This window comes from Euphorbia lathyris, chromosome 3, assembly GCF_963576675.1.
Source record: "Euphorbia lathyris chromosome 3, ddEupLath1.1, whole genome shotgun sequence".
In the NCBI taxonomy this organism is placed as follows: Eukaryota; Viridiplantae; Streptophyta; class Magnoliopsida; order Malpighiales; family Euphorbiaceae; genus Euphorbia; species Euphorbia lathyris.
Window position 1 is genome coordinate 102,806,435 of NC_088912.1, and position 71,201 is coordinate 102,877,635.

Below are 71,201 nucleotides of genomic sequence, written 5' to 3' on the forward strand. Positions count from 1 at the left end.
CCTCACGTATAAAATAGTACCAATATAGCCTTAACGTTTACAAAATAATACGAATTTAAGCTTAACGTTTTACAAAATATATACAATTTAAGCTAAACGTAATAATTAAATTAATCATATTATATTATTTCCCTATTAACTTTATATGTTGTCTTTTTATTTAGTTTTTTTTTAATCAATCTTTTTATTTAGTTATATATTTTTTATCATAAATGATTTCATGACTACTAAATTTCATTGCTCATGTAATATATGCAAACGGATATTCAGTTACTTTTAGTTTGCATATATTACATGAGCCATGGAATTTAGGAGTCACGGAATGGTTGATGAAAAACGAATATAAGGTTTTAATGGGCAAGAAAACTAATTAATTGTATTATAGGAAAACAATATAATATGGTTAATTTAATTATAACGTTTATCTTAAATTGGATATATTTTGTAAATGTTAAGCTTAAATTCATATTATTTTGTAAACGTTAAGTCTATATTGGTGCTATTTTATACGTGAGAGCTAAATTGATGCTATATTGTAAACGTTAAGCCTAAATTGATATTATATTGTAAACGTTAAGCCTATATTGATGCTATTTTGAACGTTGAGCCTAAATTGGTATTTCTCCAAAAACCTTAGGCCTATTTTGGTACCTTATCCCTTTTTTTTTAAAGGTGTAGGCCAGTAAATAAGTCGAGCCGCTTATGAATAGGGGTGTGCATCGGTGCGGTTTAAACCGCATACCGAATCGAACTGATTGAATTCGGTTTTTTGATTCGTTGTCGGTTTTATTTTTGGGTGTATTTCGGTATCCGGTTCGGTTTGACAAAAAATGTAAAAAACCCCGAACCGTACCGAATTACACATATTTGATATTATTTTATATATGTACACATATTTTTGAATTTATAAGTTTAATTTTGTTTATTTTTGTTGAGATAATAAGCTAATATGAATATATTTTGGAAGTATTTCAAATTTTTTATTGTTGAGGTAAATTTAATGATAATAATTTGTGATATTTATTTATTTATTTTATTTTTTAATTAAATTCGGTTTGTTCGGTTTAAAACCGAACCGCATCGAATATTTCGGTTCGGTTATATTTCGGTTTATATGTTATTCGGTTTGGTGTCGGTGTGAATTATTTTGGTAATTTCGGTATTCGATTTTTTCGGTTCGGTTTGAACCGATACACACCCCTACTAATGAGTGGTTCAGTGGTCGGTTCGATAAAAATTCGGCTTGACTCGGCTCAATTTTTAAACGAGCCACTTATGAGCGTGATTTACTAGCTCGATTCGTAAATGAGCTGAACTTGAGCAGACCAAAGCTCGGCTCGAAAGCTTGCGAGCAGGCTCATAGAAAACTATATAGTTTTGTGTTAGTTCACAAATATCTGAACTTAATATTATTTCATTTGCTACTAAATGAGTTCGTTCACAAACTTTGACGAACTATTTGTAAGCATCTTGTTTATTTATTCACGAATTTTGCTTGTGTGCTTGTTTATGTAAGCAAGCAAACTTCAAAAATATAATTAACGATTTACTCACAAACAATTCGTGGTTAGATAATTTTCTTTATGAACCAAGTTCAAAGAGGATTTTAGACTCGAAGCTCGGCTAGAGCTCATTTATTTTCTAATGAGCTGACCGAACTTGAGAAAGCCAAAGCTCGGTTTGGGTTTGAACTCGTTAATTTTATAGTGAGCTTGCTTGCTACTCATTTATTGGACCATTTTCCCTTCCTTTAACCCTTTTACTTTTACTTTTACCCTAAATATCCCCTTAGGATAAAAGGAAAGTGAGATTACCGAGGTAAAAGAAAAGCAAAGAAAGGGAAACCCAAAGGCTGGTGTAGAGGGATAGAAAAGTTACTCTAGGAATAACAGGCTGATCTTCTCTAAGAGCTCACGTCGATGGGAAGGTTTGGCATTTCGATGTCTGCTCTTCACCATCTGGGATTGTAGTATGTTCCAAAGGTTGGATTGTTCGTCCATTAAAGCGGCACTTTACTAACTAAAGATTTTTAACCTCCATCCATGTTTTGCTAAAAGAAAAAGGTGGAAGTTTTTAATATCTAAAAAACCATCCCACCCACCTTCTTTCAGCAGGTCAAAGCTCGGCTCGGCTCGGTTACAATCTTACTTTCAACATGTTGTTGAATCTTTATGTTTGACTGTTAGTTTAGGGATAATAGCTAGTGGACATGTTTAGATTCAAGTCGGACAATCTGAATAATTCTAACCAAAAGCTCCCTACAATATCTGCAAGAGGCATATTTACGGAATAGGGGCAATGCAAAAACCGGGCAAGATAAAGAGGCAAATATTCACATTAATAACATACAGACAATTCACACCAATCACACATAACAACAAAATAATAACAACACAGAAACGGACACGATATATGAATAATGCACAAATGATTTATTAATCCAAAGACATCAACAATACTCCTTCAATGCTCCATCAGTAGTAGTAGTAGTAGGCTCAATCCGATTTTACACTAAACTCGATCGAGTCCATATTATATTTACTTTAGGATCGGACATGACTGAATGAAAGCAAGAAAACCGAGTCTAACTCGCCCGACTAATATATATTTATATTATAAAAATTAATTAGAAATAATATCAAACTATAAATATGAGCCATAAAAATATAATAAAATTTTATTTTAGTTAATTAATTAAATAAAACTTAATAAAGATAATTTTATATAACAAAAAAAATTAATTAAAACACATATATAAAACGTATATAATATAAGGGAAGAGCGGACCAGGTTGAGTTTGAGCTTACAAGACAAATCACAAACCCAACTCGTTTTATGTGCGAGCTTGAGTGGGGCCGGGCTCGACTAGACCAATTCTAAGCTCAATCCATGAGAGGCGGGCTTGTGGACTCGTGAACAAGTTTAGTTGAGATTTAACAATAGATCTACAATTAATTATTGATTTTTTTTGTATTTAATCTTCAATTCATATAAATCCTTTATAAAATGTAGGGGTAGCAACGAAGTGGAGACATAGTGATACATATAAAAAACGGATTTGAAGGTTTTGATCGTAAACCTATAAAGATGTTCTTCTCAAGCCTATGCTTGAAGGAGTGAATCCCAAATGAACAAGAAGATAAAGCTCTAATGGAGGCTAAAATTGATTAATATGATAAAAGTTGTGATTCATTACAAATAAAAAGGATTATATACCTCTTCTTAAGATAAGTTAAAAATACTAAAATGCCCCCATTAGGGTTACAAGCTAATAAAAGAAAATAGGGATAAGATGGAGATAGGTAGTACAAATGGTAAAAAGGAAAATAAGCGTAATGGAAAACAGTAAATATGATAGTGGCAAAACAATTATTTAGGAGATGCCAGCCCTTGTCCCTTCAATCTTCAGTTTGGCGATTAAGGCAGCCAACATGTCGAGTCACATCCCACACGGCGTATGGGTGCCTTGATGCTTTCACATGGCCTTTTGTCCTGTCCTCACACGATCTCGCGTGCCGAGCGGTTAATGACACGCCGAGTTGAATGTGACTCACTGCGTCGTTACATTTCTGGTTTTTGAGTCATATTGGCTTGCCCTCACACATCGTGTGGCCTGAAGCACATGGTGTGTGAGGCAGTTTTGCAGCCTTTAGCGATTTGACTCCTTTCTTTGGGCTCGTGTTGAAAATGTATACATCACATAGTTACATTTTTACTCTGATTCAACTCTTGTGAGGATAAATATGACAAAAAATTCTATTAAAAATTTCGTGATTTTTTCTGTTTCATTCCCAACTTGTAGATCCCACATGTAACATGTAACAAACAATTTCCAAAAATAACAACTAATTATTTACTTTTTTGAAATGTAATAGTAAATTTCGATATAAATAATTTAAAAATTACAATCTAGAAGTACATCAAAAGAGCTAAATCTAAATTTGTATTTTGATATATCATGATAGAATAATACTATATTTGTTTCATATTACATGTCTTTCTAGAGATTCTTTTTTTGTTTCATTACACATGTCATTTTATATGATCAGTACTCCTTAAGTCATATTTTTTCCTGCTATAAAACGCGGATTTATGAAAATTAATTAGAATAATGGACTTATTATAGAATAAAAAAATAGTGGAATCAATAAATAAGAGGCAACAATGTCTTTTCTCTAATATTCTTAATTTCTATACAACTCTCTAAAACGACATGTAATATGAAACAGATGGAGTAATATACAGTACTCAAACTGTTTTTTTTGTCGGAGGTTAATATAAGATATATGATGGGGCCTTAACTATTAGTTCAAGATTTTAGTTAAGACCCAATCATATATATTATATTAACCTCCGACACAATTCATTTGGTGTGTGACGCTAATATCAGCGGGAGCCCCAACATTAAACCATGACTCTGATACCATATTGAATATACAACAGCCATAGAAAAGATATATTGTGTTTAATGAATTTCCCTCAATCAGGGTTGATTATAGATAGAGCCTTTTATATATATATATATATATATATATATATATATATATATATATATATATATAATAGATTACACGAGTTAGAGTTTAACTAGGATTGACAATACGTAATATAGATAAACATAAACACTAGTTATTAAATAACTCTAAATAAATCTAACAGTTATCTGTTAGTATCTGATGATAGATAAAGAAATATTTAACAATAATTATTCCAACATTTTTAACATAACGATAGAAAACAGACTTCAATCGGAATCGACTTTAAAATCTTTTTCTCAATAATGATTCATCTCTAAATACAACTATTTGAAAAATTATATATATCTTCCCATTGCGTCGGGTCTCGAAAGAAATGTGACTCCCCCCAACCCTTGTCACCCCCTACTAGAATACATGATTTTAGAATAATAAAGGCTTAATACATCATTTGCCTCCTGGACTTGTCCAAAAAACTTGATTGGCCCCCTGAACTTTCAAAACGTCCCGATAGCTCTCTGAACTTGCAAAAAATGTTTAGTTAGCCCCTTAAACTTGCGTAAAATGTAATCATTTGATCACTCGGTCGCAAAAAAGTAAGTTAAATGCGGAATACGTATTGTACGAGTCTTAAAATGTTATTACATAATTAAAAATTAAATTAAAAATGAAGTTATTACTTGCTCAACTATACAACTTGTCTTCTCTAATATTAGAACTGCATACCTCGATTTTGGTCGTTTTTTTTAAGACTCGTACAATACATCTTCCGCATTTAACTTACTTTTTTGCGATCGAGTGATCAAATGATTACATTTTATGCAAGTTCAAGGGGCTAACTGAACATTTTATGTAAGTTCAGGGAGCTATCAGGACACTTTAAAAATTCAGGGGGCCAATCAAGTTTTTTGAACAAGTTCAGGGGGCAAACGATGTATTAAGCCAATAATAAAATTATATTATAAATACCCATGGAATAATAAATCATGTACTTTTATTTTAATTGAGTTTAATAATCATAGCTAATTATTTAATTAGTGTGAGAGGATGCTTTCTTTTTAATTAAAGTTTGTTGCTAGGTCCAACATTAGGTGTTACATATCAATTATTTGGTGGTTATTATTACAAATTGGGGCACTTCAACTACCAAATCAGATGTACAACATTTAAAATTCAAATTATTTGGTACTAAACAAGCATTATCAAATTAATTTGGGATAAAGTGTAAAAATAACACAACGTTAGGGCCCGTTTGTTTTACCTACTGTTTGTTGTTGCTGTTTGTTGTTACGGTTTGCTGTTTGCTGTTACGATTTGCTGTTGCTGTTACAGTTTGCTGTTTACTGTTTGAAAAGGCTGCTTTTCGAAAAAGCATAGATTCCCTGCTTTTGTAAAATGCTGCTTTTCGGGTGTAAAAGGCAAACAGGAGATCACTAACCAAACACCCAATGCTACTTTTCAGATGTAAAAGGCAAACAGGAGGTCACTAACCAAACACATAAAACTCTCCATTTTGAAGTGAAAAGGCAAAAAGGAGCATGAAAAGGAGCAACCAAACTCCCCCTTAATTGATAACCGATTTTATCTCTAACATCAATAATATTGCAATTTTACATGTTCAAATGTTGACAAATTGGAAGTTTAAAAAATAATTCATCAAACTGTTTTTTCAGTCATGAATCTTGTCATCTATGCTTCACATGTGCGATATTTTATCGCTCATTAATAACAAATTACACACACATGAATAACGTGAAAAAAATAAAAAAAAATATACTGTATTTTGTACGAATTGAACAAGAAAATCCAAATATCCTGTCCAATTTAAAAATATTAATCTCCAATTCTATTACTAAATCACAAAAAATGTGATTTTTTTTATAGAATTAACTGATATATAACTGGTGCATAATGTTAGAAGTAAAATTGCTATTGACTGCCAACGTTAGGAGTAAAATTGCACCATTTGAAATGTTAGGGTAAATTGCTCCTAACCGTCGATGTTAGGGGTATTTTGATAGCAACGAGTAGGGTCTCCGCTGGTAGTGCCAATCCCAAACCCTTACCTGTATATTTTTTCATTCTCCATATCCGTCTCATTACAGATATACTTTATGCATCTCATACCCGTCCCATTTAAATCGTGGATACCCGCGTGTACTTTTATTCGTTGAGGATCAATGCATAAAACAAAAATATTACAAATTTAACAAAAGATAAATTTAATAAAGTATCTATAAATAATTTTATCTACAAATTTAACAAATATTCCGAATTCAAAAATTCTAAATCAACCTTATTCAATGGCTTAGTGGTAAAATCAAGGGATAATGTATCAAAATAGACTTATGATTTTTGGAAAAGTATCAATTTAGGCTCAACGTACAAAATAATACCAATATATGTCTAATGTTTAAAAAATTGTACCAATTTAGGCATCGATAATGGATTGGACACGTCATTGATATTACTCCATTAAGTTCTGATTTCTCCCTCCACAGAACTTAACGTAGTAATATCAATGACGTGTCTCATTCCGTTATCGAGGCCTAAGTTGATACCATTTTTTAAACGTTAAACCTATATTGATGCTAGTATTTTGTAGGTGGAACCTAAATTGATACTTCTCCAAAAACCATAAGCATATTTCGATACTTATCCCTAAAATCAATGGATGAAAGTCATATATATTGGTGGGTACTCTAACGGGGCGTTTGGTAGGATAAGGATAAAGGTTGAGATAAGGATAAGGATAAAGGTTGTGATAAGGATAAAGATAAATAGTTGAGATAATGATAAAAATATGATAGTCGAGAATTATTATTCAACGTTTGGTATGCGGGATAGAGATAAGAATAAAATAATACATTTTACTATTTTAACCTTATTTAAACTACATAACATTAATTTGAGGGATAAGATGGACTTTTTCATCCTATTAAAATCGCAAGAGCTTATCTCACCTCATTATCCCACCCCCTCTTGCGTATAGGATTTGAGGGATAAGAGGCTTATCCCTCGTCTGTCTCACTTTTCTATCTCCCAAACAAATATGGAATAACTTATCTCGTGTTTTTTTTATCCCTATCCTACCTTCTATATCATTTCTAATAAACACCACATAAATATCCATCTTATATCCATCACGGGTATTATTTTGAGTCCATACCCGTCATATACCCTTTTATATAGGGTAACGACAATTTTATTAGGATCGGATAGTACCGGGTATCTGAGAAAGTGTACCTATTCCTACTCTCGTCTGGATAGAGTGTCTCGTTACCTCTAAACTTGTCTCTTAGAAGTGGTTTTGAACTCAAACTCTAGAAATTTAACTAAAATCCAACAACTTAGTTTTGGTTATTAATAAAACAATAATTAGGTCCTATTATCCTCCCAAGTTCTGATAAGTGGATCGATCCCGGAGAAAAAGGAAGGAAAGCGAGATTAGGGTTTATCATCAACCCTAATCCCCAAAGCTTCCGAAGATTGAAATTTCTGGGATTCCACTCTCAGTATCCCCCAATCGATGATGGCTTCTTCAATTTGCATAAACGAGGCGCTGACAGACGATGAGTTGCGAGCAATTCTGTCCATGCTCGAAAACGACGAGGATAAGGAAATCTTCGGACTGGTTTGCAAGAGATGGCTCCATTTGCAGAGCACAGAAAGGAGGAAACTTGCTGCTCGTGCTGGACCACACATGCTTCAGAAGATGGCTGCTAGATTCTCCCGGTTGATTGAATTGGAACTTTCTCAGTCAATTTCTAGGTCTTTTTATCCTGGTGTTACTGACTCTGATCTTGCTGTTATTGCTGGTGGGTTTAAATGCTTGAGGGTTCTCAAATTGCAGAATTGTAAAGGTAAATTCATGATTGTGCAATTCTTAGTAGCTTCTGTTTTGTTGATTAAATGGTTGTGTTGGATTTGAATTCTAGTGATTTAGTTGATGTAAATATCAAGTTTTATTCATATGTTGTCTGTCTCTAACATGATGATACAATGAAGGAGACTGATCTTGGCTTAAAAAGTTGATTGCGCCCTGGGATCACAGAGTGTCTTGTTAGCCTCTTGAACTTAAAGTAATCTATTAGCCACCTTAATTTGTTTAGAGTGACATATTGTCTCAGTGAACTTGCTTACATTGGCCTATTGTCCCAGAATTTGCTTAAATTGATATAAATTTCAATTTGTTCAAATCCAATCATGTTCCCTACGTGGACTTAGGAAGCTAATCATGTCACCTTAAGCAAGTTTAGGGGAGCTGGCGAGATACTTTGTAAGTTCAGGAGTCCAATCAACTTTTTGGACTAAGTTTATGTGGCTTCTAATGTATAAAGCGGACTGAATTTGAATCATAGGAAACTGGAATTGGTTTGAAAATCTAGTGACTCTAACTTTGAAATTGACTTATCAACGCCTTGAAGTTGCTTAGAGTGTCATAATTAACCCTCTAAGTCAAGTCCTACGTGTCAGAGGAATTGGATATTTGGACTAGTTGAGGCGGTTATCAGTTAAAATTGACTGATTAACCCCTTGAAGTTGCTTAGAGTGATATAATTAACCCCCCAAGTCATGTCGGACTTGATAGAGCAAGTGGAGATTTAGACTACTTGAAGAACTTATCAGTTTAAGTAAATTTAAAGGTCCATTAGGTCATTTTAAGCAAGTTCAGGGGGCAATAGGTCTAAAATACCTAACAGTCATCTTTAAGGAGTGAATCGGTCGTTTTTTAAGTTCGTGGGCCAATCGACTTTTATAGGCAATTTGGAGAGGCTGTGTATATATTTAATTAGACCTTTGAATTTCATCTTACCTCTTAGCCATGCCATTATGCATTTGACTGATTAACCCCTTGAAGTTGCTTAGAGTGGCATAATTAACCTCCTAAGTCAAGTCCTCCATGGCAGAGCAAGTGGAGATTTAGACTAGTTGAAACGCTTATCAGTTTGAGCAAGTTTAAGGGCCCAATAGGTCATTTTAAGTAAGTTTAGGGAGGCTATAGGTCTTAGAGACCTAACTGGTCATGTTTAAGCAAGTTTAAGAAGTGAATCGGTCGTTTTTTAAGCTCCAGGGCAATTGGCCTTTATAGCCAATTTGGAGAGGCTGTGGCCATTGAATTTCATCTTCCCTCTTAGCCATGCCATTACGCATTTGACGGATGAACCCTTAAAGTTGCATTGAGTGACATAATTAACCCCCTGAGTCAAGTCTTATGTGGCAGGGCAAGTGGAGATTTAGACTAGTTTTATCAGTTTAAGCAAGTTAAAGGGCCCAATAAGTCATTTTAAGCAAGTTCAGCGGGGCAATAGGTCTAGGAGAGCTTACAGATCATGTTTAAGCAAGTTTAAGGAATGAATAGGTCGTTTTTCAAGTTAGCGCGCAATCGGCTTTTAATGCCAATTTGGAGAGGCTGTGCATATATTAGGCCTTTGAATTCATCTTACCTCTTAGCCAGGCCCCTTGAAGTTGCTTAGAGTGGCGTAATTAACCCTCTAAGTCAAGTCCTACTTGACAGAGCAAGTGGAGATTTGGACTAGTTGCCGCGCTTATCAGTTTAAGCAAGTTTAAGGGTCCAACAGGTCATGTTAAGCAAGTTGAGGGAAGCAATAGTAGGTCTAATAGACCTAACAGGTCATGTTTAAACACGTTGAAGGAGTGAATCGGTCGTTTTTGAAGTTCCTTTCCTCTGTTTTAAGCAAGTTTAAGGGTCCAGTAGGTCATTTTAAGCAAGTTCAGGGGGCAATAGGTCTTAGAGACCTAACAGGTCATGTGTAAGCAGGTTTAAGGAGTGAATCGGTCGGAAGCAAGTTTAAGGGGCAATAGGTCTAAGAGGCCTAACATGTCATGTTTAAGCACATTTAAGGAGTGAATCGGCCTTTTTAAAGTTCATTGCCACTGTTTTAAGCAAGTTTAAGGGCCCAATAGGTCATTTTAAGCAAGTTCAGGGGGCGACAAGTCTAAGAGACCTAACATGTCATGTCTAAGTAAGTTTAAGGAGTGAATCGGTCGTTTTTTAAGTTCGGGAGGCAATCGACTTTTAAAATTCTTTCTTGTTTATTCCTTACCTCTGTGGCTGAACGTGTTTCTGAATCGGAGAGAAGTCTGCAATGAAATTCTAATGCAGTTTTAGGTTGCCTCAATCATCTTGTTTTTATTATCTTGATCATGTTTACTCTGTATATTCCTTATATTCAGCATTTCTTTTGTACTCCAGGTATTACGGATAGCGGAATGCGGTCAATCGGATGCAATCTTTCTTCACTACAGTCTTTGGATGTATCCTATTGCAGAAAACTGACAGACAAGGGATTATCTGCTGTCACTGAGGGTTGTACAGATCTTCGGAGTCTCCATCTTACCAATTGCAGATTTATTACCGATGAATTGTTGAAATCGCTCTCCAAAAACTGCCGTGATCTACAGGAGTTAGGCCTCCAAGGATGTCCAAACATAACAGACAACGGCCTTACAGATCTCGTTAAAGGTTGTCGCCGGATCCAGTTCTTAGACATCAACAAATGCAGCAATGTTGGAGACATCGGGATTTCCAATCTTTCGAAGGCCTGCTCGTCTTATCTCAAGACACTGAAGTTGTTAGATTGCTACAGAGTTGGGGATGAATCCATAACATCTGTAGCCAAATTCTGCAATAATCTCGAGACCCTTATAATCGGTGGCTGTCGAGACGTCTCTGATGTATCTATGAAATCATTAGCCTCGGCCTGTAAGAATAGTTTGAAGATTTTGCGGATGGATTGGTGTTTAAATATTTCAGACTCTTCATTGAATTGTATCCTCAACGAATGCAGAAGTCTCGAGGCTCTCGACATCGGTTGCTGCGAGGAGATCACAGATGCTGCATTTCGAGGTTTAGGAACTGCAGAAACTGAACTGAAGCTGAAGGTTCTGAAGGTCAGCAACTGTCCGAAGATAACCATAACCGGGATAGCCATGCTATTGGGGAAGTGCAAGGCTTTAGAATACCTTGATGTGAGGTCTTGCCCTCATGTTACAAAGTCCGGTTTTGACGAGGCTGGTTTGCAATTCCCTGAATTTTGTAAAGTAAATTACACAGGCAGCTTAAATGAACCGGACGTTCTAGTTTGAGACTCTGGGCATTTTGCTGTTAGATATTAGTTGAAGGTGTTTCTCAATCCGAGCTATACACTTTATATCTATCGTTTGGAGTAAAACAAGAAAAAGCGACTTAAAAAAGGAGAACCGAACGGACATTCAGAATGCCATGGATTGAGATTATGGAGAAGATTTATGTTTTGTGAGATGTTGATATATATTTCTCTGGTGATTACTTTTATTTATTTTTTATTTTTGGTTTTTGCTCTGTTTCTTAATGGTGATGTTAAGATGTTAATTATCTTTGTATATTTATGGGTAAATTCCAAAAAAAAAAAACATTGTGATTACACTTTTTTTTTTTTTTTTTTTTTTTTTTTTTTTTTTAATATCTCTATGGCTTTTGTTTGCGATGATTGAGGTTTTTGCTTTGCTAAAAATGATAATTTTTTAGTTTGACATTATAAAAGTGATCGTTAATGATCTTAAAATTGAAAATTATAAAATTATACGGATTAGAGAGATTTCGGTGTTTGGTTAGGTAATTACTATTGTTGTTTTATACTTGAAAAACAATTTTTTTTTTGGGCTTAATACATTATTTGTCTTTCGAACTTGTCCAAAAGCTTGATTGTCCCTTTAAACTTTCAAAGTGTCTAGATAGCTCATCTGAATTTGCATAAAATAAAATGTTCATTTAGTCTCCTAAACTTACGTAAAAATAATAAATTAATCACTCGGTTGTAAAAAAATAAGTTAAATGTGGAATTGCACGTGCGGTAGAATGTTATTACATAATTTACAAAATAGATAAAATAAAAGTTCTTACTTGTTCAACTATAATGCTTTTTCTTTCTCTAATATTAGAATCGCATATCCTGACATTAATCGTTTTACTTTTTAAAGATGCGTGTAACATAAGCTTCGAATTTAACTTACTTTTTTTACAACCGAGTGATTAATTGATTACGTTTTAAGCAAGTTTATGGGCTAACTGAACATTTTATATAAGTTCAAGGGTCTATCGGAACAATTTGAAAGTTCAGGAGCCAATCAAGTTTTTTGGACAAGTTCAAGGGTAAATGATGTATTAAGCATTTTTTTTGTTCTAACAGGAGTGAATTCTTCATTTTTTAGAAAAACAGTTTGTAAAATGTAATCGCAAATCGTAACAACAAATAACAGGTAAAATAAACGGGATCTTAAAGATATTTAGTACCATATCCTGCTTGGATTTTTTTTTTTTACTGACATGCAAATGATAAAAAGTCGCTCATAATGGTTTTTTTTCTTTCCGAATTTACCCTTTATGATCCTACTTTCTCTTTATCTTTTTATTAACTTTAATCATGTGGTTAGTATTTTTTGTTTGGTTTCTGTTTTATTTTATTTTTAATTCAGATGCATCTAATTATTAAATTAAAATTGTATAAAGAAGGCAACTTTGTAATGCACTTATTGCTAGTATTAAATGAATGATTCCATAAATTATTCCTGATGCTAAGAGAATATTCTGGTGTCTGCCAACTCAATGATTTGGAGAGATAATTTGATTGATACAATTATCATTTTTCTTACATTTATATTATCTAATATAAATGAGGACCGAACCGAGATATAGTGTCTCGTGGTGCTTTCGTTAACCTTTGCCGGTTATAAAGAGCAATTAGAATAGGTAGAGGCAGCAATCGATAACTAAAGATGGTGACTAGCACTAGGCGACGATTCGAGGTCTCAAATACACGACAATTCAAACAGTGATGGAACCATGATATAGTGTCTCGCGGTGCTCCGTTAACCTTTAGCGGTTATAAAGAGCGATTAGAATCGGTAGAGGCAGCAATCGACAACTAAAGATGGTGACTAGCTCTTGTACAAATGAAAAGATCAGATAGAAGAAAGAAAACAGAAATTCATCTTATTGAAATATAGTGTGATGATTACAGGTATATATAGACCCTGTATCAGTCATACAAAAAGTGTGAGTTTAGTTTGCCACATCAGCAAACTAAATATCACAATACAATACAAATTTTGTTCTATTTAATCTACACTTCCCTCTCAAGCTTGTGATTCTGCAAATCGCATTCCAAGCTTGTATAAAACTGATAACATAAAAGAACTAGTTATAGGCTTTGTAAGGAAGTCAGCAAGTTGTAGCTTTGTATGAACATAAGGAGTATCTATGAACCCATTCACATACTGGTCTCTCACAATATGACAATCAATGTCAATGTGTTTTGTTTGTTCGTGGAACACTGGATTAGCAGCTATATATATAGCTGATTGATTGTCACAGTGTAATGGTATTGGCAGCTGAACTGGTATTTTAAATTCTCCAAGTAGAAAACTTAACCATTTGAGTTCACATACGGTTGTAGCCATAGCTCTATATTCTGCCTCTGCAGAAGAACGACTTACAGTGGACTGTTTCTTGGATTTCCAGGATATCAGTGCCTTTCCTAGCAAGATGCAATATCCTGTAACAGATTTTCTAGTTATCTTGCATCTCCCCCAATCAGAATCACAATAACTGCTAATTGTCAATTCATTTTCTGTAGGATAAAACAATCCTAGCTTAACTGTTCCTTTTAAATACTTTAGCACATGTAGTGCTATTTGCATATGAACTTCAGTAGGAGCATTCATGAATTGGCTAAGCTGTTGTGTGATAAAAGAGATATCTGGCCTAGTAAAGCCTAGATAAAGTAATCTGCCCACTATTCTTCTGTATCTTTCTGGTTTAGAACAAAAATCTGAATTATCATCAAACTTAAAACGTGTAGGCATAGGGCTGGAAACTTCTTTAGTTTCAGTTAAACCTGCATCTGCAATTAACTCAGAAATGTATTTCTGTTGAGATAAGAACAGACCATCATAAGATCTTGCCAACTCCACTCCCAAGAAGAATTTTGCATAGCCTAAATCTTTAATGGTAAAAACTCTGTCCAACTCCTTTTTCACTTCATCAATTAGAACCTCCGAAGATCAAGTGATCAATGCATCATCAACATATATTACAATCACAAGGAAATTAGTTGCTGTAGTTTTAGTAAACAAACAATAATCATGATATGACTTTGTAAAACCCAATTCAAGCAACTTATTTGTGAATTCCTTATACCATTGCCTCCCTGCCTGTTTCAATCCATAGAGTGACTTATTTAACTTGCAAACTTGTCCTGATTTAGCCTTACTGTACCCTTCTGGTGGCTCTAAATAAATCTCTTCATCCACAAAACCATGTAGATATGCATTATTGATATCTACTTGGTGAATTGGCCACCCTTTCGCTGCAGCAATAGCAAGAAAAGTTCTAACCGTAACCACTTTAGTCACCGGAGAAAAACTCTCAGTATAATCAACTCCATATTTTTGTTTATACCCCTTAGCAACCAGCCTGGCCTTGAACCTTTCCACAGACCCATCTGACTTGTACTTCACATGAAAAACCCATCTAGAGGTGATAGTGTTCTTGCCATAAGGTAAGGTTGTAAGAGTCCAAGTGTTATTCTGCTCAAGGGCTGTGAGTTCAACATCCATAGCAGCAATCCAAGCAGGATCCTTCTTAGCTTCAACATAAGTTTGAGGTTCCTTGACTTTGGAAATCTGAGTTAGGAAAGCATGATAATGAGGGGTAAAAGTCACTTGAGAAAGATTACTACTAGTGTGAGCTGCATTAACAATGAAATCATTATGCCACAAAGGTGGTTTATGAGGTCTCATTGATTGTCTTACAGGAGGTTGAATAGGAGATTGTAAAGTAGAGGAGGATTGAGGAGAAACAAGAATTTTTGATGAAACTGATTTATGGGACATAACTGGAGTAGAAGAATCAGTATGTGAAATATTATCATTTTTGAAAGAAGGAAGTGAAGAAGAAGAAGCAGAAGGTATAGGAGAGGAATCTGAGATAGAAGGATTAGGAAGAGGTATGATAATGGGGTCTGCAAGTGAGACATTGGGAGAAGCTAATAAAGGTGGAGTCTCATTTTGAAAAGGGAAGATTGATTCATAGAATTCAATATCCCTGGAAACACAAAACTTTTGTGTATCTAAGTTAAGGACCTTAAAACCCTTTTGCCCAGGGGCAACTCCCATATAGATTGCTTTATAGGCCCTGACCTCAAACTTAGTTTTATGAGGTTTAGTATTGGTTATGTAACAGAGACAACCAAAAACTTTGAATTTCTCTAAGCTAGGTTGTTGACCTGTCAAGATGAACAAAGGACTCTTCCACTTGAGAATTCGAGTAGGAAGAACATTGATTATATGAGTGGCATGAAGAATAGCTTCCCCCCAGTATTTATGTGACAGATGACCTTGTTGTAGCAATGCTCTTGCAATTTCAGCAAGATGTCTATGCTTGCGTTCCACAACCCCATTTTGTTGTGGTGTGTGGACGCAAGTTCTCTCATGTAGAATTCCATAGGAACCAAAGACTTGTTGTGTGTTCCTACTGATGAATTCAGTACCATTGTCGGATCTGACTCTCTTGACAGATGTAGCAAACTGAACTGAAATCATTTTTAAAAAATTATCCAACAGAGTTGCAACTTGGGATTTGTGATGAAAAAGCAAAGTCCAGGTAACTCTAGAAAAGTCATCAACAATAGTTAGCACATATCTTTCCCCTTTAGTTGCTGGTGTGCTATAAGGACCCCAGACATCAATGTGTAGAAGTTCAAAACAAGATAATGTTTTAATTGAACTATTAGGAAAAGTCTTTCTAGTTTGTTTAGCAGTATGACAAACTTCACAGACTGATACATGAGGAATAGAATTAAAACCAAACAGTTTAGCTAAAGTGCCAAAGGCTACATGTCCTAGTCGAAGATGCCAGATATCATTAACATTGGAATCTCTAATGTGATTAACATATAGTTGAGAAGCACTAACATACTGCTGCAAAATACTCTGATGAAATGATGCCTGATGTAAGATGTAGAGTCCATTTTGGTAAAATCCAACTGCCAATATATGATTAGAGTCCTGGTCCTGTAGCACACAATGTGAAGTATGAAACTGAATTAATATTTTACTATCAGTCAATAACTGGCCCACTGAGAGAAGATTGAATTCAAAACTTGGCACATAAAGTACGTTTTGTAACTTGAGATCATTGCTCAGAATCACAGTGCCTTTGACGAGCACTTGTTGCTCTTGTCCATCAGGCAAATACACATTTCTGGAATGCGTTAACTTCTCTTGATGAGAGAATAATTTCAGGTTATTACACATATGTGTAGATGCTCCTGAATCTACTATCCATACAGTTGATGAAGAATTATGTGTGTGCACAGATAAAGCAACATCAGAAAACTTACCACTAGATGCAAAAGCTGTGAAAGCAGGCTTGGTATCTGTATTTGCTTTACCTCGAAGAAGTCTGGCTAACTCCTTCTGAACAAGCTTCATAACTCCCTTCTCCATAGTTTTATTTCCTGCAAAACATTCTTCATCACTCTCAACATCACTATTGTCATCCAGAGGTGTCTCTATGTCACGTGCATTTGCAAAAGCAACAGTTGCTGATTTCGTGCCGGAACTAGAACCACTACTATTAGCAGTATTTGCTGGGGTACTTCCAGGTTTCTTCCCCTTGTACCAATCAGGAAATCCATGGAGTAAGAAACATTCTTCCTTCACATGCTTGTGGCGTTTGCAATGAGTGCAAAACTTGTCTTGTTTATCTTCTCTTGAATTAGGAAATTGCTTTTTCTTGCGAGGATCTGGCTTGGATGAACTCTGTTTGAAATGTCCTTGTGCCACAGCATTAACAAAATCAACCTGATTATCTGCGACATATCCTCTCTGTGTTTCCACTCTTTGAACCATCGAATAAGCATTATTGATATGTGGAATTGGATCCATCAACAATATTTGATTGCTAACATGTTCATACTCAGGATTCAAACCTGATAAGAATTGCATCACCCGATTAGTTTCACATTGAGTCTGAAACAGAGATCTAGATCCTCCACAATCGCAATTCTGAAAAGGTTGTAATATTGAAATTTCATCCCATAAGCGCTTCAATTTCATGAAGTAAGACGATATGGAGTGACTGCTTTGAATGACTTTGCTAAGCTCTTGTTTCAGATGGAAGAGCTGCAATCCGTTATGTTCTCCAAATCGCTGTTGCAGTTCAAGCCAAAGTGCTCGAGCAGAAACTGCATACAGAAAAGCATCAGCTATTTCTTTGGATATAGAGTTAAACAACCAGGAAAAGACAAGACTATCTAATTCTGCCCAGCGTTCATAGTCAGGTGCATCTGTCTTGGGAGATGTATCACATAAGATGAAATTCAATCTACGTTTTGCACGCAGAGCATGAGTCATAGAATGACTCCAAGGTATGTAGTTAGCATTTCCTGTAAGAACAGTACTTACAAGAACGAGACTAGGATTATCAGTGACAGATAACGATCCAAAAGAATCAACCTGGTTGGAAAAGCTTAATGATCGTATTTTTGACCTAATTTTCTTTTCTGTCAGATCTTGTGCGAGATCTGATTTCAAGCCATCGTGATTCGATTTTGCAGTAGTTGATTTTTGAGGAGAAGTTGATTTTGCTTCAGCCTCATCTTCCGATGAATCAGTTACATCAGTTTCATGACCATCTTCTTGCGTTTGCAGAGCACGAAGGTAGTTTCTATTTTTCTTCGTCATTTGCGAGGAATAATGGTGAAATCAGATCTGTGCTTCCATAAGCTCTGATACCATCTTGTACAAATGAAAAGATCAGATAGAAGAAAGAAAATAGAAATTCATCTTATTGAAATATAGTGTGATGATTACAGGTATATATAGACCCTGTATCAGTCATATAAAAAGTGTGAGTTTAGTTTGCCACATCAGCAAACTAAATATCACAATACAATACAAATTTTGTTCTATTTAATCTACACTAGCACTAGGGTTGTAAATGAGCTGAGCCGCTCATGAGCGGCTCAGTGTTCAGCTCGAAACAATTCATTATTAGATAATTTTCTTAATAAACCAAATTCAAAGAGGATTTTGGGCTCGAAACAAGCTCAAAGCTCGGCTCGAGCTCGTTTATTTTCTAATGAGCTGAGCTGAGCTGAGCTTGAGCAAGCCAAAGCTTGGCTCAGGCTTGATCTCGTTAATTTTATAGCGAGCAGAGCTTGAGCATAGCAAAACTCGGCTGGGTTCGACTCGGCTTGATTACAGCCCTAACTAGCACTAGGCGACAATTCGAGGTGTCAAATACGCGACAATTCAAAGTGTCAAATTTGTTATAAAAGTTCGCTAACAATTTGATTGGTGTAAAATATACACGTACTTAGGACAGAATTGCTCTAGTTATAACAAAAAATAATAATAAGAGAAAAGTATAAAAATAAACCTTATAGTTTTAATGATTAGTAAAAACAGTTTTTGTGGTTTAAATGTTTACAAATTAAGGTTCTGTGCTTTGTGAAATTTGCAGTTAAATGAATTTGAGTCATTTTTTTTTGTCAAAAGTCGGACATTGTATTTTGGGTAATTTGCAAAGTCAATCTTTTTAATTCTTCCAAATCGCTTCATTTTGGGGTAAATCGTATGTTTGACGGAATGACTGAGTTTGTAAACTGCACAAAGCACAAAATCTCTATTTGCAAACATTTAAACCACATGATTTATTTTTCTACTTTACTCTAACAATAACTTTGCAACCTCTCTAATTCGAGCACCTATGTTGCACGGGCACGGAATCAGATATCGTGAAATGTTATTTTTAAAACATAATCTTCAAACGGAAATGGACACGAACACAAAACGCAAAAAGGTCCCGCTCCCTCGACCTCTAAACACAAGATGCTAGGGCTTAATTAGTTTGTTAAGCTCTATAGCACTAGAAGGCACCTATATTGCACAAACAAGGAACCAGACAACGTGAAACATTATTCTTAAAACATAACCTTCAAACGGACACGAAACACAAAAAGTTCCACTCCCGCCGCCTCTAACCACAAGATGCTACTGCTTAGTGCAAAAGCAGTCTTTGGCAACGTTTGTTTCCCTTAAGGGTCGGTTTTAAAACCGTTGCCAAAGAAGCGACGCCATTGCCTGACGTTGGTTGTACAATCGACGTCAAAGAGTTTACCTTTGGCAATGGTTTTTAATTAAAACTGTTGTCAAAGAGCGCCAATGGCATCGGTTTTAATAAAAAAACCGCTGCCAAAAGTAAGATCTTTGGCAACGATTGATAGTAAAAAGCAAAAAACGATGCCAATGATAATAACATCGGTTTTTATTCTAAAACTGATGCCAAAAGTAAGATCTTAGGCAACGGTTTATAGTAAACACCGATGCCAAAGATAAACAGTTTAAGACAACCGACCCCCAAAGACCTTTGACATCGGTTTTTTTTATAGAAACTGTTGCCAATAAGGTATCACCAAAGACCATTTTTTACACTAGTGAAGACACCTATATTGCACAGACAAGGAACCCGACAACGTGAAATGTTATTTTTAAAACCTAACCTAAAAACCAAAACGGATACACGAAACATAGAAAGCTCCTGCTCCCTCCGCCTCTAAACACAAGATGATGCTGCTTGTTCAGTAAAGCTTATAGCACTAGAAGGCATCTATCACAGGCACAGAACCAGACATGTGTGAAACGTATTTTTAAAACATAACCTTCGTACGAAAACAGGCACGGACACGAATCGCAAAAAGGCTACTAAAAGAGGAGTGTCCGTGCTAACATAGAATGACATAAACACAATAACACTATGTGATTCCAATTAGATTTGTGTCCAAATAAGAATGAAAAACTTCTCATTAATAAAACTTTTTCTGTACAATTTTTTCTGTCAACTAATGTTGTTGACATGTGATCTTGCTTCTTAGTTACATCCCATGAATAAAAGGGGTTGACTTCAAGGTCTTGCTTATACTAAATCATCTCATTTGATTGATTTTTAGCTGTCAAAGCTTTGAGAAAGTGCTTGCTGAAGATGGTTGAAAGCTTTTTGATAATTGAAGAAACCCATAAACCAGAAATCAAAATCATCAACACTAACTATTTGTATGTACTTCTGTGATGGCTTCTTTACATTTTCACTTTGGTTTGCTGTCTTTATCTTCCTTAATGGGATCACTACCTGCAAAAATTAGAATCTTTAGCTTCAATTCTTAACATTGCTCAAACAAATGAGATTTACTAACCACCAATTAACTTCTTAAACTTTCTTAACGTGATTCACTCCTGAACTTGTTTAAAGTGACGTGCGCTTTACTGTCATGTAAGACTTGTGGTATAATCATGTCACTTTAAACAACTTTAAGAAGCTAATCCATCGTTTTTATCATAAGATTTTTCCCGACAAGTTTCAGGGACTAAGAACTTTTTAGAATATTACCTTGTAATGGATTCTTACGAATTTTCCATCGGAAGAAGACATTTTGATTGATCTCTCACTACAGAAGGCAATCTTTTCAGATGAGATAAAGAGAAGGCCAGCAAGAGGACCAGCTGTTGTTGACAAGTAACATTGGCAAGCTTTCAACAATATTTCTCCTTCTCTAACACTAAATAACTGCCTGAATACTTTCTTAACTCCTCCTACTTTAATTATTCTTGCACCTAAGCTCAACTTTCCTTTCAGGGTTTCTGTTATTTTGCTCCCCAATCTCACTGCAATCAAACAAATTAAAAAAGTGATCAAATTCAGCCATCAAACTCAATTTTTTAACAATTTTAGTAAGTGAATCCGATTAATTAGTGTCAAAGGAAGGGGTCACGGAGAGTCTATTGACATCGTTAAAATTACTGACGGATTTTCCATCGCTAAATGAGTAATTTTTGTTGGATTTAGCATCAGTTGACAGAATATGTCCGTCACTGATGCTTAGTGCCTTAAAAAGTTTGTAACCTTCAACACCTTTGTAAATTTTAGTAAGTGAATCCAATTGACTATAGGGGCGGAGGAAGAGGGTCACAAAGGGTTTACTGACTTTCAACTTGGTGAAAAAATAAAGAAGAAATAGGATTAGGGACAACAATTTCTGTTGCCAAATTCAAACTTAGTAATGAATTTGGCATAATCTTGACGGAAATATCCGTCGCCCATGCTTAGTCCCACAAAAAGTTGATAAATTACTAACAAATTTTCATCAATTGACCCAAGTATTTTATTCTCGCTACACCACTGTTTTGATTAGTCTTAATACAACTTACCATGCTCTCGGATTCCATGTGCAAATTTGTCAGCTTTTTTCCCTAGTTTGTTCATCCTCTGAATCACTGAGTCTAGCTTGTCTGCAACATATTAAAGCTAGCAGATTAGAAAAACCCCATCATGTTTTTCATGGAAGTAAGAAAGAGACACTACAAGAAAAAACTCATCACCGAGGAAATATCCGTAGTAAATGATGTAATTACCTTGCTTGACAGTGAGGGATTGATGAGCAGGAGTTGGAACATAGCCTTGGGTAGCATTTCCAAGCAAAAGTCTTGGCATTCTCTTAACTGGCTTTGCTGAACTTGTGATTGGGATTCCAAAAACTTGTGCTTTCTGAGCTAAAATCTTCATCTTTTATCAAAATATGAATTTGGTAGGAAGAAGATTGTAGAGAGAGTGATGATTAGGTTGCTGAATTTGGTAGATGAAAATATGAATTTTGTGCTAAGTATATATAGAAAAGGATATTTGAGTTAGGTGATACTTAAGTTTTGCTTTGCTTACATGAGTCAGCAATTGATCATCCACGATTGCAAAGGCAGACATCTTGACTCAGACATGATGTATATATTTTTAAGAAAATATTACATTTTTATTGCTTTCAAGAGAAGAAATTGTAGGCCCATTTCTTGTTTTTTCCAAATTTGAATATCCATTTCTATTTCCTGTAGACCATTGATTCGATTTTGATTATTCTCTTTATTCTCAGTGAAAACATTCTATCATTGTGTTTTGCAGTCACCATTTGTTTGGAATAAAATAACAACTTCTAGGCCTTTGTTATCGGATAAATCAGTTTTGAGATTGATAAAAAAAAGCCTATTCATAAGTAGAGGAATGTATTTTTATTTGATACGATCATCTAGTCAATATGGATGACTAGAACCTTTAAATGCTGACTAAAAATGAAGTTGCACATGGAAAAAAGTGGCCAAGCTTGAAATTAAACTGTGCAGTAAATGATAGATTTAAAATGGCACTGTTTTACACGTGGATGCTAAAGCACAAATAATGTCCGCTTGGTTCTCTTTTTTGGTGTTTTGCTCTAATTAATTAGGATTGTAAATGAACCGAGCAATTCATAAGTAGTTCAGCGTTTGACTTGATAAAAACTTGACCGTGTTCGACTCGATTTTAAACCAGCCAAGCTTGAGCATGCTTTTGAGGCGCAATTCGTAAATGGACAGATGTTGAGCATGCGAAACTCGGTTGGAAAAATCGCGAGAATACTCCTGAACATGCACATAAACACACTCAATTATAATGTTTATGTGGCTCGTGAGTAGCTCGATTGGATTCTTTTTTAATTATAGTATTTCTATGTAGAGAATGTAAAACTACTTAGTTTTGTGTGAAACTTCAATTTTGTAAGTTTCAAAACTATGTAGCTTATGAACATAATTGATAAATTGTTTCAAGCAAAGTTCATGAACATACTTAAGGAGGTGGTCACGAATAAAATTCGTAAACAAATAAACGAGCTAAATTGATAAACTTTATAAAATAGAAGAGCTAAAACTACTATTTTCTCAATTTGATTTGGGGAATTTATAAAAATCTCACTCTTTCCTCATTAATTGAGACAGTTGAGTTAGAGATATACCATAAATTCCAACAAACACCATTTATATTTTACTTAATTTTCTTTTGTATATACTGACTGTGTAAACGTGTGTTGATAAGGACTTTTGAGGTTGCAATATAGCTTTCTGATGGCAGCAACCATTAACCTAACACTTCATTTTCTATAATAAAAGAGACCATAAAAGTACTTTATAAAATCATGTGTTGTGTTGGATCAATCGAGGCAGTTAGATTTCATTAAACAAACAAAATAACTGCCTGCTTTTTCTTGGATAATGTTTTTTGCGGATCTTTCTTTAGAATAAAATGTGTACAAAATAGGTGTTCAGAATACTAAGTTAGACATTTGGTTACATTAGAGGAAGTAAGGATATGTGTTGCGAAGATGCACAACCGTCAAGCCATATAGACTAATCGGAGGAGAGTTCTGGAATCACGCGAATATACATCTCTGATTCCTTGCCTTGTAAAGGATCAAATTCTATCAACTATATCTTTTTAATCTTTTTAGTATAGATGTTAAAAAGTCCAATTTTACAAAAGGGATAAGAAATGTTAGAAAGGAAAGAAAGTACGCACATGGGATTGCATTGTTGAAAACTTGACATCAATGCCTCACAAATACACAACTTAATTGGACTAAAACACTTTTTCTTGTTAGAGATTTTATCCGCTTTATATTTTTTTTTATATCTTCAATCAAGCTAAGGTGTTGATGACTAGGCATTTGGCCAAACAATTAATAGCACCCGTTTTTTCCTATCTCGCCACAAAACCGTCACCATTAAGTTATATTGCCCATTTTGCATTAGGATTGAGAGAGCATGCGGACCACTACAACAATAACAACAACAAAGCCTTAGTCCCGAAATGATTCGGAGTCGGCTAACATGAACTGAAATCAAGTCGTGTCGCTGACACAAATTAAGCTATAATGAAAAGAAAATAATGATACTAAAAATATTGTCATAAAAAGATATATATAATGAAAGGAAATAATATCATTAAGTATTAATAATCAAAAATTTTACTTTTCGGATTTTCTTTCAGAAATATTCTCATTGAATGAGAAATACTTTCGCATTTTATATATAATGAGAATATAAAATATTTTCGTTAAAAACCTTTTCCATAACTATAATGAGAATGAATGGTATCATAAAAATTGAAATTAAATTAAAAAAAACTAAAATTATGATTATGCCCCCGAACTTGATGTGTATAAATAGGAGTGTTTGGCACTCATTTAGGCATTCAGATTTTCTGTAATAAAACTTTATCACCTTAAGAGCTTGTGTATTTATTCCGTTACTCCGTCGAAGTTCCGTTCCATCCTCATTCCCCAAGCTCGAGAGTTCCACTTCCAAGTCCTACGAGACGACTTTGAGTCCGGTTAGCTAGTTCTAAGGGCCGATTCTTCTTCCCTTTCTACTTGTTAATTAGCTTGTACTCTTCCTATGTACTAGGCTTGGTTGTATTCCGTATTTACTCATGCCACATTTATAATATATGATTTACAATTTCAATTTCACTATACATATTGATGTTTATTACTTGCTTCGATACTTATAATTGATTATTGTGTAGGTCACTTACGAGTTCCGAAATCTATTAGGATTCACATACGTGTTGCCTCGCCGGAGTTGACAATCCGAAAACCGTAGGAATTGACGAGCCACGGAACTTACAGGCCCTAGTTTCTGATCCTAAGAATTAGAGTCGCCTTAAGAGGGAATCACGACCTAAGAACCTCACGGAGTTGTTCGGTCTATAGATAGTCGTCTTTGCAAGAGTAAATTATTAATGGTATATATTTTGAATTGTTTCTCGTATGTTATAACTTATCATTACCCGTATCACTTCGTTAGAGTTTGAACTACAAAAGTCTATTTCACCATAGTTTAGGAGTAGTTGTAATTGTCACCCAAACCCAAAGCTAAAGTATTCACCGCGTAGATAACGTATAGAACCGAGTAGTTTAATACTTGTAGGTATAAATCCCATGGATTCGATACCTGGACTTAACCAGATTTATTACTTGATACGACGGGGTACACTTTCCCCTAAGTAAGAGAGCCCGCGGAAAGATCGTAATCGTATATCATATCCCGCTCTAGTCTAGTCGCTCTCCGTGTTTCTCCCATCAGTAATGTATTAGGCCTAAAATCTAAGCAATTAGATTGTCCCTTGAAACTTAATCTTAGGATCTCGGGTCAACAATGTCGGATTTTCCTTCACAAAGAACTTTAAATTCTAATAGGTTGAGTTCCATTCCTTTCAATATATTTTCAACTTGATATCGATCTAACCCTTTAGTCAACAGATCTATAATATTATCCTTTAAACTTACAAAATCAATAGAGATAACTCTCATTTAGATCAATTGTCTAACGTTGTTATGTCAATGCATCATGCATGGGTTAATTTTTAGGGTTATACATCATATTTATGCTTTGTTAATCGATGCTTAATTATCACAATGTATGCAAATTCCTATACAATTCTCATTAATAGTACTTCTTTACAATTTCTCCTGTCAACTAATCTTGTTGACATGTGATCTTGCTTCTTAATTACATCTCATAAACAAAAGGGAACAAAAGGGGTTGACTTGCTTATACTAAATCATCTCATTTGGTCGTCAAAGCTTTGAGAAAGTGCTTGTTGAAGATGGTTGAAAGCTTTCTGATAATTGAAGAAACCCATAAACCAGAAATCAAAATCATCAACAGTTACTATTTCTATGTACTTCTCTGATGCCATCTTCACATTTTCACTTTGGTTTGCTGTCTTTATCTTCATTAATGGTATCACTACCTGCAAAAATTAGTATCTTTAGCTTCAATTCTTAACATTGCTCAATAAGGATATTTACTTGCTCTGTCATGTAAGGCTCGGGGTTCAATCATGTCACTTTAAACATTTTCAAAGAGGTAATCAATGGTTTTCATGATAAGATTTTTCCGGACAAGTTTCGGGGACTAGGGATGTATTAGAACTTGTTGTTTTTAGAATATTACCTTGTAATGGATTCTGACGGATTTTCCATCGGAAGAAGTCATTTTGATTGATCTCTCACTGCAGAAGGCAATCTTTTGAGTTGAGATAAAGAGAAGGCCAGCAAGAGGACCAGATGTTGTTGACAAGTAACATTGACAAGCTTTCAACAATATTTCTCCTTCTCTAACACTAAATAACTGCCTGAATACTTTCTTAACTCCTCCTACTTTAATTAATCTTGCACCTAAGCTCAACTTTCCCTTCAGGGTTTCTGTGATTTTGCTTCCCAATCTCACTGCAATCCAACAAATTCAGAAAATGATCAATTTCAGCCATCAAACTCCATTTTTTTCACAAATTTTAATTTCATTGACCAGGGGCGGAGGAAGAGGGTCATGGAGGGTCTACTGACTCCCAACTCAAGGAAAAAATAAAGAATTAGACATTTCTGTCAGAAATACAAAATTTATAGTAGGTTTGGCAACGGAAATATCTGTAACGAATGCTTAGTGTAACAAGAAGTTTGTAGCTTTTAACACATTTTCATCAATCGAGTAATTTGTTCTCGCCCCGCCATTGTAGCCAATACTCGATTGATGAAAATGTGTTAAAAGCTACAAACATTTTGTGGGACTAAGCATCCAAGACGGATATTTCCGTTGCCAAATGTACTATAAATTTTGAAATGGACAGAAATTTCTGTCTGTAATTCTTAAAACATTTTCATCAATTGACCCCGACTATTTTGTTCTTGCTCCGCCACTGTTAACCAATTTTGATGACTCTTAATACAACTTACCATGTTCTCGGATTCCGTGAGCAAATTTGTCAGCTTTTTTCCCTAGCTTGTTCATCCTCTGAATCACCGAGTCTAGCTTGTCTGCAAAATGATTAAAACTATCAGATTAGTAAAAACCCATCATTTTCTCATGTAAGTAATAAGAAAGAGACACTACAAGAAAAAACATCCTCACGGCAGAAATATCCGTCGGTAAATTCTGTCGCAAATAGATTACCTTGCTTGACAGTGAGGGATTGATGAGCAGGAGTTGGAACATAGCCTTGGGTAGCATTTTCAAGCAAAAGTCTTGGCATTCTCTTAACTGGCTTTCCTGCAGTTGTGATTGGGATTCCAAAAACTTGTGGTTTCTGACCTAAATTCTTCATCTTTGATCAAATGAGTTTTTCGTTAGTTGGTAGAAGATTGTAGAGAGAGTGATTAGGTTGCTTAAATTATGAATTTAGTGTAAGCTATATATAGAAAAGGATATTTGAGTTAGGTGATACTTTACTTTTGCTTACATGAGTCAGCCATTGATCATCCATGATAGCAAAGGCAGACATCTTGACTCAGACATGATGTATATATTTTTAAGAAAATATTACATTTTTTATTGCCTTCAAGAAAAAGATATTGTAGGCCCAATTTTGAAAATCCATTTCTTTTTTTTATGTAGTCCTTTTTGTTATCCAGATTGGATTAACTGGTTTGAGGTTAATCAAATACCCTTTAGATGATTATTTTTTAATAATATTTTTTGGTTTACGAGGAATTGAATTCAGGACGGAATTAAAACTGAGTAGGGATCATTTCTACTCAAGCCACCCTCAATTAGTTTTGATCTTTTTAATTTATAGAATTTATCAATTTAGCTTGTGTAGAGTCTTTTTACTTGAGAACATTACGGATTCATTGGACATTTTTTACACACGCAGTTAACTTTGTAATGACCCGGTCCTAAAAGGGTGGCATTATGGTGGACGATCTAAGCGTCCTATAGGATGGTTATGGGGTAGTAATGAATAGAATCGCACCTCGGAAAGAGAGAGATGTGTAGTAATGAGTAGTGTGTATTTCTAATACAAATAGATGTGTTTCAAGGCGGTGAGACCAAAGAAATAGAACTTGGAAAGACCATAATATCAACATGGTATTGAACCAACCCGTCACAATTATATCATAATCGAATCTCCACATACACTGTGTTAGTTCCAGGATGAATCAAACGAAAGCTTATGGGCCTATAACAATCCAGTCGGATAGAGGTTGTGTCTAGGTGAAAGACAGAGTAAGTAGCAATGAATTGAGTCCCAGATTGGGAACCTAGAGGACCTATTACTACAACAACAACAACAAAGCCTTAGTCCCAAAATGATTCGGGGTCGGCTAACATGAACCATCATATGAAACCGTGCAATCAAGTCGTGTCAGCGATACAAATTCTCTCCATTCACTCTGCTCTATCCACTACCATATTCTCCTCAATCCCTAATAAACTCATATCACTCTCCATCACCCTCCTTCAAGTTTGCTCCCGTTGCCACTCTTCAGTCCTCCTAACCGGCGCATCAAGCGCTTTTCGTCTTACATAGCCAAACCACCTTAGTCGATTTTCCCTCATTTTATTCTCAATAGATGTAACCCCTACTTTTGTCCTAATTATTTCATTACTCACCCTATTCTTTCTCGTATGACAACACATCCATCTCAACATACGCATTTCCGTCACCGACATCTTATGAATGTGACAGTGTTTCACTGCCCAACACTCCGTACGATAGAACAATGCTGGTCTGATTGCCGTGCGGTAGGGGTGCCAAAGGAAACCCGTAGCACTCTTCCACTTCGCCCAACCAGATTTAATCCTATGAGCAACATCCCCATCTACTTCTCCATCCGTTTGGATAATAGATCCTAAATACCAGAAGCACTCCGAGGCCTGAACAACTCTCCCATATAGGGTGATTGTCTGTATTATTGCTATATTAATACGGTGTGTTTCCGATACATGTAAACCTATTTTAAAGCAGTGGGGTCTCATGAATAAAATTTGAACCAAAATGAATAATATTTACATAGTATTGCATTAGATTATTACATATACAAAGTGGTACGTGTAAAGCACGGTTTGTACATGAAGGCTAAATCTTCTCTACTCCAATAACCAGTAATAGGACTGAATTTGTGCCTTATCCCGGTTTAATAAGAACCAAATGGTTAACAAAATAAAATTACAAGTGCTAAATTGATAAACTTTATCAACTATAAGGGCTAAAACTACTAGTTTCCCAATTTAATTTGGGGAATTTATGGAAAATCTTACTCTTTCATCCTGCAGCTTAGAATTAATAAGTTTAGATTTAACGGTGAATGACCAAATTCACTTGGTCATTAAGGTTCATGTGAATATTCCTTTATATATATATATTACTTAATTTATTTTGTATGTGCTGATGTGTTAACATGTGTTAATAAAGACTTTTGAGCAGCCAATATAGCTTTCTGATGGCAGCAACCATTAACCAACACTTCATTTTCTATAATAAAGGAGACCATAAAAGTCCTTTATAAAACCACATGTTTTGTTGGATCAATCAACATGAGTCAGTTAGATTTCATTAAACTAACAAAACAACTCCCTGCTTTTTCTTGGATAAAAGGATAACTTTTTTCTGAATCTTTCCTTAGAATGAACGTGTGTACAAAATATTCTCGGAAATACATATTTAATTGCTTACCCGACATTGTTCATCTTTTTTAAACTCCGCTAACTTTATCATTGAAATGGAATCGCCTGTTCCCGATCCCTCATTTGATCTCCTTTTCAGTATTCAAAGGACTCATAGTCGATGTCAGAGAACTAAAGTTCAAATTTACACTAGGTGAGCGTGGATTGAAAAGACGCATTCATTGCTTACTTGGAAATATTATGGATCCATTATCCTCACATCCTATCCAGACTAGAAATCCTATTGGATTCCTTCAGATCACCCTAACCTCGATAGATGCCTCGATATGACACTAAATAATTTTAAAGGATAATGTACCAAAATAGGTCTATGGTTTTTGGAGAAGTATCAATTTAGGCTCCACCTACAAAATAGCACCATAGGCTTAACGTTTAAAAAATATATCAATTTAGGCCTCAATAATGGACTGGACACGTCATTTCTATTACTCCATTAAGTTCCGATTTCTCCATCCACGTACAATTGACAAAACTTAACACAGTAAAATTAATGACATGTCTCGTTCCATTATCGAGGCCTAAATTGATACATTTTTTAAACCTTAAACCGATATTGGTACTATTTTGTAAGTAGAAACTAGATTGATACTTCCCCAAAAATCATAAATCTATTTTGGTACCTTATCCCTAATTTTAATTCTTAGAATTTTTTATTTTGAGGTAATTTACTATTAAACTAACAATACAAATCTAAAAATCATTGATTTTGATTTTGCAAATAGTATGAGGACCTGAGTTTTTTTTTAAAAAAAAAAACCACAAACACCTATCACGTTTTGGAATATCCCTACAATCTATTAGAGCATCTCCAACGCTCCCCATAAGGAGCATTGGAGATGCTAATATAGAGAGGGTTGAAGTCCAACCCTCCCTTTATCATTCCCTTCTTTTAGAGAAATTCAGAAGTCTTCCCTAAAAGAAAGGAAGGAAAATGCTTCCCCATTTTATGGGGAACATTAATTTAATATATTTTTATTAGTTTTTATTTATTAAAGATATGTTTTAAACGTAAAAAGTATTATAATATTAATAAATGTTGTATATTAAATGGAATTGGGGAAGAAATTTGATCAGTGAGTTGGAGAAAAAATAGGGATTGGGGAAGAAAAAATGGAGAATTAGGGATAGAAAAGGGAATTAAGGGGAATTAGGTTGGAGATGCTCTTTAGGAAATAGAGTTGGTTTATAATTTTGAAATTAAACCATACCAAAATGATAAAAGTAATTTATCAATATGTAAGAAGTCGGTACCATGTTTAACATGGAAAATTGAAGATCAAATTCTAACAACTTTATTTTACTAGTATAGATATTGAAAAGTTAAATTTTCCAAATGGGGTAAGAAATGTTAGAAAGGAAACAAAGTAGGCACATGGATTTGAAAACGTGACCTCAATGCCTCACAAATCCCCAACTTCATTGGACTAAACTACTTTTTTCTTGTTAGAGATTTTATCCATTCTTTTCTATATTCAATCAAGATTAGGTGTTGATGACTAGACATGTGGCCAAACCATCCATTTCTCCTTTTTCTTTTTCCCATCTCACCATAAAACATCACCATTAAGTTATTATCCATTTTGCATTAAGATAGTGGCATCAACTAAGAGTGTCAATCAACCGAATCGACATCAAACTTAGATAAGTTTGGTATTGGCTCGTTAATATCTTGAATTGAGTAGCTTAACTGAGATTTAACCGAGTTGAGCTTTGACCTATCATTGCATGTATGGGTATCAACGAGTCATGGTAGCTCGCAAACTATTCGAGCTCGGTGTCGTAATGCCTTAAATTAGTATATCATGTTTCCTATTCGGAGTAGTATTGTGTTTCAGATTTCTATTTGGATTCGGAATGGTGGGGACATTGTGGGATCATGGGTTCCTAGTTGGATTATGATCATGGGTTCCTAGTTGGATTAGGTTAGATTGGGTATTATAAATACCCCATTATGTAAACCTAATCGTGTAATCTGTTTTTCTACCGGCTAATAAATACTATTCTCCTTCTGCCCGTGCACTATCCAACACAACGTTGGTGAACCACGTAAACCTGTGTTTCGATTATTTACTTATTTATCTTTCGTTAATTCCGCACAAAAAACTGGTATTAGAGCTTTTGGTTTCCGATCGGTGTTTTGTTTTCTGGAGAGAAAGATGTCTGCTATGAACGTGAAAATCAGAAAGTTTACTGGGAGAAATAGTTTCAGTCTATGGCAGATTCAAATGCGGGCTTTGTTAAAACAACAAGGTCTGTGGACGCCGTTGAAGAAGACAACGTGAAAGGTCACTACTGAGATGGCGATTCTGGAAGAAAAGGCACATTCGACAATTATGTTGTGCCTCACAGATGACATCATCACTGAGGTCTCAAACAAAGAGACTGCTGCTGGTCTGTGGATGAAGTTAGAGAGCTTATATATGACGAAATCTCTATCAAACAAACTTCTTCTCAAACAACGTCTGTTTGGTCTGCGAATGCAGGAAGGTACGCAACTCAGGGAACATTTAGATCAATTGAACACATTATTATTAGAATTACGTAATATTGATGTGAAAATTGAAGATGAAGATGCTGCTTTAATTCTGTTGGTGTCTTTACTGCTTTCATATGAGAATTTTGTTCAATCATTTATTGTTGGTAAAGATACTGTGACTCTGAAAGAAGTTAGGTCGTCTCTTCATAGCAGGGAGTTACACCATAAGGCGAACAATGCAGGTACAGATCATCAGGCCTCTAGACTGTTTGGCAGCGGCAATACGAGAAAGGGAAATAGTGGAAAGAAGAAGTCTAAGAAGTTGTTCTCAAAAGGTTCCAAGCCAGACGACACCTGTAATTACTGTAAGGAGAAAGGACATTGGAAAACTGATTGTCCAAAAAAGAAGAAGAAATAAGAAAATCAACCAGGTTCTGCTGCTGTAGCAGATGGCGACACTAGCTCTGAAAATGATATTGGTCTAGTTGCTGATGGACACACTCATCACTCTGATGTGTGGGTTCTTGATTCAGGAGCATCTTATCATATTTGTCTAAGGAGAGAGTGGTTTTCAACTTATAAGCAAGTAGATGGAGGTAGCATTTCAATGGCTAATAGTCATGTCTACAAGGCAGTTGGAATGGGCTCGATCAAGTTGAGGACACATGATGGTAAGTTTTGCACATTGAACGAAGTCAGGCATATTCCATTAATGACGAAGAATCTGATATCTCTGAGTCTGCTAGACAGTAGGGGTCTCAACTGGTCAGGAAAAGATGGAGTTCTGTATGTTTGTAAAGGTTCTGATGTGATTCTGAAAGGTGTGAAGCATGGTAATCTACATTTCCTGCAAGGTTCCACTGTTACAGGTTCAGCTAATGCTGCATCGTCAGAGATTGACCAGGAAGATATGACAAAGCTATGACATATGAGACTTGATCATATGGGCGAAAGAAGGATGCAGATTCTATAAAAGGATGATCTTCTTGGTGGTCATAAAATCAAGAGTCTGGAGTTTTGTGAACACTGTGTCTTTGGCAAACTACATCGCAACAAGTTTCCCAAAGCTATTCACATAACAAAAGGCACACTTGATTACATCCACTCTGATTGTTGGGGTCCATCTCGAGTTGAGTCTTTGGGAGGTCATATATATTTTGTGTCTCTGATTGATGATTATTCAAGGATGACTTGGGTCATCATGATGAAGCATAAAAGTGAAGCTTTCAAGAATTTCAAGCCGTGGAAAGCATTGGTGGAAAACCAAACAGGAAAGAAGATAAAGAGGTTGCGAACTGATAATGGTCTGGAATTCTGCTCGTCTGAGTTTGATCAGTTCTGTAAGGATGAAGGGATTGCTCGGCATGACACAGTCAGGAATACACCGCAACAGAATGGTGTAGCTGAACGAATGAACCAGAAATTACTAGAGAGGGCGAGGTGCATGCTCTCTAACGATGGGTTAGATAGAAGATTCTTGGCTGAAACAGTGAACACAACATGGTATCTGATTAACCGCGAACCACACACCGGCATACAACTTAAGACGCCTACAGAAATGTGATCAGGAAAGGTTGCTGATTACTCAAATTTGAAAGCTTTTTGGTGCACAGTTTACTATCATGTTAATGAGGGTAAGCTAGAGCCAAGAGCCAAGAAGGGAGTGTTCGTAGGCTATGGAGATGGAGTTAAAGGCTTCAGGATCTGGTCTCCATCAGAGAAAAGGGTCATTTTGAGCAGAAATATAGTCTTTGACGAAAAATCTGTGCTTAGACCCATTGTGAAGCCTACAACTGCAACAGAAACTGATAGCATTGATAAATAGGTGGATGAAAAGCCCAAAATATACATAAAATAACATACATAATTATGTCAGTTTCGTGTTAAAACTATGTTAATTATATTCTTTTAGAAAGATTTTACGTTTGTATTTGTTTCTATTATGCAAGGTGCTAAATTATTTGAAAAAATCCAAATAGAAGCTAAAACAGAGTAAAAACGAGAGAGAAATCAAGTTTACAAGTAAAAGACGCGTACGAGATTCAGAGGCCGCGCCGTAGACTAAGAAATCAATTTAAGGAAGTAAATCAAAGTGTCTATCGCGACCGAGATTTCCATAATCTCGATTGCGACACATGTTTTCATGGGACATAAACGCGAATTCCAGCACTTTCTCCCTCACTGCAAAGCCGCAACATAGATTCTCAATATCTCTACAGAAACAACAACTTATTCAGACACATTTTACATGTTTTAATTCCGAAACGACGCATCCTTTCATCCTGATAGAGACGGCTCTTCACCTACGGACACGTCCCTTCAACACAACTCTTCAACAACTATAAATAAAGGACACATTTCAGCATTCAAGAGAGGTAGAGATTTTTAGTTTCGATTTTGTAAAAAGCATACTTGTTAGACAAGTTGTTCAAATAGTTTGATACAAGATACAATTATTATAGTTTACGTTAGAGTTTTGTTCGAAGACAAGTTTACGCTCTTTAGTGACCGAGTAGGTTCTATTCCGAGGATTCAGCAAGAGGAACCAGTGTAGGAGGCGCCCCAGGGTTTGACAAATGTACGAAGTTGAGGAAAGGATTGACAACCCGGAACTCAATTAGTTAAAATGCTATCCAAGCTTCTTCTTCTCTGTTAACTTGTGACGTTTCAAATCAAACTAATGAATTATCTTTTCAATACAATTCTTTCTTTACTATTGTTATTTTAAGTCTGATCTAACGATATTCTTAAAGTAATTTATTTAGTGTTTTCATAAAAACCTTTATAAACAAATCTTATATTTTCCATGAAAACTTTGTTGAACACTTAAGCAAATTCGGATTTATATTTGGTCATTGCGAGAGATCGATTAATCGGATATAAACACCGAATTTGATTAAGGTTTTCAGTCTTAGGCCGAAAGAAAAGATTGACTACAGTTCAAAGCCTATTAAATTGAATTAACTGATAAATTGGTACATCTTAATAATCAGATCAAAGTTATAAGCTGTTTTCTTGCTTAGTGTAAACAAGCCTTGAATACTACTTTAATTTAAACATAATTTCTATAAATTGTAATTTAAACTACTGGCAAAATTAGAATCAGAATCCATACCATTTAAACCATTTAACGATTTTTCTATTTACCTCGAGAAAACGAATTTAATCAAATTATAAGTTTTGATTTATCAAAACGTTCCTTGTGGGATCGATATCTTTTTATTACTACAAGCGAAAGTCGCGCACTTGCGGAAATCGCTCAACAGTGGAGCTTCAGGTCATACAGAGTGAGAGTGGCTTGAAGGAACAAGAGTTAGAAGCAGAAATAGAGCTACCAGAATCTACACCATCAGTTTCTCAACCATCTAAAGCTACACATCATAGCTTAGCTCAAGATCGACCAAGGAGGGTTGGAGTTGGGCCACCTAAGAGGTACAGTTTTGAGGATATGATGGGCTATGCACGACAGGTTGCTGAAGAGGTGGACACTCGTGAACCATCAACTTACAAAGAAGTTGTTTCAGGCACCGATTCTGAGAAATGGCTTGCTGCTATGAGAGATGAGATGGAGTCCCTTCACAAGAATCAGACATGGGATTTAGTCACAACACCTCTAGGGAGAAAAATTATAACTTACAAGTGGGTTTTGAAGATGAAGGAAGGGATATCACCTGTAGAGGGAGTCAAGTATAAGGCTAGAGTTGTTGCTAGAGGCTTCAACCAGAGAGAGGGAGTGGATTATAATGAGATATTCTCACTAGTAGTCAGACACACCTCTATTAGAGTGTTGCTAGCTATAGTTACATATCAGGATTGAGAGTTTGAGCAACTTGATGTAAAGACAACCTTTCTACATGGAGATTTGGAGGAAGAGATATACATGACCCAACCAGATGGTTTCTAGATTCCTGGAAAAGAGAATTATGTTTGCAAGTTAAAGAAGTCCTTGTATGAACTTAAACAGTCTCCCAGGCAGTGGTATAAAAGGTTTGACAGCTACATGATGTAGCTGAGCTACACCAGGAGCCCATATGATTGTTGTGTCTATTACAATAAACTAGAAGATGAGTCTTTTATCTATTTGGTGTTGTATGTAGATGACATGTTGATAGCTACAAGGAAGAAGCATGACATTCAGAAGTTCAAGGGTCTTCTCAGCGCAGAGTTCGAGATGAAGGATTTGGGTGCAGCTCGGAAAATTCTGGGAATAGAGATTTACAGGGACAAAAGCAAAAGAAAGCTTTTTCTATCACAGAAGGGCTATATTCAGAAGATTTTGTCAAGATTTGGCATGTCTACCGCAAAGCCCATAGATACTCCTAGTGCTGCAAGTGCATGTTTGTCTATTGTTTTTGCACCTAAGTCTGCTGAAGAGAATGAGTACTTGTCTCGAGTTCCCTATGCTAGTGCAGTAGGAAGCTTGATGTATGCAATGGTCTCCACTAGACCTGATCTTGTACAGTCTGGTAGTGTTGTTAGTAGGTTTATGGGTGAACCTGGCAAGGAGCATTGGCAAGCTGTGAAGAGGATTTTTAGGTACCTAAAAGGTACATCTGACATTGGTCTCATTTATGGAGGTGATACATAATGTTTGGTGACAGGTTTTTCAGACTCTTATTATGCTGGAGATGTTGACAGTAGAAGATCTATGACTGGTTATGTTTTCACTCTTGGCGGTTCAGTTGTCAGTTAGAAAGATACTTTGCAGCCTACAATGACTTTGTCTACTATGGAAGCAGAGTATATGGCACTAACTAAAGCTGTTAAGGAGGGGATTTGGCTTAAAGGACTGGTTAGTGATCTTGGTCTACATCATAACCAGGCTACAGTATATATATTGTGACAGTTTGAGTGCAATCTGTTTAGCCAAGGATCATGTTCATCATAAGAGGACAAAGCATATATATGTGAGGTATCATTTTCTGAGAAGTGAGAAGAGGGTAAAGGTGAAGAAGGTTGGCACTACCAACAATCCTGCTGACATGTTTACCAAGCCCATTCCACAGAGCAAGTTTCAACACTGTTTGGACTTGCTAAACATCAGAGATTACTAGTTGCATGTGGGCAACTCTGAGGCAGAGGGAGAAGTCCGTTCATCTGGCACTGTCATGGGTGCATCTGTTATGTTTTTCAGGAAGATTGAAGTCAAGGTGGAGATTTGTCGTAATGCCTTGAATCAGTATCCTGTTTCCTATTCGGAGTAGTATTGTGTTTCAGATTTCTATTTGGATTTAGAATCGTGGGGACATTGTAGGATCATGGGTTCCTAGTTGGATTAGGATCCTGGGTTCTAGTTGGATTAGGTCATGGGTTCCAAGTAGGATTAGGTTAGATTGGGTATTATAAGTACCCCATTATGTAAACCTAATCATGTAATCTGTTTTTCTGCCTCCTAATATATGCTATTCTCCTTCTGCCCATGGACTAGCCAACACAACGTTGGTGAACCACGTAAATCTATGTTTCGACTATTTACTTATTTATCTTTCATTAAGTCCGCACAACACTCGGTACGCTTAAAGTTCGACTCAAGCTCGAGATTGACTCAAGACATTAACAATTTGAGCCTAATCTTCTTTTTTAATTACTATATATATTCATTTATTTTTAATTCAAAATAACTTTTTTTATAAAATTAAATAATAAAATGTTAAAACAAATATATTTTTAAGTACAATTTTGAGCTCAATATCAATTTCAGACCGTTCTTAACCGAGCCATTCTCGAGTCGAGCATGTCATTGGTTCACTTCAGCTCAAGCCGAGCTACACCTCAAGCATTTTTGAGCCGAACCGACACTACTCATGCCTGGTATCGGTTTGGCTCGTTAACACCCTATGTACGAGGTTGTTGCACTTTTAGTATACATCTCTGATTCCACGCCTTGTAAGTTGAAGGATCAAATTCTATCAACTACTCCCTCCATTCCAAATTATAAGTCATTTTAGGTTGTTTCACACAGATTAAGAATTGCAATTAATGTGGAGTGAAATAAATGAATTTACATTGATTAACTAAAAAAAATTTCTCTCTCATGTAATGGTTGTTGAATAAGTCTTGCAATTTTGAAAAACACATGGATCAAGATAAAATATTTAATGCTTGGACCGGAAAACTATACTAAAAGTCCTTGGAAAACTAGAAAGACTTATATTTTGGAAAAAAATTCAATTGCTAGAATGACTTATAAAAAGGAATGGAGGGAATATCTTTTTTAATGTTTTTAGTATAGATGTTAAAAAGTCCAATTTTCCAAAAGGGATAAGAAATGTTAGAAAGGAAAGACAGTAGGCACATGGGATAGAATTGTTGAAAATGTGACATTAATGCCTCACAAATCCACAACTTTATCTTCAATCAAGCTAAGGTGTTGATGACTAGGCATTTGGCCAAACAATTAATAGAACCCTTTTTTTTTCTATCTCGCCACAAAACCGTCACTATTAAGTTATTACCCATTTTGCATTAGGATAGAGAGAACGATGCAGGCATCTCCTTTAAAAAATCAAGTCAAGGCGAAGGAAGACCTCACACGGCGTATACCCTCAACCATGTGTGAGATAAGAGGCGAAGAATGAAGAGTGAGAAAACTGATCCACACGGTGTGTCACTAGGGGCATACGCCGTGTTGAAGGAGCTGCTGAGCCCCTAGTTGGCAAAACTCTAATTCACATGGCGTGTGAACTAAAGCACACGCTGTGTGAGCTTCGTTGGAGGGTTGAGTTGTTGAGGCTTGGAAGAGCTATGCTGCCGGAGTTCAAAGGCCACACGCTGTGCGACAGACCCACACGCCATGTGGGGTGGCTTTTCCAGCAAGATGGATAAGGGGACAAGAGCTGCCAGAATTCTACCACTTTCTTATTTTATTGTTTTACCACTGTCCTTATTTGCTATCTTGCCATTTAGGCTTACTAACCTAAATGACATTTAGCCACTTATCCCTTCTTACCATGTCCTTTACTTTATGTTGTTAACCTGTTGTCCCATCTGTAGACTCTAGCAAGTGCACTAGAAACAAGTAATATCTTAGTAAGTAGAGTGTCGTCTCCTCAGGGATTGATGAATAATTTTAACCCGAAAAACCTTATAGAATAGGGTGTTCATAGTAACATAACTTCTTTCTTAGTTGGAAATGGTTTGTAACACCTAGTTAGAAATCGCTACAGAGAAACATATCTTCTAATAGTTCGTTTAGAAAATACTGACTTTTCACAATAAAAAGGTGGAACAGGCTAAGACACAGGTAAGAACAAGGAACTATAGTATCACTTTGGTCTATTTATTCATGAATGCAATATGGCACAGTCAAGGTCTCTGCTTTAGGTTCACTTAAGTCAACTCTTATGTGTTCTTAAGATCCTAAGACTTACTACAACTTCAAGCGTCCTTAAAGATGGTTCTTTCTTGCATTAAACACAAAACAACATTTCCTTTCAGAAAACCCTTGATATAAAACCTTAATATTCCTATTTTAGGTTCCACATATTTAATGATAGATCCGTGAGAATGAAAGCAGTCTCCCATCATTCATAAACACTAGATAACAAGTATAGAAACATGCATTGAAGAGCATCATTATATGCCATAAGCATAAAATACATTCATTTATAAAAAGATTAAGAGTACCTATAGCTCCAGCCCTAAGCCGGCTTAGCCCATTCAAAAGACTACTCACTCATGGTACCGAGTGAACAGCCAGAAGATAAGTAGTAACTCTCCATGAATGGAGGTTGTTGGCTCTTTCAGAGAGAGTTTTCGCTTCCGAAGATGAAGCTTCTCTTTTCCAAAATTATCCAAAAGTAAAGTGTGTCCCTTTTCTCCACCTACTGTTCACTATATAAAGGAGGAAAGGCTCTCCAAAATAAAATAATACTAATTATCACAGAAATTAGATTGTTCAGCAAAAGGTGAAATTGTTCTTTCAATCAAGGGGTGTTGACTTTGGACACTTGAACACTCAAGGTCCGGATCTCTTTTCATCATGTTCCTTTAGTCGACTCCTACTACCGCCTCCCTGTTTCAGCTGTCTACCGCGTTTCTTCCTTTTATCCGTCGGTCCGTCAGGTCTTAATCAACTTTTCCTGCAAAATAGGCTGCATGGCAGCTGTTTCGTCCTTTCTTTTAGATCTACACATAAAACCTATTTTAGTCCTCATTTTATGCAATTCCAAGCCTTAATTCGCCACATTTAAATCATACATGGTATGTTTATTAGGATCAAATATGAGCTTATCATAACCCTAGGTAGGTTATTTGAGTCTTTTACATTATTAATTGGGAGAGCTATTTAACCCTCATTGTTTGTAAGGATGAGTAAATTTTATGAAATCAATTATCAAAAGCCTCTATTGGAGCAAGGTTTAAGCCTTCCTTTGGGATTAACTCCTTCAAGTTTTAGCTTGAGAATAAACTTTTTAGTTGAGTTAAGATCAAAATCAACAAGTTCGTGATTAATCCGTATCAGTTGGTATTGGAGCCGAATCGTTTTCCTTCCCGGAGACTTCTTTTTCGCGATGGTTCAACCTCGACTACCCATAGAGATGATTGAATCCATTGATAAGTGTTTTGAAGATGTAGAAGCTACCCTAAGAGGGATTAGAGCAACTATCTTGGAGGAAAATGAAAGAAACAATAAAGGAATGAGAGAGTTAACCGCCTCTCTTGAAGAGTTCAAGCTAGAGATGCGGAATATCCGTCAACCACCCACCGAAGGTCACCACAGGCAAGAGAAGGTTATTAGACCCTAACCCCCTAAGGCAACCGACATTGCTATGTTCTCCACCACAAATGAAGAATGTTCTTCAACCACAAGTGGGCCCTAGGGCTCCCGAGGTAAGACGTCCTAATCACATTATTATTCATAATGCGGATAATGATGGTGATGCATTTGATGAGTTTGAGCATAATAAAATTGGCATAAATATAGGTATTGATGATGATGTTGGTGTGGTTGGTCATGGAAATCTGAATTATGCTGGGAAACCCATATATTAAGAATATGCATGCTAAGGGCGGGTATGCCGGTAACTATGATCGGGATGATGCCTTTAAGTTGAAGATGGACTTGCCTTCATTTGGGGTGAGTTTGATATTAAGGGATTCTTTGATTGGTTGCCTTCATTTACACTACGAAGAACTCGATTAGTTAAAGCTTGCACGCTCACACTACGAAGAACTCATTTAGTTAAAGCGTACTCGTCCACCTCACAAAGGTCTTGCTTAGTTAAGAGACTACCGCATATTTCACAAGGCCTTTGCTTAGTTTAGGCTCTGATACCAAGTGTCACGGGGCCAGGTCTGAGCTACGCCAAAACCTCATGTGGCGCCTCGACTTCCTCCAAGTCTCGGGCAGCCAACTCCTACCGAAGGGGTCTATCCCTTTTTCTGTCAATACGTCTGTCCGTATTCCGTTCCGGAGGGTCTCCCTGTGGTTAAACCTCGCCCTAGAATGGGCACGTACTATGGGGCCTCGGCGGCCTCATAGTGTCCATAGAGTTCCCCTCTATGGAGACATCCGCCTCCCTTCACGAAGGACGAATGCTAGACTCTCTTGTCCCTAGTGGACGAGGGTGGATCGCTTAAGCCAGTTCCGACTACTAACTTAGGGGTGACGGAGATCCAACCCTAGGATATTCCCTGTCCCCTATTGTGTTGCTTATACCAACTTGGCCTCTACCATCAGCGTACGTTGATATGTCTCATTCCTCGCTCGATACCGAAGCCTTCTCGTAGCCTTGCCAATGCTTGGGGTTGAGTTTGCCTATGGTCAAACTCCACCCCTTTACATATAGCACTAGAAGGCATCTATGTTGCACAGGGACATGTGTGAAACGTTATTTTTAAAAACATAACCTTCAAACAAAAACAGACACACGGACATGAAACGCAGAAAGGCTACCAAATAGGAGTGTCTGTGCAACATAGAATAGAATGACACAAACACAATAACACTATGTGATTCCAATTAGATTTGTGTTCAAATAAGAATGGAAAGTAGAATAGACATGAAAAACTGCTCATCAATACAACTTCTTCTGTACAATTTTTGCTGTCAACTAATCTTGTTGACATGTGATCTTGCTTCTTAATTACATCCCATCCCATGAATAAAAGGGTTGACTTCAAGGTCTTGCTTATACTAAATCATCTCATTTGGTTGTCAAAACTTTGAGAAAGTGCTTGTTGAAGATTGTTGAAAGCTTTGTGATAATTGAAGAAACCCATAAACCAGAAATCAAAATCATCAAGAGTTACTACTTCTATATACTTCTGTGATGGCTTCTTTACATTTTCACTTTGGTTTGCTGTCTTTATCTTCCTTAATGGGATTACAACCTGCAAAAAATTAGTATCTTTAGCTTCAATTCTTAACATTGCTCAAACAAAGGACATTTACTAACAACCTATTAACGGCTTAAAGTGACCGATTAATTCCTGAACTTGTTTAAAGTGACATGCGCTTTACTGTCGCGTAAGACTTGTGGTATAATCAAGTCACTTTAAACAACTTCAAGAAGCTAATCGATCATTTTTATCATAAGATTTTTCCCGACAAGTTTCGGGGCTACGAACTTTTTAGAATATTACCTTGTAATGGTTTCTTACGAATTTTCCATCGGAAGAAGTCGTTTTGATTGATCTCTCACTACAGAAGGCAATCTTATCAGTTGAGATAAAGAGAAGGCCAGCAAGAGGACCAGCTGTTGTTGACAAGTAACATTGACAAGCTTTCAATAATATTTCTCCTTCTGTAACACTAAATAACTGCTTGAAAACTTTCTTAACTCCTCCTACTTTAATTAATCTTGCACCTAAGCTCAACTTCCCTTTCAGAGTTTCTGTGATTTTGCTTCCCAGTCTCACTGCAATCCAACAAATTCAGAAAACAAAAAATCAACTTCACCATCAAACTATTCTTTTTTTTTTCAATTAGTTCACAACTTTTTCTTAGTAAGTGAACCTTAGACTTACCGACGGAAATGTCCGTTGGTAAATGTGTAATTTTTCTTGTGATTTAGCATGCTTAGTCCCTTCAAAACTTTGTAACTTTTAGTAAGTGAATCTGATTGACAAGGGCAGAGAAGAGGGTCATAGGAGGTCTATTGACTCCCAAGTCAAGGGAAAAGTATAGAAGAATTATAACTAGTGCTCGCCAAAATCAAAATTTGTAGTGGATTTGGCATAATCTGGACAGAAATATTTGTCGCGGATACTTAATCCCACAAAAAGTTTGTAACTTTTAACACATTTTCATAAATTGATCCTCTCGAGTATTTTGTTCTAGTTCCGCCAGTGTAACCAATTTTAATGACTTACCATGCTCTCTGATTCCATGGGCAAATTTGTCAGCTTTTTTCCCTAGCTTGTTCATCCTCTGAATCACCGAGTCTAGCTTGTCTGCAAAATGATTAAAACTAAAAGATTAGAAAAAACCCATAATGTTTTTCAAGGAAGTAAAAGACACTACAAGAAAAAACATCATCACCGACGGAAATATCCGTTGTAAAATGATGTAATTCCGTCGCAAATGACAATCATTGAAGATTACCTTGCTTGACAGTGAGGGATTTATGAGCAGGAGTTGGAACATAGCCTTGGGTAGCATTTTCAAGCAGAAGTCTTGGCATTCTCTTAACCGGGTTTGCTGAACTGTTGATTGGGTTTCCACAAACTTTTGCGTTTTGAGCTAAATTCTTCATCTTTGATCAAATGGGTTTTTTTGTTTGTTGGAAGAAGATTCTAGAGAGAGTGATGATTAGGTTGCTGAATTTGGTAGATGAAAATATGAATTTTGTGCTAAGTATATATAGAAAAGGGTATTTGAGTTTGGTTATAGTTAAGTTTTCCTGGCATGAGTCAGCCATTGATCATCCATGATAGCAAAGGCAGACATCTTGACTCAGACATGATGTATTTTTAGGAAAAGATTACATTTTCATTGCTTTAAAGAAAAAGATATTGTAGGCCCAAATTTGAATATCCATTTCTTTTTTTATGTGGACCATATTGATTCGATTTTGATTATTCTCTTTATTCTCTAAGAAGTTTTTGGTTGATTGCACAAGTTTGTGAGACCATTCTACAGGGAGAAGTTGTATAACCTTTTTGTTATCCAGATTCATTGGGTTTTCTTTACAATTTCAGTTAAATAGTATTGTAATGACCCTGTTCTAGGAGGGTTGAATCAGGGTAAAAGATTTAAGTAGCAGTGCCTTATTATAGTATGCTATGTGATGCACCTTGTATGTACATTAGATTTCTCAGAAAACAACTACTAGTTTCCCAATTTCATTTGGGGAATTTACAGAAAATGTGAGTCTTATTTCCTGATTTGTTGGGACAGTTGAACCAGAGATATACAATAAATTCTAACAAACACTTTTGTATGTGGTGACTGTGTAAACATGTGTTGATAAAGACCATTAACCAAAACCTCATTTTCTATAATAAAAGAGACCACTAAAGTCGTTTGAATATCATGTGTTGGTTCAATCGACATGAGACAGTTAGATTTCATTAAACTAACCAAATCACTGCCTTCTTTTTCTTGGATAAAGGATCATTTTTTTTTTTGTGGATCTTTCCTTAGAATAAAACCTGCACACAATTATAGGAGTTCAGAACACTAAGTTATGAAATCAAAGAGTTCGATGATATTCTGTAAATATAAAGAGTTAGACATGTGTTTTCATTAGAGGAAGTAAAGATATGTGTTGCAAAGATATACAACCGTCAAGCCACATGGACTAATGGGAGGAGAGTTCCGAAATCACACCAATATGCGTCTCTCATTCCGCGTCTTGTAAGTTATAAAAGCAAAAACGCCCATGATATTTGGCAAATATAAAGAGTTAGACATGTGTTTCCATCAGAGGAAATAAGGATATGTGTTGTGAAGATGCACAACTGTCCACATGGATTACTCGGAGGAAAGTTCCGAAATTACACTAATATATGTCTCTGATTCCGCAGTTTGTAAGTTACGAAAGCCAAAAGGCAGATGATATTTAGCAAGTATAAAGAGTTAGACATGTGTTTCCAGTTGGGCTTTTGGAGACTATAATATATATAGGTCCAACTGAAGCGATGGGCCCAACTGCAGCAATCCAACTGAAGCAGTATAAATGTCCTGGCTTGAGCAGTATAAATGTAACCTCTTTCTCTGTAATCCGTATCTCTTTCATTATAGTGAAATATCCTGGCTTGGTAGTGCCCACAGACGTAGTCATTCATATTGAGTGGCGAACTGGGTAAACAATTCTTGTGTGATTGCTTTTGTTTTCGTTTATCGTAATCGTATTTTATTCCTAACAATTGGTATCAGAGCGAGGGTAATTACGATGCGAGACGGAAAAACCCCTATGGAGAAATTCGATGGTTCGGATTTCGGTTTTTGGAAGATGTAGATCGAGGATTACTTGTACGGTAAAGATTTGTACCAGCCTCTGGGTGACCAGCCGGAGGATATGTATGATGAAGAGTGGAAGCTGTTGGACAGAAAAGCGATGAGCATGATTCGCCTGTCGCTGTCCAGGAACGTGGCGCATCACATGGTGAAGGCAAAAACCACGAAGGAGATGTTGGAGATTTTGAGTTCGTTATACGAGAAGCCTTCCGCGGCCAATAAAGTTCATCTGATGCGACGACTGTTTAATCTACAGATGACGGAGAATATAGTAGTGGCGACGCATCTGAATCATTTTAATATGACGATCACTCAATTAAGCTCTGTAGATATTGATTTCGATGACGAGGTATTAGCCCTAATTTTATTATCTTCTTTACCATAGAGTTGGAGTGGCACGGTTACTGCCCTAAGTGCTTCAGCAGGGAAAGGAAAACTTAGGTTTGATGATGTCAGGGACTTGATTATAAGCAAGGAGATTCGCAAGAAAGAGCCAGGTTCCACATCTGGATCAGCCTTGAATGTAGAAAATCAGGGCAGGCCAGATCGCAGGTCAAAGCAGAATCGTGGCAGGTCTAAGTCAAAAGGGAAAGGGAAATCTGCCAAGGACAAGAGCCACATCAAGTGCTGGAATTTTAATGAGACTGGTCATTACAAGAATGAATGTGAGGCACCACACAAGGAGAAGACGGTGAACTCAGCTAGCGAGGATTTTGGTGATGCACTGATTCTGAGTAATTCAACTGGAGAAACAGCAACAGAAGGCTTGGTGTTGAGTGCAAGAAGTCCTCTGGAGTCTTGGGTGTTAGACTCAGGAGCTTCGTTTCACTCATGCAGTAGTGCAGATTTGTTGGAAAACTATACCCCTGGGAAGTTCGGAAAGGTTTATCTTGCTGATGATGAGCCTTTAGAGATTATGGGGAAGGGAGATGTTTCGATCAAATCCCCAAATGGATCTGTGATAAAGCTGTCTGGAGTAAAGCATGTTCTTGGCCTAAAGAGAAATCTGTTGCCAATTGGGCAAATGGATGATGAAGGTTATTGTGTCATATTTGTAGGTGGTGCTTGGAAAATGACCAAAGGAGCCATGGTGTTTGCCCGTGGTGAGAAGGTTAGATCGTTATTTAACAGACAATGTTTGCAACAACATTGATGTATTGAGCGAGAATGTCAATGTAGATTTGTGGCACTGTTGTCTTGGTCACATGAGTGAAAATAGGATGAAAGTGCTGTGTTCAAAGGGTCTGTTACAGGGTCTGAAAACTGCTCATCTTGGGCTCTGTGAGGATTGCATCTTCGGGAAGCAGAAAAGGGTCAGTTTCTCTAAGGGTGGCAAAGCTTTGAAGAAACAGAAGTTGGAGTTAGTTCATAGCGATCTATGGGGTCCTGCACTTGTGAAATCTCTTGGTGGAGCTCTGTACTACATGACCCTCATTGACGACTCCACTAGGAAAGTGTGGATCTATTTTCTGAGAAACAAATCTGATGCTTTTGATTCCTTTCGAAAATGGAAGGCCCTAGTTGAGAATGAGATAGGTCTGAAGGTAAAGTGTTTGAGGTCTGATAATGGTGGGGAGTATGAGCTTAGGGAATTCAAGGAATTCTGTGCTGAGAATGGGATTCGCATGGAGAAGACTCTGAAAGGAACTCCTCAGGAGAATGGAGTTGCAGAACGAATGAACAGAACTTTGTGTGAGCGTGCTAGAAGCATGAGGCTGAAGTGCGGACTTCCGAAGACGTTCTGGGCAGAAGCAGTTAACACTGTAGCATTCTTGATCAACAGAGGGCCATTGGCTCCCTTGCAGAGTGGCATTCCTGAAGAGGCTTGGAGTGGCAAGCAGGTAAATCTGTCCTTTCTACGAGTATTTGGATGTGATTCATATGTTCATATTGCTCCCCTTGAGAGAAGTAAGTTAGATGCGAAGTCTGTTAAGTGCACATTTATTGGATACAGTGGTGATGATTTTGATATCAGTTCTGGGATAGTCAGAATAGGAAGATTATTCGCAGTCGAGACGTTGTTTTCAACGAGCAGATGATGTACAAGGATAGTCTGGGAGCATCTAATACTGCTAATTCAGAACTAGAGGTTGTGGAGCTAGACATCACGAATTCTGGTGGGAGCAAGGGGGTAGTTGTTAAGGAGGAAGAAGAAGAACCCCAAACTCCAGCGGTTACACTACGCAGATCCACTAGAGAGCATAGAGCACCTGACAGGTACACGCGTACAAGCAACTACATGCTGCTGACAGATAGTGGTGAACCAGAAAGCTACTTGGAGGCATCTCGTGGAGAGGATGCGAGCATGTGGAGACTTGCAATAGATGATGAGATGGATTCCTTGATGACCAATGGCACCTGGGAACTTGTTGAGCTTCCAAAGGGTAAGAAGGCTCTACAGAACAGGTGGATTTTCAGAATCAAAGAAGAGGCTGATGGTAGAAAGCGCTACAAGGCAAGGCTGGTCGTGAAAGGCTTTCAGCAGAGGTACGACATAGATTATACTTACGTTTTTACTCCAGTGGTGAAGCTGACTACTATTCGTTTAATGTTGAGTATGGTAGCTGCAGAAGATTTGGAGCTGCAGCAAATGGATGTAAAAACGACATTTCTTCATGGGGACTTAGATGAAGACATTTATATGAAGCAACCTCAGGGCTATGAGTCTGATAACGCTGAGCTGGTGTGCAAGTTGAACAAGAGCTTGTATGGTCTGAAACAAGCTCCAAGCCAGTGGTATAAGAAATTTGACGGATTCATGCATGAAATTGAGTTCGTGAGGAGTGAAACTGATCATTGTTGTTACTTCAGGAAATTGGATGAAGGCTACATAATTTTACTGTTATATGTTGATGATATGCTGATTGCAGGGTCGAGTGCTCGAGAAGTGAGAAAACTGAAGAAGCAGTTATCTGAGCGGTTTGCTATGAAAGATCTTGGGGAAGCTAAGCAGATTCTAGGCATGAGGATTGAAAGAGATAGGAAGGCTGGAAAGTTGTATCTCTCACAAGCTGAGTATATCAAGAAGATCTTGATTAGATTCGACATGCAAGATGCCAATCCATGTGTGAGCTCAAACCCCTAACACCTTCCTCCTTGGATATATCATTGGATGCATGAGTGTTAATGAGTTTTGGCTCGCAAACTATTCGAGTTCGTCTTGATCCAACTTCAGCTTGAGTTTGGAATCAGCTTGAGACATTAATAACTCAGAGCCTAAGTTTTCTTAAACTCGGTTGGAAAGCTCGCGAAAATATGTCAATTGTCTTGTTTAAATCAATTGTCTAACGGTGTTATGTTGATGATGAATATGTCAATTTTTACCGTTATATACGACGTTGTGTGCTCTGTTAATCGATGGTTGATTATCACAATGTATGCAAACTTCTATACAATTTCTCATTAATAAAATTTATGTACAACTTCTGCTGTCAACTAATGTTGTTGACATGTGATCTTGCTTCTTAGTTACATCCCCATGAACAAAAGGGGTTGACTTAAAGGTCTTTCTTATACTAAATCATCTCATTTGATTGGCTTTGAGAAAGTGCTTGTTGAAGATGGTTGAAAGCTTTTTGATAATTGAAGAAACCCATAAACCAGAAATCAAAATCATCAACAGTAACTATTTCTATATACTTCTGTGATGGCTTCTTCACATTTTCACTTTGGTTTGCTGTCTTTATCTTCCTTAATGGGATTACAACCTGCAAAAGAAATTAGCAACTTTAGATTCTGTTGTGCGTATTTAGCGAAAGATAAATAAACGAAAAACACAGATTTTACGTGGGTCACCAATGTTGCGTTGGCTAATCCACAGGCGAGGGAGAATAGCCTTTATTAAGGAGGCCGAAAATCAGCGTTGGCTAATCCACAGGCAAATGGAGAATAGCCTTTATTAAGGAGGCCGAAAATCAGATTACAAATTAGGTTTACATAATAGAGTATTTATAGTACTCTATCTCAACTAAACCGACTTGAAACCCGGTTGCTTCCGGTCGTAGTGTGGTATACTGATTCAAGGCATTACGACAGATTCAATTCTTAACATTGCTCAAACAAAGCAGATGTACTAACAACAGATTAACTCCTTAAACTTGCTTAAAGTGATTGATTACTCATGAACTTGATCGGTCAATTAAGGCTCCAAATTCAATCATATCACTTTAAACATCTTCAAAGAGTGAACCAATCGTTTTCACTGTGAGATTTTTTTCCCGACAAGTTTCAGGGACTAAGAATGTATTAGAATTGTTTTTTTTAGAATATTACCTTGTAATGGATTCTGACGAATTTTCCATCGGAAGAAGACATTTTGATTGATCTCTCACTGCAGAAGGCAATCTTTTGAGTTGAGATAAAGAGAAGGCCAGCAAGAGGACCAGATGTTGTTGACAAGTAACATTGACAAGCTTTCAACAATATTTCTCCATCTCTAACACTAAATAACTGCTTGAATACTTTCTTAACTCCTCCGAATTGAATTATTCTTGCACCTAAGCTCAATTTTCCTTTCAGGGTTTCTGTGATTTTGCTTCCCAATCTCACTGCAATCCAACAAATTCAGAAAAAAAAATCAACTTCAGCCATCAAAATCCATCTTTTACAATAACTTGACAACTTTTATTTATTTACTGACACCCGTTGAATTACAGACTAAATTTCTGCCGGTAAATGGATAATTTTTTATGGGATTTTAGAATCAGTGACGGAATAATATGTCCGTTGCTGATGCTTAGTCGCATAAAACGTTTATAAGTTTTAATCCATTTTAATCAATCAATTTATTCTAGTTTCTCTACTAGTAACCAATTTTGATGACTCTTAATACTACTTACCATGTTCTCTGATTCCATGTGCAAATTTGTCTGCTTTTTTGCCTAGCTTGTTCATCCTCTGAATCACCGAGTCTAGCTTGTCTGCAAAATGATTAAACAGATTAGAAAAAACCCATCATGTTTTTCATGGATGTAAGAAACACTGCAAAATAAAAGTCATCATCGACGGAAATACCCGTCGGTAAAATAATGAAATTCCGTCGCAATGAGATCGTTGATGATTACCTTGCTTGACAGTGAGGGATTTATGAGCAGGAGTTGGAACATAGCCTTGGGTAGCATTTTCAAGCAATAGTCTTGGCATTCTCTTAACTGGCGGCTTTGCTGAATTTGTGATTGGGATTTCAAAAACTTGAGTTTTCTGAGCTAAATTCTTCATCTTTGATAGATTGTAGAAAGAGTGATTATGTTGCTGAATTTGGTAGATGAAAACATGAATATATAGAAAAGGATATTTGAGTTAGGTGATACTTAACTTTTGGTTACATGAGTCAGCCATTGATCATCCACGATTGCAAAGGCAGACATGTTGACTCAGACATGATGATGACATTTTTATTGCTTTCAAGAGAAGATATTGTAGGCCCAATTTGAATATCCATTTCTTTTTTTGCTGTAGAACATATTGATTCGATTTTGATTATTCTCTTTATTCTCTAAGAAGTTGTTGGTTCATTGCAGAAGTTCGGGAGAACATTCTACAGGGAAAAGTTTTTTAACTGTTATCCGGATTGGATTAACAGGTTTGAGGTTGATCAAACACTCTTTATTTGATTACTTTTCTAGTAATATTTCCGGGTTTACGAAGAATCGAATTGAGGACTTAAAATGAGTATAGATTATAGAATTTATCAATTTAGATAGGGTAGTGTCTTTTTATTTGAGAACATTATAGATATCGTATTGTAGTGACTTGGTACTAAAAGGATGGTGTCTGGATGAAAGGTTTAAGTACGTAGCCCCTTATAAGATTGCTAAACGACAGGAATGAACTGGATATCATATCAGAAATGAAGAGACACTTACAAGTCTACATTGATAATGTGTGTATGTAGATGTATTTTAAAGCTAGGAGATCGGAGGAATAGAACTTGGGAAAGAGGATAATATTGACATGGTATTGGATCAACCAGTTATAATTGGTATCAAAATCGAATGTCCATGTACACTGTGTTAGTTCCAGGACCAATCAAATGAAAGTTGGCGAGCATGCAATGAGCCAGTCCGGTTGTGTCGAGGTGGAAGGCATGAGCAACCCTACATGTAAATACATTGAAGTTGAAGGAACAAGATTTGAACCGAAATATATAATATTTATATAGTATTGCACCAGATTATTATAAGTTTCAAAGTGGTACATATAAAGCATGTTTATTGCATCAGTTAGGATAAAGTACATCTTTAGCGCTATGATTAAAAAAAAAGGGTGGTCCGATCGCACTACGCGTTCCCGCTGAGCGAGGGTCCGGGGAGGGGTCCCACCACAAGGGTGTACTGGGGTAAGCCTTCCCCTGCCAATCTTTAACGCTATGATTATTAGAGGAAAACAGATTTAGTCTCCACATTTGCTAGATAGTGCAATTTCAATTTTCATTCACCGAAAATGAGTTTTTTTCATGAAAAAAAAATATATGTAATTTCAAGATTTATTGAGTAGACAACATGCTATTATTTCGTGAAGCTTGAAATTGTAGCATGTGATTTAAGATTGTACTATTTTATACACTGGGTTAAATATGATCTCTCCTATAATCATATTACTAAATTTATAACCTATCCCGATTTCATAAGAACCAAGTGTATGAAAAAACAAAAGTACAAGAGCTAAATTGATAAGTTTTATCAACTAGAAGGGCTAATACTACTATTTTCCCCAATTGATTTGGGGAATTTAGGGAAAATCTCACTCTTTCCTCATTAATTGAGATAGTAGAGTTAGAGATATACAATAAATTCTAACAAACACCATATTTTACTTATGTAACATCCCGGTCCAATACCATATAGATATTGTCCGCTCTGGCCCAAATCCAACACATTAGGCCTCACGGCTTTAAAACGCGTCTGCATGTATTGGATTCACATCTTACTAATAAGCCCCAATCACTCCCTCTCCATTTCCGATGTGGGATTCAGTTCATTCCTCCTTGCTCAGGTCTTCTACCCCGGCGCCACCCATTTCGGACCGGGTCGTTACAGGCCCACCAACTTCCGCCTGGTTCGTCCCCGAACCACACATCGTACGTGGAGAGTCGGCTCTGATACCAATTGTAACATCCCGGTTCAATACCACGTAGATATTGTCCGCTCTGGCCCAAATCCAACACATTGGACCTCACTGCTTTAAAACGCGTCTGCAGATTCACATCTGACTAATAAGCCCCAATCACTCCCTCTCCATTTCTGGGATTCAGTTCATTCCTGCCCCATCACCATCCCTTAGGGCCGCTCCTTGCTCAGGTTTTCTATCCCGACACCACCCATTCCGGACCGGGTCGTTACAACTTAATTTCTTTTGTAGGTGCTGACTGTGTAAACGTGTGTTGATAAACACTTTTGAGCTTTATGATGGCAGCAACCATTAACCAAAACTTCATTTTCTATAATAAAAGAGACAACAAAAGTCCTTTACAAAATCATGTGCTGTGCTGGATCAATCGACATGACATGAGATGAGAGGCAGTTATTCATTAAACTAACAAAAAAAACTGCTTGCTTTTTATTGGATAAAGGATAATCTTTTTTTTTTAATGGATTTTTCTTTGAGGGTGAGCCTTGGCGCAACGGTAAATATTGTTGTCATGTGACTAAGAGGGCACGGATGCTTCTTGCCAAATAAATTGGTAGGGGAAGGCTTGCTCCCAGTACACCCTTGTGGTGGGACCCCTCCCCGGATCCTCGCTCAGCGGGGATATCTACATGTAATTAACCCTAAAGAGATAGAGTTGTTTGTAATTTTGAAATTAAAAATGATAAAGTAATTTATCAAGTCGGTAGCATGTTTGACATTGACATAGTAAGTTGAAGGATCAAATTCTATCAACTATATATATATATATCTTTTTAATCTTTTTAGTATAGATATTGAAAAAGTGCATTTTTCCAAATGAGATAAGAAATGTTAGAAGGGAAAGAAAGTAGACACATGGGGTGAATTGCTCAAAACGTGACATCAATGCCTCACAAATCCACAACTTAATTGTACTAAACAACTTTTTTTCTTGTTAGAGATTTTATCCATTCTTTTCTATCTTCAATCAAGATGAGGTGTTAATGACTAGACATTTGGCCAAACCTTTAATAGAACCTTTTTCCTATCTCTCCATAAAACCATCACCATTAAGTTATTACCAGACAGGGACCGATCAAGAAAGGTTTTGAGGGTTGAAGTGGTTAGAAAATGCTAAAAATTTTATGGAAATTGTGTACAGGGTTTCACCATTGTTGCTAGTGTTTTGAAAATAGGTCAGAACGGTCAGTTTCACCGGTTTGATCCCGAACAAGTCAGATTTCTGGTCGGATTGATGATAGGTTTTTTTATTCCTATCAAATAAGATTGAACCGCTTGAATCAAATAAGTTAACTATAAACCGGTTCGGTTGAGTGCTTTGGTCCGGTTAGTTTTTCATTCATATTTAATTAAAAAACAGAGAATTATGTAGTTGAGAGAATTCAAACTTAGATCACTAAGCTAGTTTCCACTTGTGACTATTGGCAACAATATAAATTTATATATTAGTACTGCTTAAACATTAAAAATTTAAAATATTATTTATAACCTCATTTGGTTCAACCAATCCGAGTTAACTGGTTGAATCCATTAACGTCTGATCCAGTTGTCAATCTAGTTCGATTTCCGGTCTGATTTTTAAAACATTGGGTTATTGTTTCATTTTGCATTAAGTCGCGGCAAGAGAGAATGCAAAGTGTGACGGATCTAGAATTCACTAATAGAAGATGTTTGGGATGCTCTGTGATGGTATATGAGTGTTCTATGGATAATTTATGGATGAGAGGCAGTTATTCATTAAGCTAACAAAAAAACTGCCTACTTTTTATTGGATAAAGGATAATCTTTTTTTTAATGGATTTTTCTTTGAGGGTGAGCCCTGGCACAACGGTTAACGTTTTTATCGTGTGACCAAGAGGTTACGAGTTTGAGTCTTAGGAGCGGCCTCTTGCCAAATAAATTGGTAGGGAAAGGCTTGCTCCTAGTACACCCTTGTGGTGGGACCCCTCCTCGTACCCTCGCTCAGCGGGGACAAGTAGTACACCGGGCCGCCCTAAAATACTACGGGCTCGTTTGGTTCGCAGAATAGATGGGGAATAGAATAGCCTATTCCTAAAGAATAGCTATTCCCACCTTTGGTTGATTTTTTTTTATAGAATAGCTATTCTATGGAATCCCTATTCCTTGATTTCATGGAATAGCTATTCTTCAATTTAGGTTACGAATAGTCTATTCCTAATATTATATTTTTGTAATTTATAAAATTATCCTCCATTAAATCCACAATCTTCTCTCTAATCACTTTCCCAAATCTTATAAATTTTGGTCAATCCATAATTTATATCATATAAAACGTGAAAAATGGAAAAATGACGAAAACGTTAAAAAATGTAAAAATATGAAACACGAAAAATGTGAAAATGTTACAAACACGAGAATATGCAAAAAATAAAATACGCGAAAAACATGAAAACGTGAACAAATGCGAAAAACACGAAGACGCAAAAAAAAAAGCAAACACACGAAAAACACAAAATAGGAATAGTGCGAAAAAGTGACAAAACACGAAATATTAAAAAACGTGAAAAATAAAAATGCGAAAATGCGAAAAAATACGAAAAATGCTAAAACACAAAAACGTGACAATATGTGAAAAACATGAAAATGCGAAAAACGCAAACAAAACACGAAAACGTTAAAAACAAAAAAATATGAAAAAATACGGAAAACATGGAAAAACGTGAATAACACGAAAAAGTAACAAAATACGAAAAAAACAAAAACGCGAAAAAAAACAAAAAGGGGAAAAACCGAAAAACGAAAACGTGAAAAATCGAAAACATGCAAAATAAAACACAATAACATGAGAAAACGTGAAAAATACGAAAACGTGAACAAACGGAAAAAACAAGAAAACTTGGGAAACACGGAAAAACATAAAAAAACGTTACAAACGCATTTTTCGCGTTTTTAACACTTTTTCATGTTTTCGTGTTTTTCGATTTTTTCACGTTTTTCATTTTTTTTTTCACATTTTCGTGTTTTCCAGTTTTTTCATGTTTTTGTGTTTTTTACAGTTTGCACATTTTTTTTGTGTTTTTTCATATTTTGCGTGTGTGTGTTTTTTTTTTGTGTTAACACGTTTATATGTTTTCGCGTTTTCACCCTTTTCCACTTTTATCTCATTTTTTTCTTTTGTTTTTGTGTTTTTAATGTTTTTTTTTGCGCTTTTACATTTTGTTTTTTTACCTCTCTTTTTTCGTGTTTTTACAATTTTTCCGTTTTCATGTTCTTATTGTTTTTTCGTTTTTAATGTATTTTTCGTGTTTTTTTCGTCTTTCGTGTTTTCCATTTTTCTATTTTTTATATATTTTTTAAAATAATATATATTAAATATTTGAACAATTTATAGTAAAAAATTAAAATTTTAAAATAAATAAGAAATTACATTTGAGGATAATAATGTCTTTTTAATAAAAAAATTATCTATTCCATTCTACCTTATTCCACCAACAATTCCTAAGAATTTCTATTCCATTCTTTGCTATTCTATTCCTTTGGAATAACCATTCTATTCCATTTCATTCTATTTCGCGAACCAAACGGCACCTACATGTCATCTCTTATGAGATTTTATCCATTCTTTTCTATCTTCAATCAAGATGAGGTTTTGATGACTAGACATTTGGTTCAACCTATCCATCATTGTCTCCAGTGTTATGAAAATCAGATCAGAACGGTCAGTTTCACCGGTTTGATCCTGAACAAGTGAGATTTCCTATCCGATTAATGATGGGTTTTTATATTCCTATCAAATCGGATTGAACTGCTTGAATAAAATAAGTTAACCGTAAACTAGTTCAGTTGAGTGGTTCAATCCGATTAGTTTTTCATCAATATTTAATTTAAGAAAAAATTATGTAGTTGAGAGAATTCAAACTTAGGTCACCAAGTACCAATACATATATATTTTATCACTAAGCTAGTTTTCCACTTGTGACTATTGGCAACCATATAAATTTATATGTTGTAATAATTTCTTAAACATTAGAAATTAAAAATATTATTTATGACGTCATTTGGTTCAACCTATCCGAATTAATTAGTTGAATTCATTAACTTTTAACCCAATTCTCAATCCAGTTTGATATTTGGTCTGATTTTTAAAACATCCATTATTGCTTCATTTTACATTAAGAGAGTGGCGAGGAGAGAGAATACAAAGAGTGACAATTTTAGAATTCACTCGAGTAGAAGATGTCATCATGTTCTATGATGATATATGAGTGTTCTATTGATATTTTTTAAGTTTAAAAGTTGGTGTTTCATTCATTAGAATGTGGTAATTAAATAAAAGAACATAAAAAAAATACATTTAAGTATAAATTTGAGCTCAAGATCATTCTCGAGTCGTTCTTGAACTGAATCATTCTTATGCTAGAACTAAGTATATTTAACGAATTTAGAGGGAAGTAAACCTACCCTTTTATCTATCCTTGTACAACTGCATACCTGTTAATTAAATTACTCACTCATAATTGAATGAAGTAAGACAAAATAATAATGAAGGAACAAACAATGCATTCAAAATACTAAAAACAAAGTTACACACTTAAAGGTTCAGAGAATGATGAAAACACAAAAGGAGGGCTCCTTAAATAGCCCAAAATGTAGCAAAAATAATTGTTCAAGATGAGTTAAAGTATTCAAGATTTGGCCTGACAGACTGTTGTGACGCATCATTTTCTTCAGGGGTGTGGTTGTTCTGCAGCAACATTTAATATCTTGATCAGGAAAGGTCTTCAATAATTTGGTGATGAGTGATTACAAAATTTTGGACCCCTATTTCATCCAACTAGAGATTCTCACTTAACGCCAATGTTCTTCTTCTTTTAGCTCTCCTTCCATGCTTGCTCACCGTGTGAATTCTTCAGCGGAACAGACACGAACTCTTTTACAAGAAGTCTATACAAAAAATCGTATATTTCTTGTTCTTTTATGCGTGAGAAAACACCCATAAATAATACACACAAATTACACAAATTGTACTTATCAATTTTAAATGAAAATAATATCCGAATCTAAAAAGTGAATGAAGGAATATTCCAAGCTTGATTGAGGAACTTTATAGTGTCATGGATTAGGTCAATATAGAACTACTGCAGGGTCATCTTAATCCAATTTGTCTTATTTTCATTGACTAAATTAACATTTAAGAAAGCTAATTGGTAAATTATTTATATAAAGAAACAAATTGAGAATTTTTATACATTGGTCCAAAGATTTAAGCAAATTTGGAGGAGAGTGATCGGGAGTGATATGAGTTTATTAGGGATTTAAGAAAATATGGTAGCGGATAGGACAGAGTGGAGGGAGAGAATTTGTGTTGCTGACACGACTTGATTTCACGGTTTTATATGATGATTCATGTTAGCTGACCCCAAATTATTTAGGGACTAAGACTTTGTTGTTGTTGTTGGTCCAAAGACAGAAACACAGTATACACATCTTGTTAGCAGTGGCGGATCCAGGATTACTGAGAAAATGTGTTTATTGATTGTGATTTATAAGTGTTAATTGATATTTTTTGAGTATTTTTAGGTAACAAATTAAAGTTCCATTCACATTTTTCATATAATGTCTCACATTTTTCGAGGACCAGTGGGTGCTTAATCACCCGTCTACACCCCCTAGACGGGTCTCTGGCTATAGTGATTAATTATTGTAGAAGCAATCACCAATCACGTGGTCTAGGTGGTTAAGGTAATGAATCTAATCAGGATCAAATCTTAGAGATGAGAATGAAGCTGTGATTAAAATATTTGTGACACAATAATTGTTATCCAAACTTTATTTATCTGTTATATATTTAAGTCTCAAATTCACAACTAATTACCATATTAAAAGTCATTTTTTAGTGGTGAAGCTCTTAGCCTAGTGGTTGAGAGCTTACCTATGCCATGGGAGGTCATGGGTTCGAATCACATCCGGGTCTGGTGGGGATTTTTCTTTCTTCTTTAATGTAAGCGCATTGCGCAAATTTTAAAAAAAAAAAAGTCATTTTTTTAACAATCTGGCACATTAATGAAATTGAAAGCGAAAAAAATCATAATTTTCTAATCAATATTTGTATAGGACAGATAGGCAACAAAACAATGATATACCAACATAACATAATCATGCCCAATCTGATCAATCAAAGACCTAGAGGGCTTGAGGAATACCGAACCCCAAATCTATGAGTACATGTTCACCTATCAACAAGGTGGTACATAGCATAGCTTTAACGCTTATAACCACCTCTATTTTTTCAAATCACATTATAAATAGAGTAAGATATCCTCCAGACTCATTTATATTCATTAAGCTTATACTATCTAGCTATAATGCACGGAAACTCTTCATGACAAGCGTTTCTCCATTTCCGGCACATGTGGGAAACTCTCAGAAACTGATACGAAACGTTTCTTGACACGTTTCCGTAATTACTAAAAATATGAAACATGTCTCTCGGTTTTTAAAAGGTTTTGGCTACCTATTTCGATTAAAATTTTGAAAATTCAAATTTTCTATTTTGCAGTTCCTGTTTAATCTAAGATTAGTAAAATTGAAACTTTGTATTTGAGAGATAATTGCTTCCTTGTATCCTTCAATTTAAAGAACTTATCCATATTTCTTTCCCCCTATAATATTCCTTATCTCTTGAATCTTGATTGAGTTTGGACATTCTTCATCTTGTTCTTCAATCTTGTGGTGGGACCCCTCCCCGGACCCTCGCTCAGCGGGGACGCGTAATGCGACCGGGCCGCCCTTTTTTTTTTTTTTTTTATTATATTTTAATATTTATAAATATGACCCTATATTTTCAATATTTACACATTCCCCCACGTTTCCGTTTCATATGTTTTTCATAAATTACGTTTTCCAGTATCGTTTCCGTTTCAGTTTCCGTATCTGTTTTCGTTTGGGTGCAACATAGCTATGTAGTTTTATTTTACTGTTATGCTCATTCTCAGATTGTCCATAAAAACTGACTTAATTAGACATGGGAGCCGGTTAGCCAGACTCCGAACTCTCCTTTAACCATGCTTCCATACGGGTTTGTTTTACGCAATTTAGCCGCATCACTCACCATCCAAACATGAATATTTGATATTGAAAAGAATTTTCTTTATAAAAAAAATATTATTATAAAGAAAAATCCATTAAAAAAATTATCCTTTTTATCCAAGAAAAAGAAGGCAGTCATTTTGTTAGTTTAATGAAATCCAACTGCCTCTCATGTCGATTGATCAACATAGCATATGATCTTTTAAAGGACTTTTATGGTCTCTTTTATTATAGAAAGTGAAATGTTGGTTAATGGTTGCTGACATCAGAAAGTCATATTGCCAGCTCAAAAGTCTTTATCAACATGTTTACTCAGTCAGCCCATACAAAAGTCTTTGTTAGAATTTATTGTATATCTCTGGTTCAACTGTCCCAACAAATCAGGAAAGACTCAGATTTTCTGTAAATTCCCCAAATGAAATTGGGAAACTAGTAGTTGTTTTCTGAGAAATCTAATGTACAAAAAAGGTGCATCACATAGGCATAATATAATAAGGCACTGCTACTTAAATCTTTTACCCTGATTCAACTGCAATTGTAAAGAAAATCCAATGAATCTGGATAACAAAAAGGGCTAACAGTTATACAACTTCTCCCTGTAGAATGGTCTCACAAACTTGTGCAATCAACCAAAAACTTCTTAGAGAAGAGAATAATCAAAATCAAATCAATATGGTCTACATAAAAAAAAGAAATGGATTTTCAAATTTGGGCCTACAATATCTTTTTCTTGAAAGCAATAAAAATGTAATATTTTCTTAAAAATATATACATCATGTCTGAGTCAACATGTCTGCCTTTGCTATCATGGATGATTAATGGCTGACTCATGTAAGCAAAGCAAAAGTTAAGTATCACCTAACTCTAATATCCTTTTCTATATATACTTGCACAAAATTCATAAGTTCATCTACCAAATTCAGCAACCTAATCACTCTCTCTACAATCTTCTTCCTACCAAATTCATATTTTGATAAAAGATGAAGAATTTATCTCAGAAAGCACAAGTTTTTGGAATCCCAATCACAACTTCAGCAAAGCCAGTTAAGAGAATGCCAAGACTTTTTCTTGAAAATTCTACCCAAGGCTATATTCCAACTCCTGCTCATAAATCCCTCACTGTCAAGCAAGGTAATTTCTGACAGAATTTACCGACGGAAATTTCTGCCGTGATGACGTTTTCTCTTGTACTTCCATGAAAACATGATGGTTTTGTTTTCTGATCTGCTAGTTTTCGTATGTTGTAGACAAGCTAGACTCAGTGATTCAGAGGATGAACAAGCTAGGGAAAAAAGCTGACAAGTTTGCTCACGGAATCCGAAAGCATGGTAAGTTATATTAAGAGTCATGTCATCGAACTTAGTTAACAGTGGCGGAATGAGAAAGAAACAAACAGGGTCAATTGATGAAAATGTGTTAAAAGTTATAAACCTTTTGTGGAACTAAGAATTTGACGGATATTTTTCATCCAGATGATGCCAAATCCACTACGAATTTTGAATTTGGCGACAGAAACTTCTGTCGGTAATCTAATGCTTCTTTATTTTTCCTAAGTCGGGAGTCAATAGACCCTCCGTGACCCTCTTCCTCCGTCCCTGGTCAATTGGATTGACTTACTAAAAGTTACAAACTTTTTAAGGGACTAAGGATCAACGACGGACAGTTTTCCGCAAGTAATGCTATCCCAACAAAAATAGCATATTTACTGACGGATTATCCTTCTTACAGGTGTCAAACCTAATTAATCAGATTCACTTACTAAAACTAATTTGTGGACTTTGTGTGAAAATCTTTTTCTGAATTTGTTGGATTGCAGTGAGATTGGGAAGCAAAATCACAGAAACCCTGAAGGGAAAGTTGAGCTTAGGTGCAAGATTAATTAAAGTAGGAGTTAACAAAGCATTCAGGCATTTATTTAGTGTTAGAGAAGGAGAAAGATTATTGAAAGCTTGTCAATGTTACTTGTCTACAACAGCTGGTCCTCTTGCTGGCCTTCTCTTTATCTCAACTGAGAAGATTGCCTTCTGCAGTGAGAGATCAATCAAAATGACTTCTTCCGGTGGAAAATCCGTCGGAATCCATTACAAGGTAATATTATAAGAAAAACAAGTCCTAACGCATCCATACTTCCTGAAACTTGTCGGAAAAAATCTTATCATGAAGACGATTGGTTAGCTTCTTGAAGTTGTTTAAAATGACATGATTATACCACAAGTCTTACGTGATAGTGAAGCGCACAACAATTTAAACAAGTTCAGGAGTTAATTGGTCACTTTAAGCCGTTAATCGGTTATTAGTAAATCTCATTTGTTTGAGCAATGTTAAGAATTGAAGCTAAATATACTAATTTTTGCAGGTAGTAATCCCATTAAGAAAGATAAAGACAGCAAACCAGAGTGAAAATGTGAAGAAGCCATCACAAAAGTACATAGAAATAGTTACTGTTGATGATTTTGATTTCTGGTTTATGGGTTTTTACAATTACCAGAAAGCTTTCAATCATCTTCAGCAAGCAGTTTCTCAAAGCTTTGACAACCAAATGAGATGATTTAGTATAAGCAAGACCTTGAAGTCAGCCCCTTTTATTCATGGGATGTAACTAGGAAGCAAGATAGCACATGTCAACAAGATCAGTTGACAGCAAAAAATGTACAGAAGAAGTTTTATTAATGAGAAGTTTTTCATATCTATATATTCTAGTTTTTATTCTTATTTGGATACAAATCTAATTGGAATGACATAGTATTATTCTGTTTGTGTCAATCTATGTTAGCACGGACACTCCTCTTTAATAGCCTTTCTGCGTTTCGTGTTCGTGTCTTTTTTCGTACGAAGGTTTTGTTTTAAAAATAACGTTCTTATAGTTTACGTTAGAGTTTTGTTCGAAGACAAGTTTATGCTCTGTAGCGACCGAGTAGGTGCTATTTCGAGGATTCAGCGAGAGGAACCAGTGTAGGAGGCGCCCCAGGGTCTGACAAACCTACGAAGTTGAGGAAAGGATTGACAACCCGGAACTCAATTAGTTAAAATGCTATCCAAACTTCTTGTTCTCTGTTAACTTGTGACGTTTCAAATCAAACTAATGAATTATCTTTTCAATACAATTCTTTCTTTAATGTTGTTATTTTAAGTTTGATCTAGACGATATTCTTAAGTAATTTAACTGGTGTTTTCATATTGGCAAATTCGGGTTTATATTTGATCATTGGGGGAGTACCGAATAGTCGGTTTAGATTCCGAATTTGATTAAGGATTTCAGTATTAGACCGAGAAGGAAAGATTGATTACAGTTCAATGCCTAATAAATTGAATTAATTGATAAATTGTTACATCTTAATAAACAGATCAAAGTTATAAGTTGTGTTCTTGCTTAGTATAAATAAGCCTTGGATATTAATTTTAATCTACTAAACATAATTTCTATAAATTGTAATCTAAACTATTGGTAAAATCAGAATCAGAATCCATACCTTTTAAAACCATTTAACGATTTTTCTATTAACCTCGAGAAAACGAATTTAATCAAAATTATAAGTTTTTATTTATCAAAACGTTCCCTGTGGATCAATATCTTTTTATTCCTACAAGCGAATTTAATCACTCAACAGCTGGATTGTCTCTGTTCATTGGACTCTTCCGCCAGAGTTTTCAACTCAACTCTCAACTAGCGGAGCGGCTGGACAATCTCTCCCTTCTACTTCTCAACTCAGTACTGGTGCTGGCAAAAAGGGGGAGAAAGAAAAAAGGAAAAGCTAAGGAAGAACAACAACACATGAGCACTCAACAACATACTTCTTCCTCCGGCCCCAAACCTAAAACTCAAGTAGTAGACTCTGAGCAACAACGGCAACAGCAGCAAAAGAAATCCAAAACCGTTGTAGTTAACATCAAGAAATAGATAGATCTCTTAGATAGAACTTTTAGATTTGGTTGTTTAACTTTATGACTGCTGATGTGCTTGATTGTAATCTATTGAGTTATTTTTTTATTGAACGTATGTTTTATGTCTATGCTGTGTTGATTACACTTCTTTATCTGACTACCTCTGTCTAAATATCTTGACCTTCTTATAATGTCTATACACCTAAAAGATATTGAACTAATTACTCAATAACTCAATTTGAGAACATAATCAAATTTATTCAAATGTAAATCTCTGAGCACTTTAACTCAGTGACCTTGATAACTCAATATTATTCTCAACTCTGATACCTGAACATTCCTGACTAATAGTGATTAATTATTGTAGAAGCAATCACCAATCACGTGGTCTAGGTGGTTAAGGTAATGAATCTAATCAGGGATCAAATCTTAGAGATGAGAATGCAGTTGTGATTAAAATATTTGTGACACAATACTTGTTATCCAAACTTTATTTATATGTTATATATTTAAGTCTCAAATTCACAACTAATTACCCTATTAAAAGTCATTTTTTTAACAATCCGACACATGAATGAAATTGAAAGCGAAAAAAAAATCATAATTTTCTAATCAATATTTGTATAGGACACATAGGCAACAAGACAATGATATACCAACATAACATGATTTTGGTCCTTATGGTTATGTTCGTTATAGTCCTGAACATTTCAATAGATCAACATCGACCTAGTCAATGATCAAATTCGTTACAACATAATCATGCCCAATCCTATCAATCACAAACCTAGTGGGCTTGAGGGATACCGAACCCCAAATCTATGAGTGCATGTTCACCTATCAACGAGGTGGCACATAGCATAGCACGTTATAAATAGAGTAAGACATCCTCCAGACTCATTTATATTCATTAAGCTTATACTATCTAGCTATAATGCAAAGAAACTCTTCATGACAAGCGTTTCCCGTTTCCGGCAAATGTGGGAAACTCTCACAAAACTGATACGAAATGTTTCCGTAATTACTAAAAATATGAAACACGTCTCTCGGTTTTTAAATGGTTTTACCTATCTATTTCGATTAAAATTTTGAAAATTCAAATTTTCTATTTTGCAGTTCCTGTTTAATCTAAGATTAGTAAAATTGAAACTTTGTATTTGACAAGCCTTCCCCTACCAATTTATTTGACAAGAGGCCGCTCCTAAGACTCGAACCCGTGACCTCTTGGTCACACGACAACAACGTTTACCGTTGCGCCGAGGCTCGCCCTCTAAACATGAATATTTGATGTTGAAAAAAAGTTTCTTTATAAAAAAATATTATTATAAAGAAAAATCCATAAAAAAAATTATTCTTTTTATCCAAGAAAAAGAAGGCAGTCATTTTGTTAGTTTAATGAAATCCAACTGCCTCTCATATCGATCGATCAACATAGCATATCATCTTTTAAAAGACTTTTATGGTCTCTTTTATTATAGAAAATGAAATGTTGGTTAATGCTTGCTGACATCAGAAAGTCATATTGCCAGCTCAAAAATCCTTATCAACACATGTTTACACAGTCAGCACATACAAAATAAATTAAGTAAAATATATTAAATGGTGTTTGTTAGAATTTATTGTAGGGTAAATTACACCCATGGCCAGTGAACTTCATTTATTCCGAATATGGCCACTAAATTTTACACTTTTTAACACCGATGGCCACTTAACGCCTCAAAACGACCATTGACGGCTAAAAATAAAATATCCAAAGCGTTAATGACATTTTAAGGAACTTTAATTCTTGAAAATTTTCGTTTTGAGGTCATTTAGGTATTGTTTGGTTAGGAGAGATAAAATGAATTTTTAGAGAGAGAAAGCTCCAAAAAATGTGATTTTTCAAAATAAAAAATGTGATTTTTCAAAAAAAAAAGAAGAAGAAAAAAAAAACACAGAAGCAAAAAGAAAAAAAAATGTTTCGTTAACTTATTCATTTCAGTATGTATATAGTGGTTTAAGTTTGTCTTAAACATTCATTCTGAATTTTAAGAATTGTGAGTCGTTCATAAATAATTGTGTCTTGATTTCCATTTTGGCCATTTTCAGAGTGAATGTACATTTTTATTACTCTCGATTTCCCTTTCTTCCTCAATTCCTATCCAAACCTTAACCCTAGCCTACATTACACCCTATTTTAAGTCCCTTTGATTTAGTGTCTTGAATTCATACTAAGTGGTGGAGATATGATATATTGGCAAGCTTATGGTAATTTCATTCTAGGTTGCGACTTGAGTGATTTCTTTAAATTAATTATAGCCCAAACACTTGAGTGCAATGAGTGGCTTCCGTGAGGGTGTTGTTGATTTTAATTCATACCTTATGTACATGGTCAAAAGCTCAATTCCTGAGATTCTTCAAGTAGTTACATTGTGTGTTTAAACATGAATAATATCTTGGCTTTGAGAATTGATGGCTGATAATCTTTACATTACAAGAGGGGGTCGAGAAAGGTTGGTAAACACGAAATCATAAGAGTAAAGAGCTGATGACATGATCTGATATGCTTGGGGACAAACATTGGGTAAGTCTGGGGTATTTGATAAGTCTCCAATTCAACGTTCAAATGTCACTTTAGTGCTAGGTTATTTAATTAATTTGGTGTTATTTTGGGTATTATTGCTTGTTTTGGTTTGATTTGCCTCCACATGACTCAAATGATTAAAAGGAGCAGAATTGGGTTTAATTGGAGAAACTTTGGACCAGAAAGGAATTTGGTGATGAATTAAAGGAGCTGAAGCGAAATTGGAGTTAGTCTTGCCCAAGACTAAGGACCTCCGAATCTTCTGATGTTCAAATTGACCAGGACCTTTTCCAACTCGAAATAGAAGGCAGAAAATCAGAGATTTAAAATTTGTAAAAGAGGTTGATGATTTAGATAGATATTATTTTGTTACCCAACTTTTAGGAGGGGGTTTTCTCTATAAATAGATGAGAATTTACACCTTGGGGGATAAGTTCTTTTTAGGTTTTTTTTTTCTCTCTTTTTGGATTCTTAGTTAGCTTTATTTATTTTTATCTTTAATGGTTATCATAGTCGAATTCATGACTATGTGTAGCTAAACACTTTATTCGGTTAAGGGATTAATCAAAGGCGAGCATTATTTTCTATCGTGAGATTGTTACTCTTCAATTTAGAAATCTGAATTTATATGAGCTGTTTGCATGTTTGTTAATCTATAAAATCAGACCATCATTGGAGGTTGAGGTGAAGGTTTGGCCAGACTTTTGCTTTTTCATTCATTGAACAACGTTAGGAAATAGGATTTGTAATCATCTGAATATCTTAACAACGATTAAGCGCATGAACATGTGATTTGGTTTAAATCAGAATCGCTAAGAATTTGGTTAACTTAGATTGGGTCCTTCTAATTCATAATGCTTTCGACGGATTAAATTCTAAGCGCTAAGCTAGAACTGTCTGTTTGAATAGGAGTTTATCTTTAGGCGCTCTAGGATTTGCTTTACAATTAAGGAAGGATTAGGTCGGGAATGAATAAGGAACGACGATAACTAATCCAGATCATGTTAATTAAGATAATGTCTCACTGTCAATGATCGATGGGAAATAATTGTTTGGCCTGCGAAATCTCCCTTAACTGAAATTCCAACATATAATTTTACATTCAATTTCAATTTGATTCTGCAATTTTATTTATTCATTAATCAACAATTTCAATCCCCCTATTTACTTTTTGTTAATTGCTTGGTTATATTTGTGATTAGATCAATATTAATCCTTTGTGTACGACCTCTACTTGCTCTTTTACAATTTATTTTCGGCTAAGTGAAGTTATAATTATCTTTGGTGGATTCGACACCCATCAGGCAACCAAGTACTTTTACACAGAATCAATCTTATCATCTAGTAAGCGTTGGACTTAAGATTGACTGTTTTGTATATATGGATTCTAAATTTGTTCTATTCCAATAACCATATAGCTATCATATTAAACTAATGATTAAATGTCTTTTATACGCACTTTGTACATATAATAAATCTTATTCCTTGGACACTGGTGCTTTAAAATGTGTTATTGGAAACATTCATTAATATAGAACAAATACTCTCTATTACCAATATGAGACTCAATTCATTTCTCCTCCCATCGCATCTCCTTATTCAAGTCTTCCACCTCAGCACAACCTCTTTAGGACCGGATCATTATAAGTCCAACACCTTTAGTTTGATTCGTCTTGCAACTAAACTGAACTGACCTGAATGCTATACAGTGCAGTGGGTGTAGAGATTCGATTATGATACCAATTGTAATTAGACAATATTGTCCGCTTTTCCAAGTTCTATTCCCTGAGGCCCACCGCCTTGAAACACATGCATTTATTTATATTGAAGACACATATTACTAATATATTGAAGTCACTCACTTTCCGTTTTTAAGGTGAGATTCAATTAATTACTGCCTTATCGCCCTCGTATAAGGTGCTACTTAGGTCTTTCATCCTAATGCTACTCCTATAAGGCGCCCTCCTATTTAACTACATCCGTAAAGAAGGTCCAATTAATCCGTAATGTGCCTGAATAAAAATACAGGACACCAGCTAAATTGACAAATGCTATAAACCAAAACGACTAAAACCAATTGAGGGTGGCTTGAGTAGAAATAATCTCTACTCATTTAAGTAAGTCCTCAATTCGATTATTCCTAAACAAAAAATTATTAGAAAGATAATTATCTAAAGAGTATTTGATAAACCTCAAACCGCGATAACTAAAAGGGCTAACAGTTATAAAACGTTTCCCTGTAGAATGCTCTCCCAAACTTGTGCAATCAACCAAAAACTTCTTAGAGAATAAAAGAATAATCAAAATCGAATCAATATGGTCTACATAAAAAAAAGAAATGGATTTTCAAAATTGGGCCTACAATATCTTTTTCTTGAAAGCAATGAAAATGTAATCTTTTTCTACAATAAAAATACATCATGTCTGAGTCAAGATGTCTGCCTTTGCTATCATGGATGATAAATGGCTGACTCATGTAAGAAAAGCAAAGGTTAAGTATCAGCTAACTCAAACATCCTTTTCTATATATACTTACACTTAATTCATAATTTCAGCAACCTAATCCCCACTCTCTCTACAATCTTCTACCAACTAACAAAAAACCCATTTGATCAAAGATGAAGAATTTAGCTCAGAAACCACAAGTTTTTGGAATCCCAATCACAGGTTCAGTAAAGCCAGTTAAGAGAATGCCAAGACTTTTGCTTGAAAATGCTACCCAAGGCTATGTTCCAACTCCTGCTCATAAATCCCTCACTGTCAAGCAAGGTAATCAAATTATGACGGAATCACATCATATTTCCGTCCGTGATGACGTTTTTTCTTGTAGTGTCTCTTACTTCCATGGAAAACATTATGGGTTTTTTCTAATCTTCTAGTTTTAATATGTTGCAGATAAGCTAGACTCGGTGATTCAGAGGATGAACAAGCTAGGGAAAAAAGCTGATAAATTTGCACATGGAATCCAAGAGCATGGTAAGTTGTATTAAAAGTTATCAAATTTGGTTACAGTGGCGGAGTCCGAACAAAATACTGTGTGGGATCAATTGATTAAAATATGTTAAGAGTTATTGGGAGACTACGTATCAGCGACAGATATTTCCGTCCAAATTCAGTAATGCTCAATCTCCTAGAAGTTTAAACATTGGGATGGAAATTGTCATCGCTAATTCTAACGCTCAATGACCCTGGTCAATCGGATTCACTTACTAAAAAAAGTTCTGAACCTTTTGTGCAAAAAAATGGATTTCGATGGCAAAAGTTGATCGTTTTTTGATTTTTTTGGATTGCAGTAAGATTGGGAAGCAAAATCACAGAAACCCTGAAGGGAAAGTTGAGCTTAGGCGCAAGATTAATTCAAGTAGGGGGAGTTAAGAAAGTTTTCAGGCAATTATTTAGTGTTAGAGAAGGAGAAAGATTGTTGAAAGCTTGTCAATGTTACTTGTCAACAACAGCTGGTCCTCTTGCTGGCCTTCTCTTTATCTCAACTGAGAAGATTGCATTCTGCAGTGAGAGATCAATCAAAATGTCTTCTCCCGAGGGAAAATTCGTCAGAATCCACAAGGTAATATTCTAAAAACAACAAGTTCTAATAGATTTATAGTCCTCGAAACTTGTCGCGAAAAATCTTATGATGAAAACGATTAATTAGCTCCTTGAAGTTGTTTAAACTGACATGATTAAAGCCCTGAGTCTTATTTGAAAGAGCAAGTGTAGATTTGGACATGTTGAAGCGCATATCACTTTGAACAAGTTCAGGAGTTAATCGGTCACGTTAAGCAAGTTTAAGGAGTTAATTGGTTGTTAGTAAATCTCCTTTGTTTTGAGCAATGTTAAGAAATGAAGCTAAAGATACTAATTTTTGCAGGTAGTGATACCATTAATGAAGATAAAGACAGCAAACCAAAGTGAAAATGTGAAGAAGCCAACACAGAAGTACATAGAAATAGTTACTGTTGATGATTTTGATTTCTGGTTTATGGGTTTTTTCAATTATCAGAAAGCTTTCAACCATCTTCAGCAAGCACTTTCTCAAAGCTTCGAGAGCTAAAAGTCAATCATATGAGATGATTTAGTATAAGCAAAGACCTTGAAGTCAACCCCTTTTATTCATGGGATGTAACTAAGAAACAAGATCACATGTCAACAACATTAGTTGACACCAAAAATTGTACAGAAGAAGTTTTATTAATGAGAAGTTTTTCATGTTTATTCATTCTTATTTGGATACAAATCAAATTGGAATCACATAGTGTTATTGTGTTTGTGTCATTCTATGTTAGCACGGACACTCCTTTTTAGTAGCGTTTCTGGATTTCGTGTACGTATCTGTTTTTATACAAAGGTTATGTCTTAAAAATAACGTTTCACATATGTCTGGTTCTGTGTCTGTGCAATATAGATGCCTTCTACTGCTATAGAGCTTTACTAAACAAGCAGCAGCATCTTGTGTTTAGCGGTGGAGGGAGCAGGACTTTTCTATGTTTCGTGTCCATATCGGTTTTGGTTTGAAGGTTATGTTTTAAAAATAACGTTTCACGTCCTTGTTTGTGCCATATAGGTGTCTTCACTAGTGTAAAAATGGTCTTTGGTAACGCTATATTAGCAACATGTTCTATAAATAAAACCGGTGCCAAAGAAGTTTGAGGTCGGTTATCTTAAACCGTTTATCTTTTGCATCAGTGTTTACTATAAACAGTTGCCAAAAATCTTACCTTTAGCATCAGTCTTAGAATAAAAACCGATGCCATTGATCTTAGGCATCACTTTTTACTATCAACCGTTGCTAATGATCTTTCTTTTGGCATCGTTTTTTTTTATTAAAACCGATGT

At 35.6% G+C, this 71,201-nt stretch overlaps 7 protein-coding genes across 7 annotated transcripts; 3 read left to right on the forward strand and 4 right to left on the reverse strand.

Moving 5' to 3' along the window:
* Positions 1–7,792: 7,792 nt before the first annotated feature.
* LOC136224215 (F-box/LRR-repeat protein 4) lies at positions 7,793–11,904 on the forward strand. Its single transcript, XM_066012487.1, has 2 exons — positions 7,793–8,338; positions 10,693–11,904. Exons 1-2 carry the CDS (start codon positions 8,005–8,007, stop codon positions 11,583–11,585), a joined length of 1,227 nt encoding a protein of 408 aa, XP_065868559.1. The 5' UTR covers positions 7,793–8,004; the 3' UTR covers positions 11,586–11,904.
* Positions 11,905–20,321: 8,417 nt separating this feature from the next.
* On the reverse strand, positions 20,322–22,185 carry LOC136223449 (GEM-like protein 4). Its single transcript, XM_066011452.1, has 4 exons — positions 21,951–22,185; positions 21,747–21,827; positions 20,929–21,203; positions 20,322–20,670 (listed from the first exon to the last, which is right to left on the reverse strand). Exons 1-4 carry the CDS (start codon positions 22,099–22,101, stop codon positions 20,488–20,490), a joined length of 690 nt encoding a protein of 229 aa, XP_065867524.1. The 5' UTR covers positions 22,102–22,185; the 3' UTR covers positions 20,322–20,487.
* Positions 22,186–25,776: 3,591 nt separating this feature from the next.
* On the reverse strand, positions 25,777–27,549 carry LOC136223654 (GEM-like protein 4). The gene is made up of 4 exons (XM_066011769.1): positions 27,351–27,549; positions 27,134–27,214; positions 26,355–26,629; positions 25,777–26,151 (listed from the first exon to the last, which is right to left on the reverse strand). The coding sequence occupies exons 1-4, from the start codon at positions 27,499–27,501 to the stop codon at positions 25,960–25,962; spliced, it is 699 nt and encodes a 232-aa protein (XP_065867841.1). The 5' UTR covers positions 27,502–27,549; the 3' UTR covers positions 25,777–25,959.
* Positions 27,550–42,282: 14,733 nt separating this feature from the next.
* On the reverse strand, positions 42,283–44,104 carry LOC136223653 (GEM-like protein 4). The gene is made up of 4 exons (XM_066011768.1): positions 43,889–44,104; positions 43,657–43,737; positions 42,928–43,202; positions 42,283–42,675 (listed from the first exon to the last, which is right to left on the reverse strand). The coding sequence occupies exons 1-4, from the start codon at positions 44,037–44,039 to the stop codon at positions 42,484–42,486; spliced, it is 699 nt and encodes a 232-aa protein (XP_065867840.1). The 5' UTR covers positions 44,040–44,104; the 3' UTR covers positions 42,283–42,483.
* Positions 44,105–49,121: 5,017 nt separating this feature from the next.
* LOC136223487 (GEM-like protein 7) lies at positions 49,122–51,157 on the reverse strand. Its single transcript, XM_066011513.1, has 4 exons — positions 50,809–51,157; positions 50,584–50,664; positions 50,018–50,292; positions 49,122–49,452 (listed from the first exon to the last, which is right to left on the reverse strand). Exons 1-4 carry the CDS (start codon positions 50,960–50,962, stop codon positions 49,261–49,263), a joined length of 702 nt encoding a protein of 233 aa, XP_065867585.1. The 5' UTR covers positions 50,963–51,157; the 3' UTR covers positions 49,122–49,260.
* A 9,688-nt stretch (positions 51,158–60,845) lies between these two features.
* LOC136223339 (GEM-like protein 4) lies at positions 60,846–62,611 on the forward strand. Its single transcript, XM_066011272.1, has 4 exons — positions 60,846–61,054; positions 61,171–61,251; positions 61,740–62,011; positions 62,280–62,611. The coding sequence occupies exons 1-4, from the start codon at positions 60,904–60,906 to the stop codon at positions 62,469–62,471; spliced, it is 696 nt and encodes a 231-aa protein (XP_065867344.1). The 5' UTR covers positions 60,846–60,903; the 3' UTR covers positions 62,472–62,611.
* A 6,244-nt stretch (positions 62,612–68,855) lies between these two features.
* LOC136223600 (GEM-like protein 4) lies at positions 68,856–70,578 on the forward strand. Its single transcript, XM_066011699.1, has 4 exons — positions 68,856–69,137; positions 69,264–69,344; positions 69,662–69,933; positions 70,237–70,578. The coding sequence occupies exons 1-4, from the start codon at positions 68,987–68,989 to the stop codon at positions 70,417–70,419; spliced, it is 687 nt and encodes a 228-aa protein (XP_065867771.1). The 5' UTR covers positions 68,856–68,986; the 3' UTR covers positions 70,420–70,578.
* The last annotated feature ends 623 nt before the right edge of the window (positions 70,579–71,201 follow it).

Coding starts and splice junctions, on each gene's coding strand:
- LOC136223487 (XM_066011513.1), bottom strand. CDS start 50,962: ATGAAGAATTTAGCTCAGAAAACTCAAGTTTTTGAAATCCCAATCACA. Junction 50,665..50,808: donor ATCCCTCACTGTCAAGCAAG/GTAATCATCAAC, acceptor ATCATTTTGCAG/ACAAGCTAGACTCGGTGATT. Junction 50,293..50,583: donor ACATGGAATCAGAGAACATG/GTAAGTAGTATT, acceptor GTTGGATTGCAG/TGAGATTGGGAAGCAAAATC.
- LOC136223600 (XM_066011699.1), top strand. CDS start 68,987: ATGAAGAATTTAGCTCAGAAACCACAAGTTTTTGGAATCCCAATCACA. Junction 69,345..69,661: donor ACATGGAATCCAAGAGCATG/GTAAGTTGTATT, acceptor TTTGGATTGCAG/TAAGATTGGGAAGCAAAATC. Junction 69,934..70,236: donor AATTCGTCAGAATCCACAAG/GTAATATTCTAA, acceptor TAATTTTTGCAG/GTAGTGATACCATTAATGAA.
- LOC136223654 (XM_066011769.1), bottom strand. CDS start 27,501: ATGAAGAATTTAGGTCAGAAACCACAAGTTTTTGGAATCCCAATCACA. Junction 27,215..27,350: donor ATCCCTCACTGTCAAGCAAG/GTAATCTATTTG, acceptor ATCATTTTGCAG/ACAAGCTAGACTCGGTGATT. Junction 26,152..26,354: donor CCGTCAGAATCCATTACAAG/GTAATATTCTAA, acceptor TAATTTTTGCAG/GTAGTGATACCATTAATGAA.
- LOC136223449 (XM_066011452.1), bottom strand. CDS start 22,101: ATGAAGATTTTAGCTCAGAAAGCACAAGTTTTTGGAATCCCAATCACA. Junction 21,204..21,746: donor ACATGGAATCCGAGAGCATG/GTAAGTTGTATT, acceptor GTTTGATTGCAG/TGAGATTGGGGAGCAAAATA. Junction 20,671..20,928: donor TCGTAAGAATCCATTACAAG/GTAATATTCTAA, acceptor TAATTTTTGCAG/GTAGTGATCCCATTAAGGAA.
- LOC136223339 (XM_066011272.1), top strand. CDS start 60,904: ATGAAGAATTTATCTCAGAAAGCACAAGTTTTTGGAATCCCAATCACA. Junction 61,252..61,739: donor TCACGGAATCCGAAAGCATG/GTAAGTTATATT, acceptor GTTGGATTGCAG/TGAGATTGGGAAGCAAAATC. Junction 62,012..62,279: donor CCGTCGGAATCCATTACAAG/GTAATATTATAA, acceptor TAATTTTTGCAG/GTAGTAATCCCATTAAGAAA.
- LOC136223653 (XM_066011768.1), bottom strand. CDS start 44,039: ATGAAGAATTTAGCTCAAAACGCAAAAGTTTGTGGAAACCCAATCAAC. Junction 43,738..43,888: donor ATCCCTCACTGTCAAGCAAG/GTAATCTTCAAT, acceptor ATCATTTTGCAG/ACAAGCTAGACTCGGTGATT. Junction 42,676..42,927: donor TCGTAAGAAACCATTACAAG/GTAATATTCTAA, acceptor AATTTTTTGCAG/GTTGTAATCCCATTAAGGAA.
- LOC136224215 (XM_066012487.1), top strand. CDS start 8,005: ATGATGGCTTCTTCAATTTGCATAAACGAGGCGCTGACAGACGATGAG. Junction 8,339..10,692: donor CAAATTGCAGAATTGTAAAG/GTAAATTCATGA, acceptor TTTGTACTCCAG/GTATTACGGATAGCGGAATG.